General features: G+C 46.5%; 1 protein-coding gene across 1 annotated transcript; it reads left to right on the forward strand.

Moving 5' to 3' along the window:
- The first annotated feature begins 10,539 nt into the window (after positions 1–10,539).
- LOC141157759 (dynein axonemal heavy chain 12-like) lies at positions 10,540–56,013 on the forward strand. Its single transcript, XM_073645290.1, has 9 exons — positions 10,540–10,608; positions 11,096–11,122; positions 29,973–30,162; positions 31,559–31,629; positions 35,792–35,949; positions 36,030–36,120; positions 36,885–36,911; positions 55,685–55,874; positions 56,000–56,013. The coding sequence occupies exons 1-9, from the start codon at positions 10,540–10,542 to the stop codon at positions 56,011–56,013; spliced, it is 837 nt and encodes a 278-aa protein (XP_073501391.1).
- Positions 56,014–72,089: the final 16,076 nt, after the last annotated feature.

Raw genomic sequence — 72,089 nt, forward strand, 5'->3', positions numbered from 1 at the left:
GCAGCAGACGACCCTCAATGGCATCATGTACGTTACTTCTAATGGGATTCAGATATGCAGTCGTCTCTTCTCTTCTTATTTCTTACCGCCATGTCTTCCCTTTACAGCATGAAGGAGGCTTTAAAGGCTTATGAAGAAACTGTGACAGAACAGAAGCGCAGAATCCCCTCACTCCCTGAGCCCCAATTACCATCTACTGTAAGATCATATGTCTGTTTTCACTTGCATTAGATCACTTTTCCAACTAATACTAATAAAGAAAAAGTAGATATGGTACTCACCCTCCCCAGGTCCAGCGTTTAGCTGCAGCGGTAACATCACCGCTGCAGTCAATCACTAAGCTTGGCGGCAGCAGCAGAGCAACTGAGTTTAGTGATTGACCGCAGCAGTGATGTGCATGATGTTAATGCTGCAGCCAAACACAGACACCACCAGAGATGGCAGAGAGCCGCTGCTGGATCAGAGGAGGGTGAGTCCTATATCTTTTTTTTTTATTTTTACTACTATCTGATTGGTTGAGATCTACTTTTCCTAAAGAAAACCCCTTTAATAATTCCGTATTTCGTGGTTACTTCATCTGGAAATATATGAACAAATCGGTATCTGGTTGCTGCCGTTCTCTTCTCACACTTTCTCATATAGAAATACACCGCTTTTGGGACTTATATAGAAGGCAGAAATGAGTATTGGGATTTTTTGTTTTATGATTTTCTTACACCCAGGGCTTTAGGGCCGTGCCTAAAACATTGCAAGTGATAAGCAAGACTTTTTTTTTAACCCAAACCATGTGACTCTTCTTGGTTGCAGTGATTGGTCGTATGCCTATGACCCCCAATGCCCAGATCACCCCCTATACTAGTTCTCAGGAATCTTCTACATTACCCGTCTCTTGTTATTGATAACACTTATTTTATTTGAAATATTTCATGTGAAATTCTCTTATTTTTTGTCACACATGAACAGTGAACAGAGAAAACTAAGGGTGAGTTTTAATTACAGAATACCTACCGTATGTTTTTTATTTACATCTTTTTCCTAACTTACACATCCTGCAGCTAAGAGGGGTCCAGGTCCTGAGATCCTCACTGATGGCTCAAAAAACACTTGGCAGCAGCTGATCAGCACCGAGATCCTGGACGAGCGGCAGACGGGCTCATAGACTTTCTGCGCTCATGCAGGGAGGGAGATGTTTTTTTTCTATGTATTTCTTATCCTGTACTTATAATAAATTACATCCTGTATTATACTCCAGAGCTGCACTCACTATTCTGCTGGTGCACTCACTGTGTACATACATTACATTAATTAATCTGTACTGATCCTGAGTTACATCCTGTATTATACTTCAGAGCTGCACTCGCTATTCTGCTGGTGGAGTCACTGTGTACATACATTGCATTACCAATCCTGACTTACATCCTGTATTATACTCCAGAGCTGCACTTTCTATTCTGCTGGTTCAGTCACTGTGTGCATACATTACATTACTGATCCTGTATTATACTCCAGAGCTGCACTTTCTATTCTGCTGGTTCAGTCACTGTGTGCATACATTACATTACTGATCCTGTATTATACTCCAGGGCTGCACTTTCTATTCTGCTGGTGCAGCCACTGTGTACATACATTACATTACTGATCCTGTATTATACTCCAGAGCTGCACTCACTAATCTGCTGGTGCAGTCACTGTGTACATACATTACATTACTGATCCTGAATTACATCCTGTATTATATTCCAGAGCTGCACTCACTATTCTGCTGGTGCAGTCACTGTGCACAGACATTTCATTACTGATTCTGTATTATACTCCAGAGCTGCACTTTATATTCTGCTGGTGCAGTCACTGTGTGCTTACATTACTGATGCTGTATTATACTCCAGAGCTGCACTCACTATTCTGCTGGTGCAGTCACTGTGTGCATCCATTGCATTACTGATCCCGTATTATACTCCAGAGCTGCACTCACTATCCGGCTGGTGCAGTCACTGTGTACATACATTACATTACTTAGCCTGTATTATACCCCAGAGCTGCACTTTCTATTCTGCTGGTGCTGTCACTGTGTGCATACATTACATTACTGATCATGTATTATACTCCAGAGCCGCACTCTCTATTCTGCTGGTGCAGTCACTGTGTACATACATTACATTACTGATCCTGTATTATACTCCAGAGCTGCACTTTCTATTCTGCTGGTGCAGTCACTGTGTGCATACATTACATTACTGATGCTGTATTATACTCCAGAGCTGCACTCACTATCCTGCTGGTGCAGTCACTGTGTACATACATTACATTACTGATCCTGTATTATACCCCAGAGCTGTACTCACTATTCTGCTGGTGCAGTCACTGTGTACATACATTATATTACTGATCCTGTATTATACTCCAGAGCTGCACTCACTATTCTGCTGGTGCAGTCACTGTGTGCATACATTACATTACTGATACTGTATTATACTCCAGAGCTGCACTCTCTATTCTGCTGGTGCAGTCACTGTGTACATACATTACATTACTGATCCTGTATTATACCCCAGAGCTGTACTTTCTATTCTGCTGGTGCAGTCACTGTGTGCATACATTACATTACTGATCCTGTATTATACTCCAGAGCTGCACTCACTATTCTGCTGGTGCAGTCACTGTATATATACATACATTGCATTACTGATCCTGTATTATACTCCAGAGCTGCACTCACTATCCTGCTGGTGCAGTCACTGTGTACATACATTACATTACTGATTCTGCATTATACTCCAGAGCTGCACTCTCTATTCTGCTGGTGCAGTCACTGTGTGCATACTTTACATTTCTGATCGTGTATTATACTCCAGAGCTGCACTATCTATTCTGCAGGTGCAGTCACTGTGTACATACATTACATTACTGATCCTGTATTATACTGCAGAGCTGCCCTCTCTATTCTGCTGGTGCAGTCACTGTGTGCATACATTACATTACTGATCCTGTATTATACTCCAGAGCTGCACTCACTATTCTGCTGGTGCAGTCACTGTGTGCATACATTACATTACTGATCCTGCATTATACTCCAGAGCAGCACTCTCTATTCAGCTGGTGCAGTCACTGTGTACATACATTACATTACTGATCCTGTATTATACCCCAGAGCTGTACTTTCTATTCTGCTGGTGCAGTCACTGTGTGCATACATTACATTACTGATCCTGTATTATACTCCAGAGCTGCACGCACTATTCTGCTGGTGCAGTCACTGTATACATGCATTACATTACTGATCCTGTATTATACTCCAGAGCTGCACTCACTATCCTGCTGGTGCAGTCACTGTGTACATACATTACATTACTGATCCTGTATTATACTCCAGAGCTGCACTCTCTATTCTGCTGGTGCTGTCACTGTGTGCATACATTACATTACTGATCCTGTATTATACTCCAGAGCTGCACTTTCTATTCTGCTGGTGCAGTCACTGTGTGCTTACATTACATTACTGATCCTGTATTATACTCCAGAGCTGCACTCACTATTCTGCTGGTGCAGCCACTGTGTACATACATTGCATTACTTATACTGTATTATACTCCAGTGCTGCACTCACTATTCTGCTGGTGCAGTCACTGTATACATATATTACATTACTGATCATGTATTATACTCCAGAGCTGCACTCACTATTCTGCTGGTGCAGTCACTGTGTACATACATTACATTACTGATCCTGTTTTATACTCCAGAGCTGCACTCTCTATTCTGCTGGTGCAGTCACTGTGGGCATACATTACATTACTGATCCTGTATTCTACTCCAGAGCTGCACTATCTATTCTGCTGGTGCAGTCACTATGTGCATACATTATATTACTGATCCTGTATTATACTCCAGAGCTGCACTCTCTATTCTGCTGGTGCAGTCACTGTGTACATACATTACATTACTGATCCTGTATTATACTCCAAAGCTGCACTCACTATTCTGCTGGTGCAGCCACTGTGTACATACATTGCATTACTTATCTTGTATTATACTCCAGAGCTGCACTCACTATTCTGCTGGTTGTCATTTGTTATTTTCATTAAGACGGTTGACAGAAGGAACTTTCCTGATCCCCATGCAGCACAATGTTTGGGTGTCGGGGTTTTGATTTCTTTCCTGGTCAATCTCTTAACTTCTCTTGCAGATGAATTATCTGTTCATGAAGGAAAGTGTAGAGAGCAGCCCGGTGGTGCCCATCCAGAAGCACTGGCTAGACTCCATGCTCAGCTTTGTACCACAGTCTCTCCAGAAAGGAAAGGATAGCGAGGCTCTGGTCGCAGATCTGTTGGAGGAAGTTTCCCAAGATTTTGAGAAAAGTATGAAGAGACACTTGGGTGAGTCCAACTTAAATCTAAATGCCCTGCAGCCAAACATGCCCCGTACTTCTACCTATCGCCCCCACTGAGAACGGCTTGTTTCCTTGCAGTGTTTAGGTGCTTAATTACTTTTCTTGCTGCAGTGATTATAGACTAAAGCCCCCATTACTTATCACCCAATAGCAGCACCATTTGCACAAAGCCAATATTGCAGCCCATGGAGCCCCTACAATTCCACATTAGGACAAATGTACACGGAGCGTAAATGCTGCTCAAATCTGCATCGTAAATCTGCTGCAGATCTCACTACCAGCCATGTGCTGGCAATTTTTTTTAAATCCACACTATGTCAATTTCTGTTGTTTTTAACCACAAATTTTAATGTAGAGGAGCATAAGGGGTAACGCCTCTCCTTGTGGAGAGTGACATGCCTGACATGCCAGTGTAAGGAGACTTATAGGCTGTGCTATGCTCCACTAGCATTCTAGTCCTCTAAAGAGGCAATTTACATATTTAATATACAGGAGTGAAATTTGTGTTTAGATTTTTCGTTTGTTCATTCACTTGTATTTTGCTAATTGATTAAATAAATCATTAACATTTCTATTTTTGAAGCGTTCTTACTTTACAGCATTTTTTCTACACCTTTCTAAAAATTATTTTTATGTGATTGTGTCTTTTATTTGCTCATTAATAATCTGATATATCTTTTGGTATTTTGTGTATAGTTGTTTTTTTGCTGTTGGGGTAAATTGTAGGATATTGATTTCAGAGTGGTTTCCTGATCCTTTGATTGTAGGAATGAGTGGTATATATGTGCTAATAAATTAGAACAAAACATAGGAAATTTAGGAAAAAACTGAACATCTGGGCAGCAATAACATGCTGATTGTGATGTCATGAAAATTATTTGATTTCCCAGCAATCAGAGAACAGCATTGCTGGTCATTTATATTAAGTAAATTGGATATTCATTTTTCCCAATTGTGATGTCATGAAGATGACTTGAATTTCCACCAATCAGAGATCAGCATGTTTCAGGTCAACCAGATAGAACAATCCATGAAGCATGAGTCACGGCCACTGTGAGGTCATAATGCTGATTAGAATTTCCACCAATCAGTAAAAAGAATTGCCCAGAAGAACCACCCAGGAGGTATGAGTCATCGCCACTGTGAGGTCATAATGCTGATCAATCACAGAGCAGCAACACCCAGATTTTCCACCAATCAGAGAGCAGCCACACCCAGATTTTCCACCAATCAGAGATCAGCAGTGGGTATAAATATCCCCTGCCCCCTGCCCGGCTTAGCCTTGCACTGGTTGAGTCTCTCTCTTTTTCTCTCTCTTGGTATCTCCCGGTATCTCTCTCTCGGTATTTCTCGGTATATCTCTCTCTCTTGGTATCTCTCAGTATCTCTCGGTATCTCTCTCTCTTTTTCTCTCTCTTGGTATCTCCCGGTATCTCTCTCTCGGTATTTCTCGGTATCTCTCTCTCTCTCTTGGTATCTCTCAGTATCTCTCGGTATCTCTCTCTCTTTTTCTCTCTCTTGGTATTTCTCGGTATCTCTCCCTCCCCTTTTTCTCTCTTCTCTCTCTGTCTCTCTCTCTTTGACCCAACCAAACGGCCCTCTTAAGGGCTACCCCAAATGTGTAAAAGATAAAACCAATATTTGTGTTGTTTGTCCATTTTATGAGCCTGTGATTAACCCCTTCCCACTCTTTGCTATATATATATATTATATACACAGTATGTGCAGGTGGGCCTTAAGGGGATTATCCAGGACAAACATATTGATGGCCTATCCCCTGGTTAGGTCATTAATATATCAGATTTGTGGGGGTCTAGCACATGGCACCTCCACTAATCAGCTGTTTTCAGCTTCGGCCGAGGTCAGATGTAAACAGTGTGGAGGAGCTGAACATCACTGATCTGTTCACTGTGTAGTGGCCGCTCCCTGGTGCTGCAGATCAGCTCCTATTACATGAATATTAGCTGATCTGCAGGACCCGCAGTACAGTGAATGGAGCGGTGATGTTCAATCTTCACACTATTTACACTTGAGCGCTGCAATCAGCTGATGGGTAGAGCCGGTGACGCGTGTCGGAGCCCCACCGATCTCATATTGATAACCCATCCCCAGGATAAATCATCATTATTATACTACTGGAAACTCCATTAATGGATTGTCTGGGATTAATAACACGAGCCCCTTCTTTAAGAAAAAACAGTCCCTAACTGATCACAGGATAAATGTGGGATTTCAGGTCACCCATTTACTGCAGTGTAGCTGGCAATGCCACCCAGCGGATCTAAGCAAGTCCCGGGGCCACAACAGTATACAGCCAGTGCCCGAGTATAGGATGGAAGATTAAAAATAAAATCTTAAAAAATGTATTTTGTATGAGACATACATCAAAAATACATGAAATGCTTTTCCTGACAACACTGAGTTTTATAATGTGGAAAAAAAAGTTTAAAAAAACACTGTGTGAACACACCCCTAGCTGCATTGTGACTATATACACTGCTCAAAATAATAAAGGGAACACTCAAATAACACATCCTAGATCTGAATGAATGAAATATTCCCATTGAATACTTTGTTCTGTATAAAGTTGAATGTGCTGACAACAAAATCACACAAAAATCATCAATGGAAATCAAATTTATTAACCAATGGAGGCCAGGATTTGGAGTTACCCCCAAAATTAAAGTGGAAAAACACACTACAGGCTCATCCAACTTTGATGTAATGTACTTAAAACAAGTCAAAATGAGTCTCAGTATTGTGTGTGGCCTCCACGTGCCTGTATCACCTCCCTACAACGCCTGGGCATGCTCCTGATGAGGTTGTGGATGGTCTCCTGTGGGATCTCCTCCCAGACCTGAACTAAAGCATCCGCCAACTGCTGGACGGTCTGTGGTGCAACGTGACGTTGGTGGATGGAGCGAGACATGATGTCCCAGATGTGCTCAATTGGATTCAGGTCTGGGGATCGGGCGGGCCAGTCCATAGCTTCAATGCCTTCATCTTGCAGGAACTGCTGACACACTCCAGCCACATGAGGTCTGGCATTGTCCTGCATTAGGAGGAACCCAGGGCCAAACGCACCAGCATATGGTCTCACAAGGGGTCTGAGGATCTCATCTCGGTACCTAATGGCAGTCAGGCTACCTCTGGTGAGCACATGGGGGGCTGTGCGGCCTTCCAAAGAAATGCCACAGAACACCAGGATTGGCAAAGTCGCCACTGGCGCCCTGTGCTCTTCACAGATGAAAGCAGGTTCACACTGAGCACATGTGACAGACGTGACAGAGTCTGGAGACGCCGTGGAGAGCAATCTGCTGCCTGCAACATCCTTCAGCATGACCGGTTTGGTAGTGGGTCAGTAATGGTGTGGGGTGGCATTTCTTTGGAGGGCCGCACAGTTCCCTTTATTTTTTGAGCAGTGCGTATACATATATAAACTGTCCCTCCCCCACCATGTTACATACTACATACCTCATAGGGACAAAAGTTTGGACACACCTTCTCATTTAAAGATTTTTCTGTATTTTCATGACTATGAAAATTGTACATTCACACTGAAGGCATCAAAACTATGAATTAACACATGTGGAATTATATACTTAACAAAAAACTGTGAAGCAACTGAAAATATGTCTTATATTCTAGGTTCTTCAAAGTAGCCACCTTTTGCTTTGATGACTGCTTTGCACACTCTTGGCATTCTCTTGATGAGCTTCAAGAGGTAGTCACCGGAAATGGTTTTCACTTTGGAATGTGTATACTGTATATGTGTGTATATGTATAGTATATATCTGTGTATATATATGTATACTGTATATGTGTGTATATATATGTATACTGCATATCTGTTTATGTATACTGTATATGTGTGTATATATATGTATACTGTATATCTGTATATGTATACTGTATATGGGTGTATATACAGTGGGTACGGAAAGTTTTCAGACCCCTTTAAATTTTTCACTCTTTGTTTCATTGCAGCCATTTGGTAAAATCTAAAAAGTTCATTTTTCTCATTAAAGTACACTCTGCACCCCATCTTGACTGAAAAAAAACAAGAAATGTAGAAATTTTTGCAAATTTATTAAAAAAGAAAAGTAAGTATACAGACCCTTTGCTCAGTATTGAGTAGAAGCCCCCTTTTGAGCTAGTACAGCCATGAGTCTTCTTGGGAATGATGCAACAAGTTTTTCACACCTGGATTTGGAGATCCTCTGCCATTCTTCCTTGCAGATCCCCTCCTGTTCTATCAGGTTGGATGGTGAGCGTTGGTGGACAGCCATTTTCAGGTCTCTGCAGAGATGCTCAATTGGGTTTAGGTCAGGGCTCTGGCTGGGCCAGTCAAGAATGGTCACAGAGTTGTTCTGAAGCCACTCCTTTGTTATTTTAGCTGTCTGCTTAGGGTCATTGTCTTGTTGGAAGGTGAACCTTCGGCCAAGTCTGAGATCCATTGCACTCTGGAAGAGGTTTTCATCCATGATATCTCTGTACTTGACCGTATTCATGTTTCCTTCAATTGCAACCAGTCGTCCTGTCGCTGCAGCTGAAAAACACCCCCATAGCATGATGGTGCCACCACCATGTTTCACTGTTGGGATTGTATTGGGCAGGTGATGAGCAGTGCCTGGATTTCTTTACACATACGGCTTAGAATTATCAACAAAAAGTTCTATCTTCGTCTCATCAGACCAGAGAATCTTATTTCTTATAGTCTGGGAGTCCTTCATGTGTTTTTGAGCAAACTCTATGCGGGCTTTCATATGTCTTGCACTGAGGAGAGGCTTCCATCGGGCCACTCTGCCATAAAGGCCCGACTGGTGGAGGGCTGCAGTGATAGTTGACTTTGTGGAACTTTCTCCCATCTCCCTACTGCATTTTTGGAGCTCAGTAGTTGGTTCAAACCTCAAACGGCAGTTGATGGGTCACTTGCTCTAGGCAGCCATTTTATAGCCCAAGTTGCTGTGAGACAGAGACCGCTTGTGCTGGGCTTATGAAGTTATCAATTTCTGAGCAACCGACGTCCGCAGCTTCAGAGAAAGTTAGAGTATCGTACCAAAAAATATTATTTCTGTATCTGGGTTTAAATAAACCCATTTTAGTGATTTTTTCACACCTTTTCATCTTGGTTTTTGACCTATCTCTTCACCATTTTTTTTAAATTTTCTCCTCATTATATCTCCTTTCAACAAACTTCTTTGTATTTTGATCCTTATGATAATGAGTATCCCTATCCTCGCTACAAATTTTATAGACCCTGTTAAATTGTCTTCTACTTTGGAAGACTTGAGGGGCATGATAGCTGTCTCTTTTTAATAAGCAATTACGGTCAGGTTTAAAGTATAATGTAGTTCGCAACTGTCCATCAATTTTATATTTCAACACGAAGGAAGTGTGTATTATTCTTGCCTGTAATGTGTAATCATTGGGAGCATGGTGTTTTTTTTTACTGAAGAACCAACAAGGAGACACATATGGCCGTGCCACCCAGGCATGTGCCGCAGCTCAGTTGCGTGCCTTTTTATGCATTTCGTTTTATAAAGCAGTCATTACTGTTTGACTGCATCATAAAACAACAATTAATTGTTCTTTAATGTTTGTTTCTTTAATAGATGGCTTCCAACAGAACCTCCCGTCTGCCTCCTGCAGACCGCCTTAGTGTTCACTTACCTCCCCTCACCCTCCCGACCACCTCCCTGAGCACTACAGGCAAGAAGCTGATGAGACACAAGAGAAGCCGAGAGCAGCAGACGACCCTCAATGGCATCATGTACGTTACTTCTGATGGGATTCAGATATGCAGTCGTGTCTTCTCTTCTTATTTCTTACCTCCATGTCTTCCCTTTACAGCATGAAGGAGGCTTTAAAGGCTTATGAAGAAACTGTGACAGAACAGAAGCGCAGAATCCCCTCACCCCCTGAGCCCCAATTACCATCTACTGTAAGATCATATGTCATATGTCATTTTCACTTGCATTAGATCACTTTTCCAACTAATACTAGTAAAGAAAAAGTAAATATGGTACTCACCCTCCCCAGGTCCAGCGTTTAGCTGCAGCGGTAACATCACCGCTGCTGTCAATCACTAAGCTTGGCGGCAGCAGCAGAGCAACTGAGTTTAGCGATTGACCGCAGCAGTGATGTGCATGATGTTAACGCTGCAGCCAAACACAGACACCACCAGAGATGGCAGAGAGCCGCTGCTGGATCAGAGGAGGGTGAGTACTATATCTTTTTTTTTTTTTTTTACTACTATCTGATTGGTTGAGATCTACTTTTCCTAAAGAAAACCCCTTTAATAATTCCGTATTTCGTGGTTACTTCATCTGGAAATATATGAACAAATCGGTATCTGGTTGCTGCCGTTCTCTTCTCACACTTTCTCATATAGAAATACACCGCTTTTGGGACTTATATAGAAGGCAGAAATGAGTATTGGGATTTTTTGTTTTATGATTTTCTTACACCCGGGGCATTAGGGCCGCGCCTAAAACATTGCAAGTGATAAGCAAGACTTTTTTTTTTAACCCAAACCATGTGACTCTTCTTGGTTGCAGTGATTGGTCGTATGCCTATGACCCCCAATGCCCAGATCACCCCCTATACTAGTTCTCAGGAATCTTCTACATTACCCGTCTCTTGTTATTGATAACACTTATTTTATTTGAAATATTTCATGTGAAATTCTCTTATTTTTTGTCACAGATGAACAGTGAACAGAGAAAACTAAGGGTGAGTTTTAATTACAGAATACCTACCGTATGTTTTTTATTTACATCTTTTTCCTAACACATCCTGCAGCTAAGAGGGGTCCAGGTCCTGAGATCCTCACTGATGGCCCAAAAAACACTTGGCAGCAGCTGATCAGCACTGAGATCCTGGACGAGCGGCAGACGGGCTCATAGACTTTCTGTGCTCATGCAGGGAGGGAGATGTTTTTTTTCTATGTATTTCTTATCCTGTACTTACAATGAATTACATCCTGTATTATACTCCAGAGCTGCACTCACTATTTTGCTGGTGCACTCACTGTGTACATACATTACATTACTTATCCTGTACTGATCCTGAGTTACATCCTGTATTATACTTCAGAGCTGCACTCGCTATTCTGCTGGTGGAGTCACTGTGTACATACATTACATTACTGATCCTGTATTATGCTCCAGAGCTGCACTCTCTATTCTGCTGGTGCAGTCACTGTGTACATACATTACATTACTGATCCTGTATTATACTCCAGGGCTGCACTTTCTATTCTGCTGGTGCAGTCACTGTGTACATACATTACATTACTGATCCTGAATTACATCCTGTATTATATTCCAGAGCTGCACTCACTATTCTGCTGGTGGAGTCACTGTGTACATACATTACATTACTGATCCTGTACTGATCCTGAATTACATCCTGTATTATACCGCAGAGCTGTACTCACTATTCTGCTGGTGCAGTCACTGTGTACATAAATTACACTACTGATCCTGTGTTATACTCCAGAGCTGCACTCACTATTCTGCTGGTGCAGTCACTTTGTGCATACATTACATTATTGATCCTGTATTATACTCCAGAGCTGCACTTTCTATTCTGCTGGTGCAGTCACTGTGTGCATACATTGCATTACTGATCCTGTATTATACTCCAGAGCTGCACTCTCTATTCTGCTGGTGCAGTCACTGTGTGCATACATTACATTACTGATCCTATACTGATCCTGAATTACATCCTGTATTATACCCCAGAGCTGTACTCACTATTCTGCTGGTGCAGTCACTTTGTGCATACATTACATTATTGATCCTGTATTATACTCCAGAGCTGCACTTTCTATTCTGCTGGTGCAGTCACTGTGTACATACATTACACTACTGATCCTGTATTATACTCCAGAGCTGCACTCACTAATCTGCTGGTGCAGTCACTGTGTGCATACATTACATTACTGATCCGGTATTATACTCCAGGGATGCACTCACTATCCTGCGGGTGCAGTCACTGTGTGCATACATTACATTACTGATCCTGTATTATACTCCAGAGCTGCACTCTCTATTCTGCTGGTGCAGTCACTGTGTACATACATTACATTACTTATCCTGTATTATACCCCAGAGCTGCACTTTCTATTCTGCTGGTGCTGTCACTGTGTGCATACATTACATTACTGATCCTGTATTATACCCCAGGGCTGAACTCACTATTCTGCTGGTGCAGTCACTGTGTACATACATTACATTACTGATCCTGTATTATACTCCAAAGCTGCACTCACTATTCTGCTGGTGCAGTCACTGTGTGCATACATTACATTACTGATCCTGTATTATACTCCAGAGCTGCACTCTCTATTCTGCTGGTGAAGTCACTGTGTGCATACATTACATTACTCATCCTGTATTATACCCCAGAGCTGTACTTTCTATTCTGCTGGTACAGTCACTGTGTGCATACATTACATTACTGATCCTGTTTTATACTCCAGAGCTGCACTCACTATTCTGCTGGTGCAGTCACTGTATACATACATTACATTACTGATCCTGTATTACACTCCAGAGCTGCACTCACTATCCTGCTGATGCAGTCACTGTATACATACATTACATTACTGATCCTGTATTATACTCCAGAGCTTCACTCACTATTCTGCTGGTGCAGTCACTGTGTACATACATTACATTACTGATCCTGTATTATACCCCAGAGCTGTACTCACTATTCTGATGGTGCAGTAACTGTGTACATACATTACATTACTGATCCTGTATTATACTCCAGAGCTGCACTCACTATTCTGCTGGTGGAGTCACTGTGTACATACATTACATTACTGATCCTGTACTGATCCTGTATTACATCCTGTATTATATTCCAGAGCTGCTCTCACTATGGTGCTCGTGCAGTCACTGTGTACATACATTACATTACTGATCCTGTATTATACTCCATAGCTGCACTCACTATTCTGCTGGTGCAGTCACTGTGTACATACATTACATTACTGATCCGGTATTATACTCCAGAGCTGCACTCACTATTCTGCTGGTGCAGTCACTGTGTACATACATTACATTACTGATCCTGTATTATACTCCAGAGCTGCACTCACTATTCTGCTGGTGCAGTCACTGTGTGCATACATTACATTACTGATCCTGTATTATACTCCAGAGCTGCACTCACTATTCTGCTGGTGCAGTCACTGTGTACATACATTACATTACTGATCCTGTATTATGCTCCAGAGCTGTACTTTCTATTCTGCTGGTGCATTCACTGTGTGCATACATTACATTACTGATCCTGTTTTATACTCCAGAGCTACACTCACTATTCTGCTGGTGCAGTCACTGTGTACATACATTACATTACTGATCCTGTATTATACTCCAGAGCTGCACTCTCTATTCTGCTGGTGCAGTCCCTGTTTGCATACATTACATTCCTGATCCTGTATTATACTCCAGAGCTGCATTATCTATTCTGCTGGTGCAGTCACTGTGTACATATATTATATTACTGGTCCTGTATTATACTCCAGAGCTGCACTCTCTATACTGCTGGTACAGTCACTGTGTACATACATTACATTTCTGATCCTGTACTATACTCCAGAGCTGCACTTTCTATTCTGCTGGTGCAGTCACTGTGTGCTTACATTACATTACTGATCCTGTATTATACCCCAGAGCTGTACTCACTATTCTGCTGGTGCAGTCACTGTATACATACATTACATTACTGATCCTGTATTATATTCCAGAGAGGCACTCACTATTCTGCTGGTGCAGCCACTGTGTACATACATTGCATTACTTATCCTGTATTATACTCTAGAGCTGCACTCTCTATTCTGCTGGTGCAGTCACTGTGTACATACATTACATTAATGATCCTGTATTATACTCCAGAGCTGCAATCTCTATTCTGCTGGTGCAGTCACTGTGTACATACATTACATTACTGATCATGTATTATACTCCAGAGCTGCACTTTCTATTCTGCTGGTGCAGTCACTGTGTGCATACATTACATTACTGATCATGTATTATACTCCAGAGCTGTACTCACTATTCTGCTGGTGCAGTCACTGTGTACATACATTACATTACTGATCCTGTATTATACCCCAGAGCTCTACTCACTATTCTGTTGGTGCAGTCACTGTGTACATACATTACATTACTGATCCTGTAGATCTTTTATTTTAAAAATGAAAAACATAACATTAATAATAACAGATACATAACAAAATTAATAACCAGAAAATAAACAATGTAATGAACTGGTCCAGCCGCTCTCTCTCTCCTCACACACATATTATACATATATACACAATAATAATTACCTACACTGTGACATCTGGTCCGGTTACCAAACAAATAATAACAATATAATAAACAATAACCGACAAATTATATACATACTAATATATACATTCTTTTTTTTTTTTTTTAAATAAATAAAATAAAATAAATACTAACTATACAAATATATACAAGACAAAACAAAACACCCCACACTCAAGCCCACCGGTCCCTCCCCGGCACTGACCTGAGAGCTGGTCCTGCGCCTCATGCCTCAGTCCAACGTCCATAGGTCAGATCAGGCAGTGCCAGTTTTTCACCCAAATAACCAGTGTCCCACAAGATGAACCCACCTCCCCCCTTTTCCCTCCACCCAACCTAACACCTACACCCAAACCCATATATACAATATATACAGAAACAAACAATACAATAACCACAACTGACAAAGCCCAAGTTCGGCGCCTGCAGCCCTACATCACTGTCTACTGATCAATAAAACAAAAATCTATGGTGTCAGCAGCAGCCCACCACCAGGAGAGGAGATGACCAGACTAGGGCACACTAAAAGAAAAGCCCCTCCAGAGGAGAGCGGCCCTCCGTGTACCCAGTCTCTCATACTCCAGAGAACGCACCTTCACCAGGTCACCAAGTATGGTCCTAAACACATCGTCCACTGGGAGGATTTTCCGCTGCGTCGATACTAAGCACCGTGCGTTCCACGTGTGATACCTAACCACTGCGCTAACTAGAAATAAGGTGCAGCGGTCCCGACCACCCAGGTCCCCGAATGCTCCATAGGCCCATTCCCCATAAGAGAGACCGGCCAGCCGGGGCCAGCCAATGGAGGCGCCCACCCTGTTGTACACCTCTGTGTTAAAGGGACAACGAAGCAGGAAGTCGTCCATGCTTTCAAGCATGGTACCACAATGCTCCTGAGGACAGTTCCTGTCCTCAGAGCTCCTACACTTCAGATTGTCCCTCACACACAGTTTCCCATGGAAGCAGCACCAAGCCAAGTCCCAAACCTTCGAGGGGATCCTGATAGAATTCAAAAGATGCAGACCCACCCCAAGATCCCGACTTGGGCAATCCCTGAGCGCCAGAGGCCTCTGAAAATGGGTCAACAGAACCCTTTTGTCAAGGAGCTTCCTTGGCAGAGTCCTGACCTCCCACATTCCCAGACCCCACCGGCGAATTACCTTCAGAACCACGGTAGCGTAAGCCGGGAGATGTCCATGCGGTGTGCGGAGATCCTTCACTTGCCCTCCTGTCTCCCATTCCTGGAAGAAAGGCTGAAACCATCCCTTACAGGAGAATACCCACGGAGGAGCCCTCTCTTTCCAGAGGTTTGCAATATTGATCTTAATGAAGGTATTCACAAGGAATACCACAGGGTTGACCATACCCAACCCTCCTAGTCTCCTCGTACGGTAAGTAACCTCCCTCTTGACCAGGTTCAGTCTATTCCCCCATAACAGTTGAAAGAACAAACTGTAGACCCGAGTCCAGAGAGGCTCTGGCAAGATGCACACACTGCCCAGATAGATCAGCAAAGGGAGCAGGTAAGTTTTGATCAGGTTTACCCTTTCCCTTAGGATCAAAGACCAACCCTTCCATTGGTTCACCTTCTGAGTGGCGATCTCTAGCCTGCTGTCCCAATTTTGTTTGGGGTAATCCCCCTGGCCAAATTCGATGCCAAGAACTTTTGCAGAGACTTTGGGTTCTGGAAGGGTGTCCGGGAGATCAAAACCAGGATCTCCTCCCAGCCAGAGACTCTCACACTTATCCCGGTTGATCTTAGACCCGGATGCCTCCGAGTAGCGATTTACCTCTGACATCAGCCATTCTGCCTCCCCATCAGAGGAAACAAAAACGGTGACGTCATCGGCATACGCCACCACTCTCAGAGTGGCTTCCGGTGCTGCCCGGTCCATCCCGATCCCAGCCAACGGTCCACGCTCCACCCTCCTAAGAAGTGGGTCAATCGCAAACACGTACAGTAGCGGGCTCAAGGGACAACCCTGGCGAACACCACACCCAACCTCAAAAGAGCTGCCAATCCAACCGTTCACAAGCGGGAAACTCTCTGCCCCAGAGTACAAGGTCTTAAGCCAATCAACAAACCCCCCCGGCAGGCCATACCTCAGAAGGACAGACCAGAGGTACTCATGATTAACCCGATCAAACGCTTTTGCCTGGTCCAATGACAGCATGTACCCCTTCCAGTGGCCAGCCCTACCCTGCTCCACCGCCTCTCGGACACAGAGTACAGCACTAATTGTACTGCGGCCCGGAACAGAGCAATGCTGGGCCCCCGAAAGGAGCTGGGGTGCAAATTTCACCAGCCGATTAAACAGCACCTTTGCCAAAACCTTCCTGTCTGCATTGAGAAGCGCTATGGGACGCCAATTCTCAATGCAAGATGGGTCCTTACCCTTTGACAAGATGATCAGGGCAGACCTCCTCATTGACTTTGGCAGAGTGCCCGAGGAAAGACACTCATTGAATACCTCAGTCAAGAGGGGAACCAAGGCGTCCTTAAAGGTCTTATAGAATTCAGATGTTAAGCCATCCGGACCGGGAGAATTCTTCAGGGCAAGCCCTTCAATCGCCAACTTAACTTCCTCTTCCCTGATCATCTCTGTCAAAACGCCAAGAGAGGGGTCTACCCCTGGTTCGGGGACGGCTTCAGCCAGAAAAGCCGACATCTCATCCCAATCCAGATCCCTCTTCCCCAAGAGGTGCGAGTAGAAGGATCTGACGACCTCCAGGATCCCTGATCTGGATCTTTTCAGGGACCCCGCAGTGTCAACCAGTCCTGTAACAACTTTACTATTCACTGACATCTTGCAGTTTCTGTAAGGGTCGGGCGAGCGGTACTTCCCGTAATCCCTCTCAAAAACCAAAGATGCGTGTCTATCATACTGACACCTCATTAGCAAAGATTTTACTCTGGAGATCTACTCGCGGCTACCTCCAGTTGAGACAAGATGCTCGAGTTTCCTCCTCAGGCCCTGATACAGGCGGTACCTGTCCAGGCTCCTGAGGCTCGAGAGCTGGCGGAAGAATCTCGCCACCCTTTTCTTAAACATCTCCCACCACTCTGACTTACTACTACAAAGATCCAGTAAGGGTACCTGGCTCTGAAGAAAATCCTCAAAGGACTGTCTTATCTCCGCTTCTTCCAAGAGAGATGAATTGAGCCTCCAAAAGCCTCTTCTCATCCGGGGGGTCTCTGTAACATTCAGGGAAAACAAAATCAAACAGTGATCGGAGAACTCCACCTCAACAACAGATACTGCTGAAGAGACGGCTTCCTCCTTTAAATAAAACCTGTCTATCCTGGACCTACAGTTACCTCTATGATAGGTGAACCCCTCGTGGCCTGCGGTGTGCCGGATGTGGACATCCACCAGGCGAGCCTCACTAGCTATACTATTAAGGGCGACGCTATCATAAGTCAGCTTGTCTCTGGAACCTCCTCTATCCCGGGGCCTCGTGACAGTGTTGAAGTCCCCTCCAAAGACGACCTGCCGACTCGTAAAAAGGTAGGGCTTGATCCTCATAAAGAGACACTTCCGGTCCCATTTAGATTGGGGACCATAGATGTTAATGAGCCGAAGCTCTTGTCCCTTCATGAGGACATCTAATATCAGGCACCTCCCCATTTCTAACTCAATAACCCGTCGGCATTCTACCGGTGTGGTAAAAAGGACCGCCACTCCGCTATACGGCTTGGCCGCAAGAGACCAATAGGAGGGCCCGAGTCTCCACTCCCTCTTAGCTATAAACACCTCTGCCATATTTGGCAGCCTGGTCTCTTGCAAAAAGAAAATGTCAGCTTCAACCCGGCTGAGAAAATCAAAGGCCGCAAATCTAGCCATGTTTGACCTAATGCTGGCGACATTAATGGACGCCAGCGTCAACGGAGTGGGTACCGCCATCATTGGTGATTGAGTTAGATGGCTTTCTTCTTCCCACTCCCCTTATCCTCTGCCTCAGAGGAGAAATCCTTCCCCCTCTTTAATGACACAGAGGTGTCCATTCCCACATTTTTCCTTCTTTTTCGTCCTCGTCTCCGGACTCTGGGCCAGTCCCTCCCCCCAAGGACCTTGCATCCCCAGGAGAAGGAGACTCGGCGCCCCCTGTAAGCTCCGCTGAAGCCGGAACCTCACCCTCAGCCTCCTCCTCAGAGGAAGAGATGTTATCAAGGGCTTGGAACCGGTTAGAAAGACCAACTAGAGGGGAGTCGGTTTTACCTTCCTTAGGTACCTTGGTCAGAGCGGGAGAAGATGTTTTATCTCCCTTCTTTCACTTCTTTTTGGTGCCGAGCTTACGCTTGTGCTCTAGCCACCGCTTATTATCCTCATCCATACTTTCATAATGGGAGGATTCTGAAGCAGAGGCAGTTTCCTCCCTGTGGATCCTCCTGACCTCCTCATCCAACTCATCATCCCTCGGGGCCTCAGCAGCAACACTGGCATCCAGGACAGGGACTGCCCCGGTAGTCTGGGGCTCGCCCCGCTCCCTCTCCTGTCTGCGCTTGTCTAGACGCCTCAGCTGGGCAGGCGTCTTTTTATTGCTTTTCTTCCCTGGCCCCTCAGCTCCCCCACCCCTGCTAGTCCCCTCTCCAGCAGAATCGGCCTCACGGCTTACTCCCACCGGGGTCTCGACTGCATTAGCAAAGGAGCGAGGACAACGGCTGAATGGGTGGCCTAACTCACCACACAGGTGGCACCTAATCTCCACACAAGAGGCGGCAAGATGGCCGACACCCCCACACAACGCGCATTTCTGCACGGTTCAGTTTGCACTGAAGTGTGTGGGGTCGCCGCACCTGTGACAGAGCTTCGATTGCCCCTGGTAGAAAACCAGGATATGATCCCTACCCAGGAAGGCAGACGATGGAATGTGGGCAACCGTACCACCTGAACGCCTAAGTTTTTCCATAAACGTCCAGGCCCCTGACCAGATACCAAACTCGTCGCGGTTTTTCTTTGGCATCTCCACCACCTCTCCATACCGACCAAGCCACGTCATGATGTCATAGCAAGAAAGCGACTCGTTACGAGTCATCACGGTCACTTTCTTGATCTGGCTTTGGCGAGACACTGCCTGAACGGCAAAGTCTCGCCAGCCGGGCTCATTTTTTGCCAACTCATAATTCGCCCAGAAGAGCTCAAGCCCCTCCGGCCGAACAAAGCTGACATCAAACTCAGGCGTGGAATAGGGGTGTATCAAGGCGTAGATGTCAATCGCCTTGAAGCCCATCCTCAGCAGGAGCTCCACAACTTTAGACCTTGGCGGACATGCATCACTGCCCCTCCACCGAAGACGGACCACATTCCTACGCACACTGCCTGGCCCGGCTGTTGGGAGGGACCACACTGTATCTCCCCCTTTTTGCTCTCGGAAGGCCCCGAGGCCATGCCTCTCTATCCAGAAGGATAGATCAACCTCTCGACCCTCTACCATTAGTGATCTCTCCCCCTTCTTTAGAGCCTCCAGAAGGCGCCGTTGCAACATGCCGTCCCCAAAGCCCGGAGACGAGGAGGATGCCCTATTTGCCCCGGAGGTGACACTGGCATAACTCTGGACAGGTGTTGCCACCCCCGGGGGGGCAACCGGACCACTGACCACATCAGCCCCAACAGTATCACCATTACCCACCTCCATCTCACCCTCCACCAAACCAGCAACCACACCACTAGACAATGAATTATTCTCATTCACCTCCACCACCACATTCATTCCTGCTGGACCAGTAACAATGGTGGATGACCTTTTGACCTCCGCATCAGGCACAAGGGGCTCAGTCACCTCCATAGAACTGGAGGCGACCTCACCCCCGGTCTTATGTGTGCCCTCCACATCATCGGTCGGTAATTTCCGCTGTTTGGCATTTGGTATAATGTGCCGCTGATCTCTAGCTGCAGTTAGGCGCCGCTGATCTTTAGCATCAGGATCTTCCGGACCAGCGACACCAACACAAAATAGCACTTTCGTGGGAGGACCGGAACGCTCAGCCCCAACTGCCCCCTCACACTGCCGCCGCTTCTCAACTAAGTGATCAGCGGCAACAGCATTCAGAGGCACTGAGGCTACCGGAGCTGCCCCGACACCGGGCTGCTCCCCCCTCCCACTGAGGAGCGCACCACAGCATCGTGGCCTGATGGAACGCCCGCCGCCGGGCCGCCCTCACTATCCAGCCTCTCGGCTGATGCACCTCCTGCTACGTCCACACTACTACAAGCAGAGACGGAGCTCTGCGCCTCACTACCGCGCTCTGTAATCTCCCCGCGCCTTTGCACCGGATCCACAGCAAAACCCGGGCTGGGCTGGGCAACGGGGCTTATACAGCGAGCTGAGCCTGCCGCCGACTCAGGGGGTACAGGGAGGGGGGCATATACGTATCTTACCGCTTCCTGCAGCTTTGGCTTGGTCTTCTTTGCCTTTTTGTGGCCCCCAGGTGCCTCTTCTGGTAGATCGTCACCAAGATGGAAGTTTTGGAGGCACACTGGGGACTCCAGGAGCTTAATCTCTGCCATTAGCGCCCCTCCCTGGCCGCTGCTGTCACTGTCCTCCCCAGAGCCGGCAGAACTGCGACCGGATGTCACTGTCGCCTGTCCTGCAGGGAGCTTGCTGCACGTGGCCTGCGGGTGACTTTGCAGGCTGCCAGGTGGGGCTTGCTGCTGGTCATCACCACTCTCATCATCCACCTGGCTCTCAGGCTGCAGCCCTATCTGCCTTTGCTCTCTGGTATCAGCCATTTCTCTAAAGCGGTCTTCATTTATAAGTTTTTCTTTGAAAGGACTACTCTGCTCCCTGATGGTGGCTTTCCTAAGTTCCAGGCGTTGAATTTCACTGCTCAGTCTTTTTACCTCGGCTTGGAGTTTTGCCTTCCTTGGTTTGGAGGCCCCCGCAGCTTTGGCGCTTGTGCAGCGCAGCTCCTCCCGGAGCCTCCTGATGAGCTTACTGGCATCTTCATACTCACGGAGGCGGATCATGACCCGGGAGGCATAGGTGGACACAGACTCCCGGGGTCCCTGCAGCGCCCATTCCCCCTCAGGGAGGTCGGCCTCACCTCCGTGAGCACTCAGCTTTCCTCCGGAAGGAGCGCCATCTTGCACGCCGCTGTCAGGCTTTTCCTCCATGCTGGAAGCCTTGAGGCTTCTGGGGGTCTCCACAATCCCGGGGGGAGTAGGAGCCACATTGCTGCGACTCCTGGTGCAGCGTCTCACCCCCGAGTCCTCTGATGTGCAGGCCGGTTGCTGGTTTCTTCTGCCCCCCGCCGGCCTGGTTCGGGAAGCAGAAGCCTGGGACTTGGCTCCATCACTCATCCCAGAAACCCGCTCCCTCCCTGGGAAAGAGAGAAAGCAGGTCCCCAGGTGGAGAGGTGTTGGTTTCTCAGAGATCAGGAGCTCACAGCAGGATCTGCAGCCACCACACCCATAATCAGCACACTGACTAGCAGCTGATCAGAGCTGCACCCAGTATGCTGCTGGTGCAGTCACTGTGTACATACATTACATTACTGATCCTGTATTATACTCCAGAGCTGCACTCACTATTCTGCTGGTGCAGTCACTGTGTGCTTACATTACATTACTGATCCTGTATTATACTCCAGAGCTGCACTCACTATCCTGCTGGTGCAGTCACTGTGTACATACATTACATTACTGATCATGTATTATACTCCAGAGCTGCACTATCTATTCTGCTGGTGCAATCACTGTGTGCATACATTACATTACTGATCCTGTATTATACTCCAGAGCTGAACTCTCTATTCTGCTGGTGCAGTCACTGTGTACATACATTACATTACTGATCCTGTATTATACTCCAGAGCTGCACTTTCTATTCTGCTGGTGCAGTCACTGTGTGCTTACATTACATTACTGATCCTGTATTATACTCCAGAGCTGCACTCACTATTCTGCTGGTGCAGTCACTATATACATACATTACATTACTGATCCTGTATTATACTCCAGAGCTGCACTCACTATCCTGCTGGTGCAGCCACTGTGTACATACATTGCATTACTTATCCTGTATTATACTCCAGAGCTGCACTCAATATTCTGCTGGTGCAGTCACTGTATACATACCTTACATTACTGATCCTGTATTATACTCCAGAGCTGTACTCACTATCCTGCTGGTGCAGTCACTGTGTACATACATTACATTACTGATCATGTATTATACTCCAGAGCTGCACTATCTATTCTGCTGGTGCAATCACTGTGTGCATACATTACATTACTGATCCTGTATTATACTCAAGAGCTGCACTCTCTATTCTGCTGGTGCAGTCACTGTGTACATTCATTACATTACTGATCATGTATTGTACTCCAGAGCTGCACTTTCTATTCTGCTGGTGCAGTCACTGTGTGCTTACATTACATTACTGATCCTGTATTATACTCCAGAGCTGCACTCCCTATTCTGCTGGTGCAGTCACTGTATACATACATTACATTACTGATCCTGTATTATACTCTAGAGCTGCCCTCACTATTCTGCTGGTGCAGCCACTGTGTACATACATTGCATTACTTATCCTGTATTATACTCCAGAGCTGCACTCACTATCCTGCTGGTGCAGTCACTGTGTTCATACATTACATTACTGATCCTGTATTATACTCCAGAGCTGCACTCACTATCCTGCTGGTGCAGTCACTGCATACATACATTGCATTACTTATCCTGTATTATACTCCAGAGCTGCACTCACTATTCTGCTGGTGCAGTCACTGTCTACATACATTGCATTACTGATCCTGTATTATACTCCAGAGCTGCACTCACTATTCTGCTGGTGCAGTCACTGTGTACATACATTACATTACTGATCCTGTATTATACTCCAGAGCTGCACTCTCTATTATGCTGGTGCAGTCACTGTGTGCATACATTACATTACTGATCCTGTATTATTCTCCAGAGCTGCACTATCTATTCTGCTGGTGCAGTCACTGTGTGCATACATTACATTACTGATCCTGTATTATACTCAAGAGCTGCACTCACTATTCTGCTGGTGCAGCCACTGTGTACATACATTGCATTACTTATCCTGTATTATACTCCAGAGCTGCACTCACTATTCTGCTGGTGCAGTCACTGTATACATACCTTACATTACTGATCCTGTATTATACTCCAGAGCTGCACTCACTATCCTGCTGGTGCAGTCACTGTGTACATACATTACATTACTGATCATGTATTATACTCCAGAGCTGCACTATCTATTCTGCTGGTGCAATCACTGTGTGCATACATTACATTACTGATCCTGTATTATACTCCAGAGCTGCACTCTCTATTTGTGCATTGAGGAGGTGCATTGAGCTCCAGACAGGCAGAGGAAGAGGAGGAGCCTGTTGGTGCTGGGAGTCTGTGCTGCTGTAGGAGCTGGGAAGGAGGGAAAACCATCTCCAGGACTTTTTCATCTGACCCCTTCCCAGCTACAGAGAGAGCACGTGACCGGAAGTGAGAGCGCGCGCGGGGTGTGAGCACGTGGGCTGTGGTTTGGCTGTGGTGAGCGGCTTGCGGCGAGGTCCGACTCGGCTCGCGGCCCTCCAGCGAGGGAGCCAGGCGGAGGTGACCGAGTGGACCGGGTGGACCAGTAGGAGGCGACCGGAGGGACGAGCGCTGTGATAGCGTGCAGCGCCGGCCGGCGGAGGGCGCCAGGTGGTGGTGACCAGGAGGTGACCAGGAGGACCGGTAAGAGGCGACCGGAGGGGCGAGCGTGCTGTGATAGCGTGCAGCGTCCCTAGAGGAGGTGAGTGAGGGGCAGGAGGCCGCGATAAGCGGCCCTACTGAACCCTAGTGTGTACTGTACTGTACTGTATTGTATTTGTATTTGTATTGTAATTGTATTATATTTAAGTGCTCCCCCCCCCGGCCTTATTTAAATTAATCCCCTGTCCATACTTGATCGATCTCCCCCCTATCCATATTTAATACAACTCCCCCGGCCATCTTTAGTGATCCCCCAGTCCATATTTAATTGATCACCCCCCGTCCATATTTAAATTGATCCCCTGATCACCCCCCGTCCATATTTAACTGATCCCCCTGACCACATTTAAATTGACCCACCCGTCCTCATTTACTTGATCCCCCAACCACCCCCGTCCATATTAAAATGATCCCCCCGACCACATTTAACTGATCGATCCCCCCCAGCCCATAATCAATTGATCCCCCTTGTCCATATTTAATAGATTCCCCCTGTCTACTTTTACTGATCCCCAGTCCCTATTTATTTGCCTTATCCCCATCCCTATTTAATTAACCCACTGTCCATAATTAATTGATTGATTCCCCAGTCCACAATTAATTATTTCCCCAGTCCATATTTATTGATCCCCAGTCCATAGTTAATTGACACACCGTCCATACTTAATTAATCCACTTGACCTGCTTAGCTGATTCCCCCGTCCATACTTAATACTTAATTGATCCCCCGTCCATACTTAACTGATCCCCCTCCGATATCTAATTGATACACTTGCACATCCCTAATTGATCCCCGTCCATACACCTATATATAAATAATTGTGTTTTGTACTTGTATATATATATACTGACTGTATCCCCATATTTAGAATGATGTCCATGTTGGCCGGAGCCGTGCAGTGTACATCTTGCGCAATGTATGCATTCCGTGAGCTACCGCTTGAGGATCCATACTGCTGCGAGAGATGTGAGCATATCGTGCACTTGGAAGCCCAAATTCTGGATCTAAGTGCTCAGATAGCGATACTGAGGAGCATCGACAACATGGAACGGAGTTTGCTGCTCACCGAGCAGACACTCAATGGGTCAATACTGGGGGTGGAGCATAGAGGGGAAGTGCAGGCTGAACAGGCAGGGAGCTGGATAACAGTTAGGAGGGATAGAGGGAAGAAGTATAGGAAGGCTGGTTCAGAATCGGCATTATTGGAGCACGACAGATCCTCTGACCGCCGGGGGAGTGTATGCTCCAGTAATGAGGGGGAGGGGGGAAGTGTAGGGCAGGCAAGACAGGTTCTGGTAGTGGGTGACTCTATTATTAGGGGGACAGACAGGGCAATCTGTCACAAACACCGGGATCGCCGAACGGTGTGCTGCCTCCCTGGCGCTCGAGTCCGGCACATCGCAGATCGGGTTGACAGGTTACTGGGTGGGGCTGGCGAAGACCCAGCGGTCATGGTCCACATCGGCACCAATTACAAAGTGAGTGGTAGATGGAGGGTCCTTAAAAATGATTTCAGGGACCTAGGTAGGAAGCTTAGGGCAAGGACCTCCAAGGTAGTTTTCTCAGAAATACTACCAATCCCGCGAGCCACACAGGAGCGCCAACGGGAAGTTAGGGAGGTGAATAAGTGGCTAAAGAGTTGGTGCAAGGCAGAAAGGTTTGGGTTCATGGAGAACTGGGCCGACTTCGCGGTCGGCTACAGGCTCTACCGTAGGGACGGGCTGCACCTCAATGGGGAGGGTGCAGTGGTGCTGGGGAAGAAGATGGCTAATAGGTTGGAGGAGTTTTTAAACTAGAGACGGGGGGGGACCAAGGAAATAGGTGGGATGTGAGGCAAGCAAGGGGGAAGGTGAGAAGTGAATATAATGAGGGTGGAGAGGGGGGTGGGGATAGTACAGTTAGATCGTTAGAGAAGAATAGGATGCTAAATAACCCCAAAGTTTTATCTTGCATGCTGACCAACGCAAGAAGCCTGACCAATAAGGCGGATGAGCTGCGGGCGCTTATATCGGAGGAGAGGTATGACATCGTAGGTATAACAGAGACTTGGCTAGATGATAGCTACGACTGGGCGGTAAATTTATTAGATTATAGTTTATTTAGAAGGGACCGGAAACAGGGGAAAGGCGGAGGAGTCTGCTTATATGTAAAGTCATGTCTAAAACCCAGACTAAGGGAAGATATAGGAGAGGGAGAAGAGGGGGTCGAGTCCATGTGGGTAGAGATAGAGGGGGCAAAAAATAATAATAAAATATTACTGGGGGTCTGCTATAAGCCACCAAATATAACAGAGGAGAATGAGAATCTGCTATTAGGACAAATAGACAAAGTAGCAAAACATAATGAAGTGATTGAAATGGGGGATTTCAACTACCCGGATATTGACTGGGAAACAGAAACCTGTAGATCTCAGAAAGGAAAAAGGTTCTTGACAAATATTAAGGATAATTATTTCTCCCAACTAGTGCAGGAACCAACGAGAGGGAAGGCCGTGTTGGACTTAATATTGACTAATAGGCCTGATAGAATAACTGAGGTACAGATAGGGGGGCACCTAGGTAATAGCGATCATAATATTATCGACTTCAAAAGGGGTTATCAATAAGGGAACAACAAAAACATTAAACTTTAGGAGGGCGAAGTGTGATCAGCTGATAGAAAACCTTCAACTTATTGACTGGGACAAAGTACTTAATCAATGGAATACGAATAGTAAATGGGAAACCTTCAAAAGATTTCTGAATACTCAGTGCGAGAGGTATATACCGTATGGGAATAAAAGGGCCAGAAATAAGAGGAAACCAATATGGTTGAACAAGAACGTAAAAGGGGCGTTAAATAGCAAAAAAGAGGCATTCAGGAGATTAAAACAGGAAAACAGTAAGGAGGCACTAATGTGTTACAAGGAAAAAACGAGAACCTGTAAAAAACAAATAAAAATAGCGAAGGAGGAAACAGAGAAACGTATTGCTAGGGAAAGTAGATCAAATCCCAAACTGTTCTTTACGTATATAAATAGTAAAAGGATTAAATCGGATAATATTGGACCGATAAAAAGTGAGGAAGGCAAAATCATAGAGAAAGATGAGGATAAAGCTAATCTATTAAATAAATTTTTTTCGACAACTTTCACAAAGGAAATAGAACTAACAGGAGAAATGAGAAGGGACAAGCTTGATCCTCCACTAAGTATGACAAATCTAACCCAAGTTGAGGTACAGAAACACCTCAGTAACATTAAAATAAACAAATCACCAGGACCTGATGGCATACACCCACGGGTACTAAGGGAACTAAGTAATGTGATAGACAGACCGTTATATCTTATATTTAAGGACTCTGTTGAGACTGGGTCTGTACCACTTGATTGGCGACAGGCGAATGTAGTGCCAATATTCAAAAAGGGAGCGAAAAGTGACGCCGGAAACTATCGGCCAGTGAGTCTGACGTCCGTTGTGGGCAAAATTTTTGAAAGCTTCATTAAAGAGGCAATTACGGAGCATCTTGATGCTATTAATCTTTTAATCCCGAACCAACATGGATTCATGAGCAATCGCTCCTGCCAAACAAACCTGATTGACTTCTACGAGGAGGTTAGCTCTCGAGTAGATCAGTGGGAACCAGTGGATGTCGTGTATCTCGACTTCTCAAAAGCGTTCAATAGCGTGCCACATAATAGGTTGTTATACAAAATGAGAATGATGGGGCTGGGGGAAAATGTCTGCAAGTGGGTAGCAAACTGGCTAAAGGATAGAAGGCAGAGGGTGGTTATAAATGGAATATACTCAGATTGGGTAAGCGTCACTAGTGGGGTACCACAGGGGTCTGTACTAGGCCCAATGTTATTTAATATCTTTATTAACGACATAGTCAACGGGATAAATAGTAAAATATCAATATTTGCGGATGACACAAAGTTATGTAAAACAATTAATACAAAAGAGGACAGTGCAGACCTACAGAGGGATTTGGATAAGCTGGGTAGGTGGAGCATTAAATGGCAAATGAGGTTTAACGAGGAGAAATGTAAAGTCATACATATGGGAAGGAAAAATGGAAGTCACCAGTACTCACTGAATGGGAAATCATTGGGGAATTCAGAGATGGAGAAGGACTTGGGCATCTTGATTGATAGCAAACTAAATTGGAGTGCCCAAAGTCAGGCCGCTGCTGTAAGGGCAAACAGGGTAATGGGATGTATCAGAAGAGGTATAGCTGCAAAGGATGAGAACATTGTTCTTCCACTGTACAAAGCTCTGGTCAGACCACACTTGGAATACTGTGCTCAGTTATGGGCCCCAATATATAGAAAGGATATAAATGAGCTTGAAAAGGTACAAAGGAGGGCGACAAAATTAATAAAGGGAATGGAGGGACTGCAATACCCAGAGAAGTGGGCAAAACTAGGACTATTCGGCCTGGAAAAGAGAAGGTTGAGGGGGGACATAATAAATGTGTACAAATATGTTAGGGGACAGTATAGAGATCTTGCCCGGGATTTGTTCAAAAGGAGGGATATTACGGTAACAAGAGGGCATTCACTAAGACTGGAAGAGAAAAGGTTTCAGCACCAGCATAGGAAGGGGTTCTTTACGGTAAGAGCAGTGAGAATATGGAATTCACTGAGTGAGGAGACGGTAATGTCGGATTCACTAAACCAGTTCAAGCGGGGACTGGATGCATTTCTAGATACCAGGCAGATTTCAGCATATACTTAAAAATAAAATAAAATAGTAGGTTGATACAGGGATTTATTCTGACTGCTGGTTTCAGAGTCGGGAGGGAATTTTTCCTCAGGTGAAGATTGACTAAATCATTTGGGGTTTTTGCCCTCCTCTGGATCAACTTTAGCAATTACAGAACTAACAGGTCGAACTTGATGGACTCAAGTCTTTATTCGGCTTTACAAACTATGTTACTATGTTATTCTGCTGGTGCAGTCACTGTGTACATACATTACATTATTGATCATGTATTATACTCCAGAGCTGCACTCACTATTCTGCTGGTGCAGTCACTGTGTACATACATTACATTACTGATCCTGTTTTATACTCCAGAGCTGCACTCTCTATTCTGCTGGTGCAGTCACTGTGGGCATACATTACATTACTGATCCTGTATTCTACTCCAGAGCTGCACTATCTATTCTGCTGGTGCAGTCACTATGTGCATACATTATATTACTGATCCTGTATTATACTCCAGAGCTGCACTCTCTATTCTGCTGGTGCAGTCACTGTGTACATACATTACATTACTGATCCTGTATTATACTCCAAAGCTGCACTCACTATTCTGCTGGTGCAGCCACTGTGTACATACATTGCATTACTTATCTTGTATTATACTCCAGAGCTGCACTCACTATTCTGCTGGTTGTCATTTGTTATTTTCATTAAGACGGTTGACAGAAGGAACTTTCCTGATCCCCATGCAGCACAATGTTTGGGTGTCGGGGTTTTGATTTCTTTCCTGGTCAATCTCTTAACTTCTCTTGCAGATGAATTATCTGTTCATGAAGGAAAGTGTAGAGAGCAGCCCGGTGGTGCCCATCCAGAAGCACTGGCTAGACTCCATGCTCAGCTTTGTACCACAGTCTCTCCAGAAAGGAAAGGATAGCGAGGCTCTGGTCGCAGATCTGTTGGAGGAAGTTTCCCAAGATTTTGAGAAAAGTATGAAGAGACACTTGGGTGAGTCCAACTTAAATCTAAATGCCCTGCAGCCAAACATGCCCCGTACTTCTACCTATCGCCCCCACTGAGAACGGCTTGTTTCCTTGCAGTGTTTAGGTGCTTAATTACTTTTCTTGCTGCAGTGATTATAGACTAAAGCCCCCATTACTTATCACCCAATAGCAGCACCATTTGCACAAAGCCAATATTGCAGCCCATGGAGCCCCTACAATTCCACATTAGGACAAATGTACACGGAGCGTAAATGCTGCTCAAATCTGCATCGTAAATCTGCTGCAGATCTCACTACCAGCCATGTGCTGGCAATTTTTTTTAAATCCACACTATGTCAATTTCTGTTGTTTTTAACCACAAATTTTAATGTAGAGGAGCATAAGGGGTAACGCCTCTCCTTGTGGAGAGTGACATGCCTGACATGCCAGTGTAAGGAGACTTATAGGCTGTGCTATGCTCCACTAGCATTCTAGTCCTCTAAAGAGGCAATTTACATATTTAATATACAGGAGTGAAATTTGTGTTTAGATTTTTCGTTTGTTCATTCACTTGTATTTTGCTAATTGATTAAATAAATCATTAACATTTCTATTTTTGAAGCGTTCTTACTTTACAGCATTTTTTCTACACCTTTCTAAAAATTATTTTTATGTGATTGTGTCTTTTATTTGCTCATTAATAATCTGATATATCTTTTGGTATTTTGTGTATAGTTGTTTTTTTGCTGTTGGGGTAAATTGTAGGATATTGATTTCAGAGTGGTTTCCTGATCCTTTGATTGTAGGAATGAGTGGTATATATGTGCTAATAAATTAGGACAAAACATAGGAAATTTAGGAAAAAACTGAACATCTGGGCAGCAATAACATGCTGATTGTGATGTCATGAAAATTATTTGATTTCCCAGCAATCAGAGAACAGCATTGCTGGTCATTTATATTAAGTAAATTGGATATTCATTTTTCCCAATTGTGATGTCATGAAGATGACTTGAATTTCCACCAATCAGAGATCAGCATGTTTCAGGTCAACCAGATAGAACAATCCATGAAGCATGAGTCACGGCCACTGTGAGGTCATAATGCTGATTAGAATTTCCACCAATCAGTAAAAAGAATTGCCCAGAAGAACCACCCAGGAGGTATGAGTCATCGCCACTGTGAGGTCATAATGCTGATCAATCACAGAGCAGCAACACCCAGATTTTCCACCAATCAGAGAGCAGCCACACCCAGATTTTCCACCAATCAGAGATCAGCAGTGGGTATAAATATCCCCTGCCCCCTGCCCGGCTTAGCCTTGCACTGGTTGAGTCTCTCTCTTTTTCTCTCTCTTGGTATCTCCCGGTATCTCTCTCTCGGTATTTCTCGGTATATCTCTCTCTCTTGGTATCTCTCAGTATCTCTCGGTATCTCTCTCTCTTTTTCTCTCTCTTGGTATCTCCCGGTATCTCTCTCTCGGTATTTCTCGGTATCTCTCTCTCTCTCTTGGTATCTCTCAGTATCTCTCGGTATCTCTCTCTCTTTTTCTCTCTCTTGGTATTTCTCGGTATCTCTCCCTCCCCTTTTTCTCTCTTCTCTCTCTGTCTCTCTCTCTTTGACCCAACCAAACGGCCCTCTTAAGGGCTACCCCAAATGTGTAAAAGATAAAACCAATATTTGTGTTGTTTGTCCATTTTATGAGCCTGTGATTAACCCCTTCCCACTCTTTGCTATATATATATATTATATACACAGTATGTGCAGGTGGGCCTTAAGGGGATTATCCAGGACAAACATATTGATGGCCTATCCCCTGGTTAGGTCATTAATATATCAGATTTGTGGGGGTCTAGCACATGGCACCTCCACTAATCAGCTGTTTTCAGCTTCGGCCGAGGTCAGATGTAAACAGTGTGGAGGAGCTGAACATCACTGATCTGTTCACTGTGTAGTGGCCGCTCCCTGGTGCTGCAGATCAGCTCCTATTACATGAATATTAGCTGATCTGCAGGACCCGCAGTACAGTGAATGGAGCGGTGATGTTCAATCTTCACACTATTTACACTTGAGCGCTGCAATCAGCTGATGGGTAGAGCCGGTGACGCGTGTCGGAGCCCCACCGATCTCATATTGATAACCCATCCCCAGGATAAATCATCATTATTATACTACTGGAAACTCCATTAATGGATTGTCTGGGATTAATAACACGAGCCCCTTCTTTAAGAAAAAACAGTCCCTAACTGATCACAGGATAAATGTGGGATTTCAGGTCACCCATTTACTGCAGTGTAGCTGGCAATGCCACCCAGCGGATCTAAGCAAGTCCCGGGGCCACAACAGTATACAGCCAGTGCCCGAGTATAGGATGGAAGATTAAAAATAAAATCTTAAAAAATGTATTTTGTATGAGACATACATCAAAAATACATGAAATGCTTTTCCTGACAACACTGAGTTTTATAATGTGGAAAAAAAAGTTTAAAAAAACACTGTGTGAACACACCCCTAGCTGCATTGTGACTATATACACTGCTCAAAATAATAAAGGGAACACTCAAATAACACATCCTAGATCTGAATGAATGAAATATTCTCATTGAATACTTTGTTCTGTATAAAGTTGAATGTGCTGACAACAAAATCACACAAAAATCATCAATGGAAATCAAATTTATTAACCAATGGAGGCCAGGATTTGGAGTTACCCCCAAAATTAAAGTGGAAAAACACACTACAGGCTCATCCAACTTTGATGTAATGTACTTAAAACAAGTCAAAATGAGTCTCAGTATTGTGTGTGGCCTCCACGTGCCTGTATCACCTCCCTACAACGCCTGGGCATGCTCCTGATGAGGTTGTGGATGGTCTCCTGTGGGATCTCCTCCCAGACCTGAACTAAAGCATCCGCCAACTGCTGGACGGTCTGTGGTGCAACGTGACGTTGGTGGATGGAGCGAGACATGATGTCCCAGATGTGCTCAATTGGATTCAGGTCTGGGGATCGGGCGGGCCAGTCCATAGCTTCAATGCCTTCATCTTGCAGGAACTGCTGACACACTCCAGCCACATGAGGTCTGGCATTGTCCTGCATTAGGAGGAACCCAGGGCCAAACGCACCAGCATATGGTCTCACAAGGGGTCTGAGGATCTCATCTCGGTACCTAATGGCAGTCAGGCTACCTCTGGTGAGCACATGGGGGGCTGTGCGGCCTTCCAAAGAAATGCCACAGAACACCAGGATTGGCAAAGTCGCCACTGGCGCCCTGTGCTCTTCACAGATGAAAGCAGGTTCACACTGAGCACATGTGACAGACGTGACAGAGTCTGGAGACGCCGTGGAGAGCAATCTGCTGCCTGCAACATCCTTCAGCATGACCGGTTTGGTAGTGGGTCAGTAATGGTGTGGGGTGGCATTTCTTTGGAGGGCCGCACAGTTCCCTTTATTTTTTGAGCAGTGCGTATACATATATAAACTGTCCCTCCCCCACCATGTTACATACTACATACCTCATAGGGACAAAAGTTTGGACACACCTTCTCATTTAAAGATTTTTCTGTATTTTCATGACTAGGAAAATTGTACATTCACACTGAAGGCATCAAAACTATGAATTAACACATGTGGAATTATATACTTAACAAAAAACTGTGAAGCAACTGAAAATATGTCTTATATTCTAGGTTCTTCAAAGTAGCCACCTTTTGCTTTGATGACTGCTTTGCACACTCTTGGCATTCTCTTGATGAGCTTCAAGAGGTAGTCACCGGAAATGGTTTTCACTTTGGAATGTGTATACTGTATATGTGTGTATATGTATAGTATATATGTGTGTATATATATGTATACTGTATATGTGTGTATATATATGTATACTGCATATCTGTTTATGTATACTGTATATGTGTGTATATATATGTATACTGTATATCTGTATATGTATACTGTATATGGGTGTATATACAGTGGGTACGGAAAGTTTTCAGACCCCTTTAAATTTTTCACTCTTTGTTTCATTGCAGCCATTTGGTAAAATCTAAAAAGTTCATTTTTCTCATTAAAGTACACTCTGCACCCCATCTTGACTGAAAAAAAACAAGAAATGTAGAAATTTTTGCAAATTTATTAAAAAAGAAAAGTAAGTATACAGACCCTTTGCTCAGTATTGAGTAGAAGCCCCCTTTTGAGCTAGTACAGCCATGAGTCTTCTTGGGAATGATGCAACAAGTTTTTCACACCTGGATTTGGAGATCCTCTGCCATTCTTCCTTGCAGATCCCCTCCTGTTCTATCAGGTTGGATGGTGAGCGTTGGTGGACAGCCATTTTCAGGTCTCTGCAGAGATGCTCAATTGGGTTTAGGTCAGGGCTCTGGCTGGGCCAGTCAAGAATGGTCACAGAGTTGTTCTGAAGCCACTCCTTTGTTATTTTAGCTGTCTGCTTAGGGTCATTGTCTTGTTGGAAGGTGAACCTTCGGCCAAGTCTGAGATCCATTGCACTCTGGAAGAGGTTTTCATCCATGATATCTCTGTACTTGACCGTATTCATGTTTCCTTCAATTGCAACCAGTCGTCCTGTCGCTGCAGCTGAAAAACACACCCATAGCATGATGGTGCCACCACCATGTTTCACTGTTGGGATTGTATTGGGCAGGTGATGAGCAGTGCCTGGATTTCTTTACACATACGGCTTAGAATTATCAACAAAAAGTTCTATCTTCGTCTCATCAGACCAGAGAATCTTATTTCTTATAGTCTGGGAGTCCTTCATGTGTTTTTGAGCAAACTCTATGCGGGCTTTCATATGTCTTGCACTGAGGAGAGGCTTCCATCGGGCCACTCTGCCATAAAGGCCCGACTGGTGGAGGGCTGCAGTGATAGTTGACTTTGTGGAACTTTCTCCCATCTCCCTACTGCATTTTTGGAGCTCAGTAGTTGGTTCAAACCTCAAACGGCAGTTGATGGGTCACTTGCTCTAGGCAGCCATTTTATAGCCCAAGTTGCTGTGAGACAGAGACCGCTTGTGCTGGGCTTATGAAGTTATCAATTTCTGAGCAACCGACGTCCGCAGCTTCAGAGAAAGTTAGAGTATCGTACCAAAAAATATTATTTCTGTATCTGGGTTTAAATAAACCCATTTTAGTGATTTTTTCACACCTTTTCATCTTGGTTTTTGACCTATCTCTTCACCATTTTTTTTAAATTTTCTCCTCATTATATCTCCTTTCAACAAACTTCTTTGTATTTTGATCCTTATGATAATGAGTAGCCCTATCCTCGCTACAAATTTTATAGACCCTGTTAAATTGTCTTCTACTTTGGAAGACTTGAGGGGCATGATAGCTGTCTCTTTTTAATAAGCAATTACGGTCAGGTTTAAAGTATAATGTAGTTCGCAACTGTCCATCAATTTTATATTTCAACACGAAGGAAGTGTGTATTATTCTTGCCTGTAATGTGTAATCATTGGGAGCATGGTGTTTTTTTTTACTGAAGAACCAACAAGGAGACACATATGGCCGTGCCACCCAGGCATGTGCCGCAGCTCAGTTGCGTGCCTTTTTATGCATTTCGTTTTATAAAGCAGTCATTACTGTTTGACTGCATCATAAAACAACAATTAATTGTTCTTTAATGTTTGTTTCTTTAATAGATGGCTTCCAACAGAACCTCCCGTCTGCCTCCTGCAGACCGCCTTAGTGTTCACTTACCTCCCCTCACCCTCCCGACCACCTCCCTGAGCACTACAGGCAAGAAGCTGATGAGACACAAGAGAAGCCGAGAGCAGCAGACGACCCTCAATGGCATCATGTACGTTACTTCTGATGGGATTCAGATATGCAGTCGTGTCTTCTCTTCTTATTTCTTACCTCCATGTCTTCCCTTTACAGCATGAAGGAGGCTTTAAAGGCTTATGAAGAAACTGTGACAGAACAGAAGCGCAGAATCCCCTCACCCCCTGAGCCCCAATTACCGTCTACTGTAAGATCATATGTCATATGTCATTTTCACTTGCATTAGATCACTTTTCCAACTAATACTAGTAAAGAAAAAGTAAATATGGTACTCACCCTCCCCAGGTCCAGCGTTTAGCTGCAGCGGTAACATCACCGCTGCTGTCAATCACTAAGCTTGGCGGCAGCAGCAGAGCAACTGAGTTTAGCGATTGACCGCAGCAGTGATGTGCATGATGTTAACGCTGCAGCCAAACACAGACACCACCAGAGATGGCAGAGAGCCGCTGCTGGATCAGAGGAGGGTGAGTACTATATCTTTTTTTTTTTTTTTTACTACTATCTGATTGGTTGAGATCTACTTTTCCTAAAGAAAACCCCTTTAATAATTCCGTATTTCGTGGTTACTTCATCTGGAAATATATGAACAAATCGGTATCTGGTTGCTGCCGTTCTCTTCTCACACTTTCTCATATAGAAATACACCGCTTTTGGGACTTATATAGAAGGCAGAAATGAGTATTGGGATTTTTTGTTTTATGATTTTCTTACACCCGGGGCATTAGGGCCGCGCCTAAAACATTGCAAGTGATAAGCAAGACTTTTTTTTTTAACCCAAACCATGTGACTCTTCTTGGTTGCAGTGATTGGTCGTATGCCTATGACCCCCAATGCCCAGATCACCCCCTATACTAGTTCTCAGGAATCTTCTACATTACCCGTCTCTTGTTATTGATAACACTTATTTTATTTGAAATATTTCATGTGAAATTCTCTTATTTTTTGTCACAGATGAACAGTGAACAGAGAAAACTAAGGGTGAGTTTTAATTACAGAATACCTACCGTATGTTTTTTATTTACATCTTTTTCCTAACACATCCTGCAGCTAAGAGGTGTCCAGGTCCTGAGATCCTCACTGATGGCTCAAAAAACACTTGGCAGCAGCTGATCAGCACTGAGATCCTGGACGAGCGGCAGACGGGCTCATAGACTTTCTGTGCTCATGCAGGGAGGGAGATGTTTTTTTTCTATGTATTTCTTATCCTGTACTTACAATGAATTACATCCTGTATTATACTCCAGAGCTGCACTCACTATTTTGCTGGTGCACTCACTGTGTACATACATTACATTACTTATCCTGTACTGATCCTGAGTTACATCCTGTATTATACTTCAGAGCTGCACTCGCTATTCTGCTGGTGGAGTCACTGTGTACATACATTACATTACTGATCCTGTATTATGCTCCAGAGCTGCACTCTCTATTCTGCTGGTGCAGTCACTGTGTACATACATTACATTACTGATCCTGTATTATACTCCAGGGCTGCACTTTCTATTCTGCTGGTGCAGTCACTGTGTACATACATTACATTACTGATCCTGAATTACATCCTGTATTATATTCCAGAGCTGCACTCACTATTCTGCTGGTGGAGTCACTGTGTACATACATTACATTACTGATCCTGTACTGATCCTGAATTACATCCTGTATTATACCGCAGAGCTGTACTCACTATTCTGCTGGTGCAGTCACTGTGTACATAAATTACACTACTGATCCTGTGTTATACTCCAGAGCTGCACTCACTATTCTGCTGGTGCAGTCACTTTGTGCATACATTACATTATTGATCCTGTATTATACTCCAGAGCTGCACTTTCTATTCTGCTGGTGCAGTCACTGTGTGCATACATTGCATTACTGATCCTGTATTATACTCCAGAGCTGCACTCTCTATTCTGCTGGTGCAGTCACTGTGTGCATACATTACATTACTGATCCTATACTGATCCTGAATTACATCCTGTATTATACCCCAGAGCTGTACTCACTATTCTGCTGGTGCAGTCACTTTGTGCATACATTACATTATTGATCCTGTATTATACTCCAGAGCTGCACTTTCTATTCTGCTGGTGCAGTCACTGTGTACATACATTACACTACTGATCCTGTATTATACTCCAGAGCTGCACTCACTAATCTGCTGGTGCAGTCACTGTGTGCATACATTACATTACTGATCCGGTATTATACTCCAGGGATGCACTCACTATCCTGCGGGTGCAGTCACTGTGTGCATACATTACATTACTGATCCTGTATTATACTCCAGAGCTGCACTCTCTATTCTGCTGGTGCAGTCACTGTGTACATACATTACATTACTTATCCTGTATTATACCCCAGAGCTGCACTTTCTATTCTGCTGGTGCTGTCACTGTGTGCATACATTACATTACTGATCCTGTATTATACCCCAGGGCTGAACTCACTATTCTGCTGGTGCAGTCACTGTGTACATACATTACATTACTGATCCTGTATTATACTCCAGAGCTGCACTCACTATTCTGCTGGTGCAGTCACTGTGTGCATACATTACATTACTGATCCTGTATTATACTCCAGAGCTGCACTCTCTATTCTGCTGGTGAAGTCACTGTGTGCATACATTACATTACTCATCCTGTATTATACCCCAGAGCTGTACTTTCTATTCTGCTGGTACAGTCACTGTGTGCATACATTACATTACTGATCCTGTTTTATACTCCAGAGCTGCACTCACTATTCTGCTGGTGCAGTCACTGTATACATACATTACATTACTGATCCTGTATTACACTCCAGAGCTGCACTCACTATCCTGCTGATGCAGTCACTGTATACATACATTACATTACTAATCCTGTATTATACTCCAGAGCTTCACTCACTATTCTGCTGGTGCAGTCACTGTGTACATACATTACATTACTGATCCTGTATTATACCCCAGAGCTGTACTCACTATTCTGATGGTGCAGTAACTGTGTACATACATTACATTACTGATCCTGTATTATACTCCAGAGCTGCACTCACTATTCTGCTGGTGGAGTCACTGTGTACATACATTACATTACTGATCCTGTACTGATCCTGTATTACATCCTGTATTATATTCCAGAGCTGCTCTCACTATGGTGCTCGTGCAGTCACTGTGTACATACATTACATTACTGATCCTGTATTATACTCCATAGCTGCACTCACTATTCTGCTGGTGCAGTCACTGTGTACATACATTACATTACTGATCCGGTATTATACTCCAGAGCTGCACTCACTATTCTGCTGGTGCAGTCACTGTGTACATACATTACATTACTGATCCTGTATTATACTCCAGAGCTGCACTCACTATTCTGCTGGTGCAGTCACTGTGTGCATACATTACATTACTGATCCTGTATTATACTCCAGAACTGCACTCACTATTCTGCTGGTGCAGTCACTGTGTACATACATTACATTACTGATCCTGTATTATGCTCCAGAACTGTACTTTCTATTCTGCTGGTGCATTCACTGTGTGCATACATTACATTACTGATCCTGTTTTATACTCCAGAGCTACACTCACTATTCTGCTGGTGCAGTCACTGTGTACATACATTACATTACTGATCCTGTATTATACTCCAGAGCTGCACTCTCTATTCTGCTGGTGCAGTCCCTGTTTGCATACATTACATTCCTGATCCTGTATTATACTCCAGAGCTGCACTATCTATTCTGCTGGTGCAGTCACTGTGTACATATATTATATTACTGGTCCTGTATTATACTCCAGAGCTGCACTCTCTATACTGCTGGTACAGTCACTGTGTACATACATTACATTTCTGATCCTGTACTATACTCCAGAGCTGCACTTTCTATTCTGCTGGTGCAGTCACTGTGTGCTTACATTACATTACTGATCCTGTATTATACCCCAGAGCTGTACTCACTATTCTGCTGGTGCAGTCACTGTATACATACATTACATTACTGATCCTGTATTATATTCCAGAGAGGCACTCACTATTCTGCTGGTGCAGCCACTGTGTACATACATTGCATTACTTATCCTGTATTATACTCTAGAGCTGCACTCTCTATTCTGCTGGTGCAGTCACTGTGTACATACATTACATTAATGATCCTGTATTATACTCCAGAGCTGCAATCTCTATTCTGCTGGTGCAGTCACTGTGTACATACATTACATTACTGATCATGTATTATACTCCAGAGCTGCACTTTCTATTCTGCTGGTGCAGTCACTGTGTGCATACATTACATTACTGATCATGCATTATACTCCAGAGCTGTACTCACTATTCTGCTGGTGCAGTCACTGTGTACATACATTACATTACTGATCCTGTATTATACCCCAGAGCTCTACTCACTATTCTGTTGGTGCAGTCACTGTGTACATACATTACATTACTGATCCTGTAGATCTTTTATTTTAAAAATGAAAAACATAACATTAATAATAACAGATACATAACAAAATTAATAACCAGAAAATAAACAATGTAATGAACTGGTCCAGCCGCTCTCTCTCTCCTCACACACATATTATACATATATACACAATAATAATTACCTACACTGTGACATCTGGTCCGGTTACCAAACAAATAATAACAATATAATAAACAATAACCGACAAATTATATACATACTAATATATACATTCTTTTTTTTTTTTTTTAAATAAATAAAATAAAATAAATACTAACTATACAAATATATACAAGACAAAACAAAACACCCCACACTCAAGCCCACCGGTCCCTCCCCGGCACTGACCTGAGAGCTGGTCCTGCGCCTCATGCCTCAGTCCAACGTCCATAGGTCAGATCAGGCAGTGCCAGTTTTTCACCCAAATAACCAGTGTCCCACAAGATGAACCCACCTCCCCCCTTTTCCCTCCACCCAACCTAACACCTACACCCAAACCCATATATACAATATATACAGAAACAAACAATACAATAACCACAACTGACAAAGCCCAAGTTCGGCGCCTGCAGCCCTACATCACTGTCTACTGATCAATAAAACAAAAATCTATGGTGTCAGCAGCAGCCCACCACCAGGAGAGGAGATGACCAGACTAGGGCACACTAAAAGAAAAGCCCCTCCAGAGGAGAGCGGCCCTCCGTGTACCCAGTCTCTCATACTCCAGAGAACGCACCTTCACCAGGTCACCAAGTATGGTCCTAAACACATCGTCCACTGGGAGGATTTTCCGCTGCGTCGATACTAAGCACCGTGCGTTCCACGTGTGATACCTAACCACTGCGCTAACTAGAAATAAGGTGCAGCGGTCCCGACCACCCAGGTCCCCGAATGCTCCATAGGCCCATTCCCCATAAGAGAGACCGGCCAGCCGGGGCCAGCCAATGGAGGCGCCCACCCTGTTGTACACCTCTGTGTTAAAGGGACAACGAAGCAGGAAGTCGTCCATGCTTTCAAGCATGGTACCACAATGCTCCTGAGGACAGTTCCTGTCCTCAGAGCTCCTACACTTCAGATTGTCCCTCACACACAGTTTCCCATGGAAGCAGCACCAAGCCAAGTCCCAAACCTTCGAGGGGATCCTGATAGAATTCAAAAGATGCAGACCCACCCCAAGATCCCGACTTGGGCAATCCCTGAGCGCCAGAGGCCTCTGAAAATGGGTCAACAGAACCCTTTTGTCAAGGAGCTTCCTTGGCAGAGTCCTGACCTCCCACATTCCCAGACCCCACCGGCGAATTACCTTCAGAACCACGGTAGCGTAAGCCGGGAGATGTCCATGCGGTGTGCGGAGATCCTTCACTTGCCCTCCTGTCTCCCATTCCTGGAAGAAAGGCTGAAACCATCCCTTACAGGAGAATACCCACGGAGGAGCCCTCTCTTTCCAGAGGTTTGCAATATTGATCTTAATGAAGGTATTCACAAGGAATACCACAGGGTTGACCATACCCAACCCTCCTAGTCTCCTCGTACGGTAAGTAACCTCCCTCTTGACCAGGTTCAGTCTATTCCCCCATAACAGTTGAAAGAACAAACTGTAGACCCGAGTCCAGAGAGGCTCTGGCAAGATGCACACACTGCCCAGATAGATCAGCAAAGGGAGCAGGTAAGTTTTGATCAGGTTTACCCTTTCCCTTAGGGTCAAAGACCAACCCTTCCATTGGTTCACCTTCTGAGTGGCGATCTCTAGCCTGCTGTCCCAATTTTGTTTGGGGTAATCCCCCTGGCCAAATTCGATGCCAAGAACTTTTGCAGAGACTTTGGGTTCTGGAAGGGTGTCCGGGAGATCAAAACCAGGATCTCCTCCCAGCCAGAGACTCTCACACTTATCCCGGTTGATCTTAGACCCGGATGCCTCCGAGTAGCGATTTACCTCTGACATCAGCCATTCTGCCTCCCCATCAGAGGAAACAAAAACGGTGACGTCATCGGCATACGCCACCACTCTCAGAGTGGCTTCCGGTGCTGCCCGGTCCATCCCGATCCCAGCCAACGGTCCACGCTCCACCCTCCTAAGAAGTGGGTCAATCGCAAACACGTACAGTAGCGGGCTCAAGGGACAACCCTGGCGAACACCACACCCAACCTCAAAAGAGCTGCCAATCCAACCGTTCACAAGCGGGAAACTCTCTGCCCCAGAGTACAAGGTCTTAAGCCAATCAACAAACCCCCCCGGCAGGCCATACCTCAGAAGGACAGACCAGAGGTACTCATGATTAACCCGATCAAACGCTTTTGCCTGGTCCAATGACAGCATGTACCCCTTCCAGTGGCCAGCCCTACCCTGCTCCACCGCCTCTCGGACACAGAGTACAGCACTAATTGTACTGCGGCCCGGAACAGAGCAATGCTGGGCCCCCGAAAGGAGCTGGGGTGCAAATTTCACCAGCCGATTAAACAGCACCTTTGCCAAAACCTTCCTGTCTGCATTGAGAAGCGCTATGGGACGCCAATTCTCAATGCAAGATGGGTCCTTACCCTTTGACAAGATGATCAGGGCAGACCTCCTCATTGACTTTGGCAGAGTGCCCGAGGAAAGACACTCATTGAATACCTCAGTCAAGAGGGGAACCAAGGCGTCCTTAAAGGTCTTATAGAATTCAGATGTTAAGCCATCCGGACCGGGAGAATTCTTCAGGGCAAGCCCTTCAATCGCCAACTTAACTTCCTCTTCCCTGATCATCTCTGTCAAAACGCCAAGAGAGGGGTCTACCCCTGGTTCGGGGACGGCTTCAGCCAGAAAAGCCGACATCTCATCCCAATCCAGATCCCTCTTCCCCAAGAGGTGCGAGTAGAAGGATCTGACGACCTCCAGGATCCCTGATCTGGATCTTTTCAGGGACCCCGCAGTGTCAACCAGTCCTGTAACAACTTTACTATTCACTGACATCTTGCAGTTTCTGTAAGGGTCGGGCGAGCGGTACTTCCCGTAATCCCTCTCAAAAACCAAAGATGTGTGTCTATCATACTGACACCTCATTAGCAAAGATTTTACTCTGGAGATCTACTCGCGGCTACCTCCAGTTGAGACAAGATGCTCGAGTTTCCTCCTCAGGCCCTGATACAGGCGGTACCTGTCCAGGCTCCTGAGGCTCGAGAGCTGGCGGAAGAATCTCGCCACCCTTTTCTTAAACATCTCCCACCACTCTGACTTACTACTACAAAGATCCAGTAAGGGTACCTGGCTCTGAAGAAAATCCTCAAAGGACTGTCTTATCTCCGCTTCTTCCAAGAGAGATGAATTGAGCCTCCAAAAGCCTCTTCTCATCCGGGGGGTCTCTGTAACATTCAGGGAAAACAAAATCAAACAGTGATCGGAGAACTCCACCTCAACAACAGATACTGCTGAAGAGACGGCTTCCTCCTTTAAATAAAACCTGTCTATCCTGGACCTACAGTTACCTCTATGATAGGTGAACCCCTCGTGGCCTGCGGTGTGCCGGATGTGGACATCCACCAGGCGAGCCTCACTAGCTATACTATTAAGGGCGACGCTATCATAAGTCAGCTTGTCTCTGGAACCTCCTCTATCCCGGGGCCTCGTGACAGTGTTGAAGTCCCCTCCAAAGACGACCTGCCGACTCGTAAAAAGGTAGGGCTTGATCCTCATAAAGAGACACTTCCGGTCCCATTTAGATTGGGGACCATAGATGTTAATGAGCCGAAGCTCTTGTCCCTTCATGAGGACATCTAATATCAGGCACCTCCCCATTTCTAACTCAATAACCCGTCGGCATTCTACCGGTGCGGTAAAAAGGACCGCCACTCCGCTATACGGCTCGGCCGCAAGAGACCAATAGGAGGGCCCGAGTCTCCACTCCCTCTTAGCTATAAACACCTCTGCCATATTTGGCAGCCTGGTCTCTTGCAAAAAGAAAATGTCAGCTTCAACCCGGCTGAGAAAATCAAAGGCCGCAAATCTAGCCATGTTTGACCTAATGCTGGCGACATTAATGGACGCCAGCGTCAACGGAGTGGGTACCGCCATCATTGGTGATTGAGTTAGATGGCTTTCTTCTTCCCACTCCCCTTATCCTCTGCCTCAGAGGAGAAATCCTTCCCCCTCTTTAATGACACAGAGGTGTCCATTCCCACATTTTTCCTTCTTTTTCGTCCTCGTCTCCGGACTCTGGGCCAGTCCCTCCCCCCAAGGACCTTGCATCCCCAGGAGAAGGAGACTCGGCGCCCCCTGTAAGCTCCGCTGAAGCCGGAACCTCACCCTCAGCCTCCTCCTCAGAGGAAGAGATGTTATCAAGGGCTTGGAACCGGTTAGAAAGACCAACTAGAGGGGAGTCGGTTTTACCTTCCTTAGGTACCTTGGTCAGAGCGGGAGAAGATGTTTTATCTCCCTTCTTTCACTTCTTTTTGGTGCCGAGCTTACGCTTGTGCTCTAGCCACCGCTTATTATCCTCATCCATACTTTCATAATGGGAGGATTCTGAAGCAGAGGCAGTTTCCTCCCTGTGGATCCTCCTGACCTCCTCATCCAACTCATCATCCCTCGGGGCCTCAGCAGCAACACTGGCATCCAGGACAGGGGCTGCCCCGGTAGTCTGGGGCTCGCCCCGCTCCCTCTCCTGTCTGCGCTTGTCTAGACGCCTCAGCTGGGCAGGCGTCTTTTTATTGCTTTTCTTCCCTGGCCCCTCAGCTCCCCCACCCCTGCTAGTCCCCTCTCCAGCAGAATCGGCCTCACGGCTTACTCCCACCGGGGTCTCGACTGCATTAGCAAAGGAGCGAGGACAACGGCTGAATGGGTGGCCTAACTCACCACACAGGTGGCACCTAATCTCCACACAAGAGGCGGCAAGATGGCCGACACCCCCACACAACGCGCATTTCTGCACGGTTCAGTTTGCACTGAAGTGTGTGGGGTCGCCGCACCTGTGACAGAGCTTCGATTGCCCCTGGTAGAAAACCAGGATATGATCCCTACCCAGGAAGGCAGACGATGGAATGTGGGCAACCGTACCACCTGAACGCCTAAGTTTTTCCATAAACGTCCAGGCCCCTGACCAGATACCAAACTCGTCGCGGTTTTTCTTTGGCATCTCCACCACCTCTCCATACCGACCAAGCCACGTCATGATGTCATAGCAAGAAAGCGACTCGTTACGAGTCATCACGGTCACTTTCTTGATCTGGCTTTGGCGAGACACTGCCTGAACGGCAAAGTCTCGCCAGCCGGGCTCATTTTTTGCCAACTCATAATTCGCCCAGAAGAGCTCAAGCCCCTCCGGCCGAACAAAGCTGACATCAAACTCAGGCGTGGAATAGGGGTGTATCAAGGCGTAGATGTCAATCGCCTTGAAGCCCATCCTCAGCAGGAGCTCCACAACTTTAGACCTTGGCGGACATGCATCACTGCCCCTCCACCGAAGACGGACCACATTCCTACGCACACTGCCTGGCCCGGCTGTTGGGAGGGACCACACTGTATCTCCCCCTTTTTGCTCTCGGAAGGCCCCGAGGCCATGCCTCTCTATCCAGAAGGATAGATCAACCTCTCGACCCTCTACCATTAGTGATCTCTCCCCCTTCTTTAGAGCCTCCAGAAGGCGCCGTTGCAACATGCCGTCCCCAAAGCCCGGAGACGAGGAGGATGCCCTATTTGCCCCGGAGGTGACACTGGCATAACTCTGGACAGGTGTTGCCACCCCCGGGGGGGCAACCGGACCACTGACCACATCAGCCCCAACAGTATCACCATTACCCACCTCCATCTCACCCTCCACCAAACCAGCAACCACACCACTAGACAATGAATTATTCTCATTCACCTCCACCACCACATTCATTCCTGCTGGACCAGTAACAATGGTGGATGACCTTTTGACCTCCGCATCAGGCACAAGGGGCTCAGTCACCTCCATAGAACTGGAGGCGACCTCACCCCCGGTCTTATGTGTGCCCTCCACATCATCGGTCGGTAATTTCCGCTGTTTGGCATTTGGTATAATGTGCCGCTGATCTCTAGCTGCAGTTAGGCGCCGCTGATCTTTAGCATCAGGATCTTCCGGACCAGCGACACCAACACAAAATAGCACTTTCGTGGGAGGACCGGAACGCTCAGCCCCAACTGCCCCCTCACACTGCCGCCGCTTCTCAACTAAGTGATCAGCGGCAACAGCATTCAGAGGCACTGAGGCTACCGGAGCTGCCCCGACACCGGGCTGCTCCCCCCTCCCACTGAGGAGCGCACCACAGCATCGTGGCCTGATGGAACGCCCGCCGCCGGGCCGCCCTCACTATCCAGCCTCTCGGCTGATGCACCTCCTGCTACGTCCACACTACTACAAGCAGAGACGGAGCTCTGCGCCTCACTACCGCGCTCTGTAATCTCCCCGCGCCTTTGCACCGGATCCACAGCAAAACCCGGGCTGGGCTGGGCAACGGGGCTTATACAGCGAGCTGAGCCTGCCGCCGACTCAGGGGGTACAGGGAGGGGGGCATATACGTATCTTACCGCTTCCTGCAGCTTTGGCTTGGTCTTCTTTGCCTTTTTGTGGCCCCCAGGTGCCTCTTCTGGTAGATCGTCACCAAGATGGAAGTTTTGGAGGCACACTGGGGACTCCAGGAGCTTAATCTCTGCCATTAGCGCCCCTCCCTGGCCGCTGCTGTCACTGTCCTCCCCAGAGCCGGCAGAACTGCGACCGGATGTCACTGTCGCCTGTCCTGCAGGGAGCTTGCTGCACGTGGCCTGCGGGTGACTTTGCAGGCTGCCAGGTGGGGCTTGCTGCTGGTCATCACCACTCTCATTATCCACCTGGCTCTCAGGCTGCAGCCCTATCTGCCTTTGCTCTCTGGTATCAGCCATTTCTCTAAAGCGGTCTTCATTTATAAGTTTTTCTTTGAAAGGACTACTCTGCTCCCTGATGGTGGCTTTCCTAAGTTCCAGGCGTTGAATTTCACTGCTCAGTCTTTTTACCTCGGCTTGGAGTTTTGCCTTCCTTGGTTTGGAGGCCCCCGCAGCTTTGGCGCTTGTGCAGCGCAGCTCCTCCCGGAGCCTCCTGATGAGCTTACTGGCATCTTCATACTCACGGAGGCGGATCATGACCCGGGAGGCATAGGTGGACACAGACTCCCGGGGTCCCTGCAGCGCCCATTCCCCCTCAGGGAGGTCGGCCTCACCTCCGTGAGCACTCAGCTTTCCTCCGGAAGGAGCGCCATCTTGCACGCCGCTGTCAGGCTTTTCCTCCATGCTGGAAGCCTTGAGGCTTCTGGGGGTCTCCACAATCCCGGGGGGAGTAGGAGCCACATTGCTGCGACTCCTGGTGCAGCGTCTCACCCCCGAGTCCTCTGATGTGCAGGCCGGTTGCTGGTTTCTTCTGCCCCCCGCCGGCCTGGTTCGGGAAGCAGAAGCCTGGGACTTGGCTCCATCACTCATCCCAGAAACCCGCTCCCTCCCTGGGAAAGAGAGAAAGCAGGTCCCCAGGTGGAGAGGTGTTGGTTTCTCAGAGATCAGGAGCTCACAGCAGGATCTGCAGCCACCACACCCATAATCAGCACACTGACTAGCAGCTGATCAGAGCTGCACCCAGTATGCTGCTGGTGCAGTCACTGTGTACATACATTACATTACTGATCCTGTATTATACTCCAGAGCTGCACTCACTATTCTGCTGGTGCAGTCACTGTGTGCTTACATTACATTACTGATCCTGTATTATACTCCAGAGCTGCACTCACTATCCTGCTGGTGCAGTCACTGTGTACATACATTACATTACTGATCCTGTATTATACTCCAGAGCTGCACTTTCTATTCTGCTGGTGCAGTCACTGTGTGCTTACATTACATTACTGATCCTGTATTATACTCCAGAGCTGCACTCACTATTCTGCTGGTGCAGTCACTATATACATACATTACATTACTGATCCTGTATTATACTCCAGAGCTGCACTCACTATCCTGCTGGTGCAGCCACTGTGTACATACATTGCATTACTTATCCTGTATTATACTCCAGAGCTGCACTCAATATTCTGCTGGTGCAGTCACTGTATACATACCTTACATTACTGATCCTGTATTATACTCCAGAGCTGTACTCACTATCCTGCTGGTGCAGTCACTGTGTACATACATTACATTACTGATCATGTATTATACTCCAGAACTGCACTATCTATTCTGCTGGTGCAATCACTGTGTGCATACATTACATTACTGATCCTGTATTATACTCAAGAGCTGCACTCTCTATTCTGCTGGTGCAGTCACTGTGTACATTCATTACATTACTGATCATGTATTGTACTCCAGAGCTGCACTTTCTATTCTGCTGGTGCAGTCACTGTGTGCTTACATTACATTACTGATCCTGTATTATACTCCAGAGCTGCACTCCCTATTCTGCTGGTGCAGTCACTGTATACATACATTACATTACTGATCCTGTATTATACTCTAGAGCTGCCCTCACTATTCTGCTGGTGCAGCCACTGTGTACATACATTGCATTACTTATCCTGTATTATACTCCAGAGCTGCACTCACTATCCTGCTGGTGCAGTCACTGTGTTCATACATTACATTACTGATCCTGTATTATACTCCAGAGCTGCACTCACTATCCTGCTGGTGCAGTCACTGCATACATACATTGCATTACTTATCCTGTATTATACTCCAGAGCTGCACTCACTATTCTGCTGGTGCAGTCACTGTCTACATACATTGCATTACTGATCCTGTATTATACTCCAGAGCTGCACTCACTATTCTGCTGGTGCAGTCACTGTGTACATACATTACATTACTGATCCTGTATTATACTCCAGAGCTGCACTCTCTATTCTGCTGGTGCAGTCACTGTGTGCATACATTACATTACTGATCCTGTATTATACTCAAGAGCTGCACTCACTATTCTGCTGGTGCAGCCACTGTGTACATACATTGCATTACTTATCCTGTATTATACTCCAGAGCTGCACTCACTATTCTGCTGGTGCAGTCACTGTATACATACCTTACATTACTGATCCTGTATTATACTCCAGAGCTGCACTCACTATCCTGCTGGTGCAGTCACTGTGTACATACATTACATTACTGATCATGTATTATACTCCAGAGCTGCACTATCTATTCTGCTGGTGCAATCACTGTGTGCATACATTACATTACTGATCCTGTATTATACTCCAGAGCTGCACTCTCTATTTGTGCATTGAGGAGGTGCATTGAGCTCCAGACAGGCAGAGGAAGAGGAGGAGCCTGTTGGTGCTGGGAGTCTGTGCTGCTGTAGGAGCTGGGAAGGAGGGAAAACCATCTCCAGGACTTTTTCATCTGACCCCTTCCCAGCTACAGAGAGAGCACGTGACCGGAAGTGAGAGCGCGCGCGGGGTGTGAGCACGTGGGCTGTGGTTTGGCTGTGGTGAGCGGCTTGCGGCGAGGTCCGACTCGGCTCGCGGCCCTCCAGCGAGGGAGCCAGGCGGAGGTGACCGAGTGGACCGGGTGGACCAGTAGGAGGCGACCGGAGGGACGAGCGCTGTGATAGCGTGCAGCGCCGGCCGGCGGAGGGCGCCAGGTGGTGGTGACCAGGAGGTGACCAGGAGGACCGGTAAGAGGCGACCGGAGGGGCGAGCGTGCTGTGATAGCGTGCAGCGTCCCTAGAGGAGGTGAGTGAGGGGCAGGAGGCCGCGATAAGCGGCCCTACTGAACCCTAGTGTGTACTGTACTGTACTGTATTGTATTTGTATTTGTATTGTAATTGTATTATATTTAAGTGCTCCCCCCCCCGGCCTTATTTAAATTAATCCCCTGTCCATACTTGATCGATCTCCCCCCTATCCATATTTAATACAACTCCCCCGGCCATCTTTAGTGATCCCCCAGTCCATATTTAATTGATCACCCCCCGTCCATATTTAAATTGATCCCCTGATCACCCCCCGTCCATATTTAACTGATCCCCCTGACCACATTTAAATTGACCCACCCGTCCTCATTTACTTGATCCCCCAACCACCCCCGTCCATATTAAAATGATCCCCCCGACCACATTTAACTGATCGATCCCCCCCAGCCCATAATCAATTGATCCCCCTTGTCCATATTTAATAGATTCCCCCTGTCTACTTTTACTGATCCCCAGTCCCTATTTATTTGCCTTATCCCCATCCCTATTTAATTAACCCACTGTCCATAATTAATTGATTGATTCCCCAGTCCACAATTAATTATTTCCCCAGTCCATATTTATTGATCCCCAGTCCATAGTTAATTGACACACCGTCCATACTTAATTAATCCACTTGACCTGCTTAGCTGATTCCCCCGTCCATACTTAATACTTAATTGATCCCCCGTCCATACTTAACTGATCCCCCTCCGATATCTAATTGATACACTTGCACATCCCTAATTGATCCCCGTCCATACACCTATATATAAATAATTGTGTTTTGTACTTGTATATATATACTGACTGTATCCCCATATTTAGAATGATGTCCATGTTGGCCGGAGCCGTGCAGTGTACATCTTGCGCAATGTATGCATTCCGTGAGCTACCGCTTGAGGATCCATACTGCTGCGAGAGATGTGAGCATATCGTGCACTTGGAAGCCCAAATTCTGGATCTAAGTGCTCAGATAGCGATACTGAGGAGCATCGACAACATGGAACGGAGTTTGCTGCTCACCGAGCAGACACTCAATGGGTCAATACTGGGGGTGGAGCATAGAGGGGAAGTGCAGGCTGAACAGGCAGGGAGCTGGATAACAGTTAGGAGGGATAGAGGGAAGAAGTATAGGAAGGCTGGTTCAGAATCGGCATTATTGGAGCACGACAGATCCTCTGACCGCCGGGGGAGTGTATGCTCCAGTAATGAGGGGGAGGGGGGAAGTGTAGGGCAGGCAAGACAGGTTCTGGTAGTGGGTGACTCTATTATTAGGGGGACAGACAGGGCAATCTGTCACAAACACCGGGATCGCCGAACGGTGTGCTGCCTCCCTGGCGCTCGAGTCCGGCACATCGCAGATCGGGTTGACAGGTTACTGGGTGGGGCTGGCGAAGACCCAGCGGTCATGGTCCACATCGGCACCAATTACAAAGTGAGTGGTAGATGGAGGGTCCTTAAAAATGATTTCAGGGACCTAGGTAGGAAGCTTAGGGCAAGGACCTCCAAGGTAGTTTTCTCAGAAATACTACCAATCCCGCGAGCCACACAGGAGCGCCAACGGGAAGTTAGGGAGGTGAATAAGTGGCTAAAGAGTTGGTGCAAGGCAAAAGGGTTTGGGTTCATGGAGAACTGGGCCGACTTCGCGGTCGGCTACAGGCTCTACCGTAGGGACGGGCTGCACCTCAATGGGGAGGGTGCAGTGGTGCTGGGGAAGAAGATGGCTAATAGGTTGGAGGAGTTTTTAAACTACAGACGGGGGGGGACCAAGGAAATAGGTGGGATGTGAGGCAAGCAAGGGGGAAGGTGAGAAGTGAATATAATGAGGGTGGAGAGGGGGGTGGGGATAGTACAGTTAGATCGTTAGAGAAGAATAGGATGCTAAATAACCCCAAAGTTTTATCTTGCATGCTGACCAACGCAAGAAGCCTGACCAATAAGGCGGATGAGCTGCGGGCGCTTATATCGGAGGAGAGGTATGACATCGTAGGTATAACAGAGACTTGGCTAGATGATAGCTACGACTGGGCGGTAAATTTATTAGATTATAGTTTATTTAGAAGGGACCGGAAACAGGGGAAAGGCGGAGGAGTCTGCTTATATGTAAAGTCATGTCTAAAACCCAGACTAAGGGAAGATATAGGAGAGGGAGAAGAGGGGGTCGAGTCCATGTGGGTAGAGATAGAGGGGGCAAAAAATAATAATAAAATATTACTGGGGGTCTGCTATAAGCCACCAAATATAACAGAGGAGAATGAGAATCTGCTATTAGGACAAATAGACAAAGTAGCAAAACATAATGAAGTGATTGAAATGGGGGATTTCAACTACCCGGATATTGACTGGGAAACAGAAACCTGTAGATCTCAGAAAGGAAAAAGGTTCTTGACAAATATTAAGGATAATTATTTCTCCCAACTAGTGCAGGAACCAACGAGAGGGAAGGCCGTGTTGGACTTAATATTGACTAATAGGCCTGATAGAATAACTGAGGTACAGATAGGGGGGCACCTAGGTAATAGCGATCATAATATTATCGACTTCAAAAGGGGTTATCAATAAGGGAACAACAAAAACATTAAACTTTAGGAGGGCGAAGTGTGATCAGCTGATAGAAAACCTTCAACTTATTGACTGGGACAAAGTACTTAATCAATGGAATACGAATAGTAAATGGGAAACCTTCAAAAGATTTCTGAATACTCAGTGCGAGAGGTATATACCGTATGGGAATAAAAGGGCCAGAAATAAGAGGAAACCAATATGGTTGAACAAGAACGTAAAAGGGGCGTTAAATAGCAAAAAAGAGGCATTCAGGAGATTAAAACAGGAAAACAGTAAGGAGGCACTAATGTGTTACAAGGAAAAAACGAGAACCTGTAAAAAACAAATAAAAATAGCGAAGGAGGAAACAGAGAAACGTATTGCTAGGGAAAGTAGATCAAATCCCAAACTGTTCTTTACGTATATAAATAGTAAAAGGATTAAATCGGATAATATTGGACCGATAAAAAGTGAGGAAGGCAAAATCATAGAGAAAGATGAGGATAAAGCTAATCTATTAAATAAATTTTTTTCGACAACTTTCACAAAGGAAATAGAACTAACAGGCGAAATGAGAAGTGACAAGCTTAATCCTCCACTAAGTATGACTAATCTAACCCAAGTTGAGGTACAGAAACACCTCAGTAACATTAAAATAAACAAATCACCAGGACCTGATGGCATACACCCACGGGTACTAAGGGAACTAAGTAATGTGATAGACAGACCGTTATATCTTATATTTAAGGACTCTGTTGAGACTGGGTCTGTACCACTTGATTGGCGACAGGCGAATGTAGTGCCAATATTCAAAAAGGGAGCGAAAAGTGACGCCGGAAACTATCGGCCAGTGAGTCTGACGTCCGTTGTGGGCAAAATTTTTGAAAGCTTCATTAAAGAGGCAATTACGGAGCATCTTGATGCTATTAATCTTTTAATCCCGAACCAACATGGATTCATGAGCAATCGCTCCTGCCAAACAAACCTGATTGACTTCTACGAGGAGGTTAGCTCTCGAGTAGATCAGTGGGAACCAGTGGATGTCGTGTATCTCGACTTCTCAAAAGCGTTCAATAGCGTGCCACATAATAGGTTGTTATACAAAATGAGAATGATGGGGCTGGGGGAAAATGTCTGCAAGTGGGTAGCAAACTGGCTAAAGGATAGAAGGCAGAGGGTGGTTATAAATGGAATATACTCAGATTGGGTAAGCGTCACTAGTGGGGTACCACAGGGGTCTGTACTAGGCCCAATGTTATTTAATATCTTTATTAACGACATAGTCAACGGGATAAATAGTAAAATATCAATATTTGCGGATGACACAAAGTTATGTAAATAATTAATACAAAAGAGGACAGTGCAGACCTACAGAGGGATTTGGATAAGCTGGGTAGGTGGAGCATTAAATGGCAAATGAGGTTTAACGAGGAGAAATGTAAAGTCATACATATGGGAAGGAAAAATGGAAGTCACCAGTACTCACTGAATGGGAAATCATTGGGGAATTCAGAGATGGAGAAGGACTTGGGCATCTTGATTGAAAGCCAACTAAATTGGAGTGCCCAAAGTCAGGCCGCTGCTGTAAGGGCAAACAGGGTAATGGGATGTATCAGAAGAGGTATAGCTGCAAAGGATGAGAACATTGTTCTTCCACTGTACAAAGCTCTGGTCAGACCACACTTGGAATACTGTGCTCAGTTATGGGCCCCAATATATAGAAAGGATATAAATGAGCTTGAAAAGGTACAAAGGAGGGCGACAAAATTAATAAAGGGAATGGAGGGACTGCAATACCCAGAGAAGTGGGCAAAACTAGGACTATTCGGCCTGGAAAAGAGAAGGTTGAGGGGGGACATAATAAATGTGTACAAATATGTTAGGGGACAGTATAGAGATCTTGCCCGGGATTTGTTCAAAAGGAGGGATATTACGGTAACAAGAGGGCATTCACTAAGACTGGAAGAGAAAAGGTTTCAGCACCAGCATAGGAAGGGGTTCTTTACGGTAAGAGCAGTGAGAATATGGAATTCACTGAGTGAGGAGACGGTAATGTCGGATTCACTAAACCAGTTCAAGCGGGGACTGGATGCATTTCTAGATACCAGGCAGATTTCAGCATATACTTAAAAATAAAATAAAATAGTAGGTTGATACAGGGATTTATTCTGACTGCTGGTTTCAGAGTCGGGAGGGAATTTTTCCTCAGGTGAAGATTGACTAAATCATTTGGGGTTTTTGCCCTCCTCTGGATCAACTTTAGCAATTACAGAACTAACAGGTCGAACTTGATGGACTCAAGTCTTTATTCGGCTTTACAAACTATGTTACTATGTTATTCTGCTGGTGCAGTCACTGTGTACATACATTACATTATTGATCATGTATTATACTCCAGAGCTGCACTCACTATTCTGCTGGTGCAGTCACTGTATACATACATTGCATTACTGATCCTGTATTATACTCCAGAGCTGCACTTTCTATTCTGCTGGTGCAGTCACTGTGTGCTTACATTACATTACTGATCATGTATTATACTCCAGAGCTGCACTTTCTATTCTGCTGGTGCAGTCACTGTGTGCTTACATTACATTACTGATCTTGTATTATACTCCAGAGCTGCACTCACTATTCTGCTGGTGCAGTCACTGTATACATACATTACATTACTGATCCTGTATTATACTCCAGAGCTGCACTCACTATCCTGCTGGTGCAGTCACTGCATACATACATTTCATTACTTATCCTGTATTATACTCCAGAGCTGCACTCACTATTCTGCTGGTGCAGTCACTGTATACATACATTGCATTACTGATCCTGTATTATACTCCAGAGCTGCACTCACTATTCTGCTGGTGCAGTAACTGTATACATACATTACATTACTGATCCTGTATTATACTCCAGAGCTGCACTCACTATTCTGCTGGTTGTCATTTGTTATTTTCATTAAGACGGTTGACAGAAGGAACTTTCCTGATCCCCATGCAGCACAATGTTTGGGTGTCGGGGTTTTGATTTCTTTCCTGGTCAATCTCTTAACTTCTCTTGCAGATGAATTATCTGTTCATGAAGGAAAGTGTAGAGAGCAGCCCGGTGGTGCCCATCCAGAAGCACTGGCTAGACTCCATGCTCAGCTTTGTACCACAGTCTCTCCAGAAAGGAAAGGATAGCGAGGCTCTGGTCGCAGATCTGTTGGAGGAAGTTTCCCAAGATTTTGAGAAAAGTATGAAGAGACACTTGGGTGAGTTCAACCTAAATCTAAATGCCCTGCAGCCAAACATGCCCCGTACTTCTACCTATCGCCCCCACTGAGAACGGCTTGTTTCCTTGCAGTGTTTAGGTGCTTAATTACTTTTCTTGCTGCAGTGATTATAGACTAAAGCCCCCATTACTTATCACCCAATAGCATCACCATTTGCACAAAGCCAATATTGCAGCCCATGGAGCCCCTACAATTCCACATTAGGACAAATGTACACGGAGCGTAAATGCTGCTCAAATCTGCATCGTAAATCTGCTGCAGATCTCACTACCAGCCATGTGCTGGCAATTTTTTTTAAATCCACAGTATGCCAATTTCTGTTGTTTTTAACCACAAATTTTAATGTAGAGGGGCATAAGGGGTAACGCCTCTCCTTGTGGAGAGTGACATGCCTGACATGCCAGTGTAAGGAGACTTATAGGCCGTGCTATGCTCCACTAGCATTCTAGTCCTCTAAAGAGGCAATTTACATATTTAATATACAGGAGTGAAATTTGTGTTTAGATTTTTCGTTTGTTCATTCACTTGTATTTTGTTAATTGATTAAATAAATCATTAACATTTCTATTTTTGAAGCGTTCTTACTTTACAGCATTTTTTCTACACCTTTCTAAAAATTATTTTTATGTGATTGTGTGTTTTATTTGCTCATTAATAATCTGATATATCTTTTGGTATTTTGTGTATAGTTGTTTTTTTGCTGTTGGGGTAAATTGTAGGATATTGATTTCAGAGTGGTTTCCTGATCCTTTGATTGTAGGAATGAGTGGTATATATGTGCTAATAAATTAGGACAAAACGTAGGAAATTTAGGAAAAAACTGAACATCTTGGCAGCAATAACATGCTGATTGTGATGTCATGAAAATTATTTGATTTTCCAGCAATCAGAGAACAGCATTGCTGGTCATTTATATTAAGTAAATTGGATATTCATTTTTCCCAATTGTGATGTCATGAAGATGACTTAAATTTCCACCAATCAGAGATCAGCATGTTTCAGGTCAACCAGATAGAACAATCCATGAAGCATGAGTCACGGCCACTGTGAGGTCATAATGCTGATTAGAATTTCCACCAATCAGTAAACAGAATCGCCCAGAAGAACCACCCAGGAGGTATGAGTCATCGCTACTGTGAGGTCATAATGCTGATCAATCACAGAGCAGCAACACCCAGATTTTCCACCAATCAGAGAGCAGCCACACCCAGATTTTCCACCAATCAGAGATCAGCAGTGGGTATAAATAGCCGCTGCCGCCTGCCCGGCTTAGCCTTGCACTGGTTGGGTCTCTCTCTTTTTCTCTCTCTTGCTATCTCCCGTTATCTCTCCCTCCCCTCTCTCTTCTCTCTCTCTCTCTCTTTGACCCAACGGCCCTCTTATGAGCTACCCCAAATGTGTAAAAGATAGAACCAATATTTGTGTTGTTTGTCCATTTTATGAGCCTGTGATTAACCCCTTCCCACTCTTTGCTATATATATATATATATATATATATATATATTATATATGACTCGCCCCCTGGGCCGTGGGGCACTCGAGACCGGTCTTCAGGGCAATGCTGGGAGTAGTGGTGCCGACCCGGTCCCGTGGCTCATGGTGGTCAGACCAGTGGTAGTCTATGATGTGTTTTAGGTAATGTCCGACTACGCCACCCGTGGATTGCGGTCAGGGAGGACCGCTGCTGCAAGGGAGACCGCTGATGCTGGTGTTGGGGATGCAGCAGGGATAGTGTTACTCCCCACAGGAAGAGTGCAGCCCCAGGGCAGTGTAGAGGATGGTGGGGGTGATGGTGCAGAGAGTCCCAGTGCCGTTAGTGCTGGAGGAGCAAGGAGTACACAGAGAAAGTACTGCAGTACAATGGCTTTTACTCACAGTTCATATGCTCCGGGTCACTTCAGCGCCAGCAGTGACCACCCAAGCTGTGCGGTGTCCACCAGGTGAGGGACTCGGTCAACCCCCAGGCACTTCAGGAGTATGGTTCAGAGCTCCTACCTATCCTTCCTTCAGCTCATGCCCCGCCAGTGACCAAGCTTTTGTCCAGCTCCCGCGGGTCTATGCGGGCAAACGTGGGCCCCGTTTCCCGCTACCCTATGTGGTATGCCTTCCTAGCAAGGTTTAGCAAGGGGTCGCACCAAGTGATGGTCACGACCTCCAGTTCTTGGCTGAAGATTATTAGCTTCCACCAAATTGGGATCCGGTACCCTCTTCTTGCCTGACCCGTCACCCGATTCACGTTGGTCCTTAGGGTCCTTTCCACCTTCTTGTTCCTGAGCCCTTCTGTTTCTTGGCCACTTCTTTCCCTTTCCTGTTACTTCTCTTCTCCTCTGTTCCTTCTCCTCTCAGGCCCCGGCCTTTTCTCTAGGCCTTCCTCTGTGCAGAGCTCCTACAGAGCCTCTGCTCCCTGTCTTCTTCTCTGACTGAACTCCACAGAACCTTGATCTAAGATGGTGCCCACCTTATATACCTCCCTCTAGAACATGAGCCCAGGTGACCAGCAACCAATGGGCTCCTACCTACGCTCAGGAACCGTCCCCTCCTGCTCCTACATCACCGGGTTTTCCTCCCCACTCCCCACTCCAGCCAGGGACAGATTCTGTCGTGCCTGCATTACTGTCTAATGGGAGCACCGTTGAGCTGTCCCTCGGAAATGGGGTGTGTGTGCTGCATGCAGCTACCTGAGCCCCGGTCCATACTCCTTCCTTACCTGGGAGTGGAATATCACACCTCTGGCAGAGGTGCAATACCTCTGTAGCGACCGAGCCCTCGGGGCGCTACATTCCCCCCCGGTAAAGCACAGCACGTCCTCGGGCTGGAACAGAGCAAAAACAATTAAGTACAGGACATGCAAAACTTTTTCAAACTTTTCACATTAGAAAACGGACGACAGTTCAATTCCCTTCATGGGAAACACTTTCCTCACTTGTTACACTATTATAAAACACTTTGCTTATGACTCCGGAACTCTTTTGTCATATAAACATTATAGAAAACTTTCACATTATTATTTAGCAGCATATAAAACTTTTTCTACATAAAACATTTGCAAGAAAAACATTTTCAAAACACATTCTTGAACTCTGGCCGCTGGGCAACTTGTGACCAGGTGTTCAATCTTCTTTTAAGTGCAAAACTTCAGTAAACTTTTAAACGTGAGGGACTCTCTGTCCCGAGGTAGACGTTACAGTCTTGTTATAAAACCAGTAGGAGGCGCTTTAGGAAGCGCAACTATTTACAGGGGATTGGCCGTTCCCAGTCCTCGGCCGGTTGGAAAGGGGAAATGGCTGCTCTCAGTCCTCAGCCAGGTAGGGGAAGGGGATGGCTGTTCTCAGTCCCCAGCCAAATAAGGGATAAGGGGCAACTTTCACACAGGTAACAGTTTCATAACAGTTCCTTTACCCTGACGGGTAACTATTTACACTTGCGCGCTGCCACTTTTCAGTAGCGGTGTCCTCCTTGCGCACCTTCCTCAGGATAGTCTTCGGACCCGTCTGGGTCCTCTTGGCTCTCCTCGTAGCCGTAGTGCCGCAGTTCCTCCTCGGTAAGCCAGTGGACATGGAAGGCGTGCGGTCCTTTGGCGCCCTTGTGCCGGGTATAGGTGACCACATCACCAGGGTATAGGTCACGTCCACGGTGTCCCTCTGGCAGATGGCTTTCGACATCCCTGCGGGTCACAAACACGTCACCGGCGGTTTCCGAGTCCCTTATAAAGCCCCAGCCGTTCTCCATCTGGAACTTTATCACGGTCCTGGTGGCTCAGGGACCGTGGGCGGCTCGGGGGTCTTGACGGGCCTTGCGTTTCTGCTCGGCACTCCGGACCTGGAGCCGCTCCTCCCTAACGCGCCTCTCTCATCGCTCCCGCTCAAAGATCACCAGCTGCTGTTGGCAGGTTTCCAGACGACGGGCTGCGTCCGCCCGGGTCTCCTGAGTGAACCCCATTAAGTTTTCGCCATTTGGGTCCCACTCAAATTGGGCATCCTCTAGTGGGGGCAGGGTGACTTCTATGGGCTCCGGAGCAGGTATGTGTATACTGTATATGTGTGTATATGTATAGTATATATGTATGTATATATATGTATACTGTATATGTGTGTATATATATGTATACTGTATATCTGTTTATGTATACTGTATATGAATGTATATATATATGTATACTGTATATCTGTATATGTATACTGTATGTGTGTGTATATACAGTACAGACCAAAAGTTTAGACACACCTTCTCATTTAAAGATTTTTCTTTATTTTCATGACTATGAAAATTGTACATTCACACTGAAGGCATCAAAACTATAAATTAACACATGTGGAATTATATACTTAACAAAAAAAGCAAAAAAAGTGTGAAACAACTGAAAATATGTCTTATATTCTAGGTTCTTCAAAGTAGCCACCTTTTGCTTTGATAACTGCTTTGCACACTCTTGGCATTCTCTTGATGAGCTTCAAGAGGTAGTCACCAGAAATGGTCTTCCAACTATCTTGAAGGACTTCTCAGAGATGCTTAGCACTTGTTGGCCCTTTTGCCTTCACTCTGTGGTCCAGCTCACCCCAAACCATCTCGATTGGGTTCAGGTCGAGTGACTGTGGAGGCCAGGTCATCTGTCGTAGCACCCCATCACTCTACTTCTTGGTCAAATAGCCCTTACACAGCCTGGAGGAGTGCTTGGGGTCATTGTCCTGTTGAAAAATAAATGATGGTCCAACTAAACGCAAACCGGATGGAATAGCATGCCGCTGCAAGATGCTGTGGTAGCCATGCTGGTTCAGTATGCCTTCAATTTTGAATAAATCCCCAACAGTGTCACCAGCAAAGCACCCCCACACCATCAGACCTCCTCCTCCATGCTTCACGGTGGGAACCAGGCATGTAGAGTCCATCCGTTCACCTTTTCTGCGTCGCACAAAGACACAGTGGTTGGAACCAAAGATCTCAAATTTGGACTCATCAGACCAAAGCACAGATTTCCACTGGTCTAATGTCCATTCCTTGTGTTCTTTAGCCCAAACAAGTCTCTTCTGCTTGTTGCCTGTCCTTAGCAGTGGTTTCCTAGCAGCTATTTTACCATGAAGGCCTTCTGCACAAAGTCTCCTCTTAACAGTTGTTGTAGAGATGTGTCTGCTGCTAGAACTCTGTGTGGCATTGACCTGGTCTCTAATCTGAGCTGCTGTTAACCTGCGATTTCTGAGGCTGGTGACTCGGATAAACTTATCCTCAGAAGCAGAGGTGACTCTTGGTCTTCCTTTCCTGGGGCGATCATCATGTGAGCCAGTTTCTTTGTAGCACTTGATGGTTTTTGCAACTGCACTTGGGGACACTTTCAAAGTTTTCCAAATTTTTCGCACTGACTGACCTTCATTTCTTAAAGTAATGATGGCCACTCATTTTTCTTTACTTAGCTGTTTTTTTCTTCCCATAATACAAATTCTAACAGTCTATTCCGTAGGACTATCAGTTGTGTATCCACCAGACTTCTGCGCAACACAACTGATGGTCCCAACCCCATTTATAAGGCAAGAAATCTCACTTATTAAACCTGACAGGGCACACCTGTGAAGTGAAAACCATTTCCGGTGACTACCTCTTGAAGCTCATCAAGAGAATGCCAAGAGTGTGCAAAGCAGTCATTAAAGCAAAAGGTGGCTACTTTGAAGAACCTACAATATAAACATATTTTCAGTTGTTTCACACTTTTTTGTTAAGTACATAATTCCACATGTGTTAATTCATAGTTTTGATGCCTTCAGTGTGAATGTACAATTTTCATAGTCATGAAAATACAGAAAAATCTTTAAATGAGAAGGTGTGTCCAAACTTTTGGTCTGTACTGTATATGTATACTGTATATCTGTATATGTATGCTGTATATGTGTGTATATACAGTGGGTACGGAAAGTTTTCAGACCCCTTTAAATTTTTCACTCTTTGTTTCATTGCAGCAATTTGGTAAAATCTAAAAAGTTCATTTTTCTCATTAAAGTACACTCTGCACCCCATCTTGACTGAAAAAAAACAAGAAATGTAGAAATTTTTGCAAATTTATTAAAAAAGAAAAACCGAACTCTCACATGGTCATAAGTATTCAGACCCTTTGCTCAGTATTGAGTAGAAGCACCCTTTTGAGCTAGTACAGCCATGAGTCTTCTTGGGAATGATGCAACAAGTTTTTCACACCTGGATTTGGGGATCCTCTGCCATTCTTCCTTGCAGATCCCCTCCTTTTCCGTCAGGTTGGATGGTGAACGTTGGTGGACAGCCATTTTCAGGTCTCTCCAGAGATACTCAATTGGGTTTAGGTCAGGGCTCTGGCTGGGCCAGTCAAGAATGGTCACAGAGTTGTTCTGAAGCCACTCCTTTGTTATTTTAGCTGTCTGCTTAGGGTCATTGTCTTGTTGGAAGGTGAACCTTCGGCCAAGTCTGAGATCCATTGCACTCTGGAAGAGGTTTTCATCCATGATATCTCTGTACTTGGCCACATTCATGTTTCCTTCAATTGCAACCAGTCGTCCTGTCGCTGCAGCTGAAAAACACCCCCATAGCATGACGGTGCCACCACCATGTTTCACTGTTGGGATTGTATTGGGCAGGTGATGAGCAGTGCCTGGTTTTCTTCACACATACAGCTTAGAATTATCAACAAAAAGTTCTATCTTCGTCTCATCAGACCAGAGAATCTTATTTCTTATATTCTAGGAGTCCTTCATGTGTTTTTGAGCAAACTCTATGTGGGCTTTCATATGTCTTGCACTGAGGAGAGGCTTCCATCGGGCCACTCTGCCATAAAGGCCCGACTGGTGGAGGGCTGCAGTGATAGTTTTCTTTGTGGTACTTTCTCCCATCTCCCTACTGCATTTTTGGAGCTCAGTAGTTGGTTCAAACTTCAAACGGCAGTTGATGGGTCACTTGCTCTAGGCAGCCATTTTATAGCCCAAGTTGCTGTGAGACAGGGACCGCTTGTGCTGGGCTTATGAAGTTATCAATTTCTGAGCAACCGACGTCCGCAGCTTCAGAGAAAGTTACAGTATCGTACCAAAAATATTATTTCTGTATCTGGGTTTAAATAAACCCATTTTAGTGATTTTTTCACACCTTTTCATCTTGGTTTTTGACCTATCTCTTCACCATTTTTTTTAAATTTTCTCCTCATTATATCTCCTTTCAACAAACTTCTTTGTATTTTGTTCCTTATGATAATGAGTATCCCTATCCTCGCTACAAATTTTATAGACCGTGTTAAATTGTCTTCTACTTTGGAAGACTTGAGGGGCATGATAGCTGTCTCTTTTTAATAAGCAATTACGGTCAGGTTTAAAGTATAATGTAGTTCGCAAATGTCCATCAATTTTATATTTCAACACGAAGGAAGTGTGTATTATTCTTGCCTGTAATGTGTAATCATTGGGAGCATGGTGTTTTTTTTTACTGCAGAACCAACAAGAAGACACATATGGCCGTGCCACCCAGGCATGTGCCGCAGCTCAGTTGCGTGCCTTTTTATGCATTTCGTTTTATAAAGCAGTCAGTACTGTTTGACTGCATCATAAAACAACAATTAATTTTTCTTTAATGTTTGTTTCTTTAATAGATGGCTTCCAACAGAACCTCCCGTCTGCCTCCTGCAGACCGCCTTAGTGTTCACCTACCTCCCCTCACCCTCCCGACCACCTCCCTGAGCACTACAGGCAAGAAGCTGATGAGACACAAGAGAAGCCGAGAGCAGCAGACGACCCTCAATGGCATCATGTATGTTACTTCTGATGGGACTCAGATATGCAGTCGTCTCTTCTCTTCCTATTTCTTACCGCCATGTCTTCCCTTTACAGCATGAAGGAGGCTTTAAAGGCTTATGAAGAAACTGTGACAGAACAGAAGCGCAGAATCCCCTCACCCCCTGAGCCCCAATTACCGTCTACTGTAAGATCATATGTCTGTTTTCACTTGCATTAGATCACTTTTCCAACTAATACTAGTAAAGAAAAAGTAGATATGGTACTCACCCTCCCCAGGTCCAGCGTTTAGCTGCAGCGGTAACATCACCGCTGCTGTCAATCACTAAGCTTGGCGGCAGCAGCGGAGCAACTGAGTTTAGTGATTGACCGCAGCAGTGATGTGCATGATGTTAACGCTGCAGCCAAACACAGACACCACCAGAGATGGCAGAGAGCCGCTGCTGGATCAGAGGAGGGTGAGTACTATATCTTTTTTTTTTTTTTGACTACTATCTGATTGGTTGAGATCTACTTTTCCTAAAGAAAACCCCTTTAATAATTCCGTATTTCGTGGTTACTTCATCTGGAAATATATGAACAAATCGGTATCTGGTTGCTGCCGTTCTCTTCTCACACTTTCTCATATAGAAATACACCGCTTTTGGGACTTATATAGAAGGCAGAAATGAGTATTGGGATTTTTTGTTTTATGATTTTCTTACACCCGGGGCATTAGGGCCGCGCCTAAAACATTGCAAGTGATAAGCAAGACTTTTTTTTTTAACCCAAACCATGTGACTCTTCTTGGTTGCAGTGATTGGTAGTATGCCTATGACCCCCAATGCCCAGATCACCCCCTATACTAGTGACTCGCCCCCTGGGCCGTGGGGCACTCGGATCCGGGCAATAGGGGGAACGATGGGAGTAGTAGTGGCAACCCGGTTCCGTGGCTCAGGGTGGTCAGGCCAGTGGTAGTCCGTTATGTGTTATTGATTATGTCCGACTACGCCACCCGTGGATTGCGGTTATTAGGAACCGCCGCTGCATGCAGACCGCTGGGGCTGATGAGGTGTGCAGCTAGGGTAGTGTGACTCCCCACGGGAAGAGTGCGGCCCCAGGGCAGTATAATGGATGGTGGGAGTGATGGTAGTGAGAGTCCCGGTGCTGATAGTGCTGGAGGAGCAAGGAGCACACAGACAACAAGTTGCAGTCCAGGGCCTTTACTGAAACAGGTAAACTGACCCATAAACAGTCCCAGCTAGGAGGGGACCTGGATGTCTGAGAGCAACGGGGAAATTGGCCCTGGTCAGGGTGAGGGTGTAGGCCTACCGTGCTTTCTGCGCTCCTTCTGGCTATCCCATCCTTATAGAGTAACAGCCCACGTTTCCAAGCTTTTCGTGTATTCTCGCCTGTATGGCCTGCGACGTGGGTTCCTTTCTGCTCCCAGCCTTGTACGGCTTTACTGGTCCCTTCGGTTGTGGCAGGGCCTCCAGGCTTCTTAGGCCAAGGAAAGTACAGTCCCTTGCGAACTGGTTCTCTGCTGGGGGATGTGGAATCCTTCCAGCCTCAGACACCAAAGTCTGGTAAATGAAGTCCTCTTTCTGCCAAGACAGGCTCTCTTTGCCTCTTGTCTCTGGCTTGTGGCTCTCCTCCTGCCACACTTCCTCTTAGGTTACAATGCAACTTTCTGTCCCTGCTCCACTCTGGGACACGTCTCAGAGCTGAGACAGGCAATCCAGTTCTCTCTAACCCTGTCCCCAGTACCAGCTTTTATAGGGGCAGCCTGCTCCCCCTACTGGCCTGAGACAGGAGGCATTGCATGCTAATGTTCCCCTAACCAGAGAACCTCCCCCTTGCTCTCAGACACAGCTTTATTACACTAGTGGCATCCAGGTAGGGTGACACATTCCCCCCTAGTGAAATTTAGTACTCCGGGACTAAACAATAAACAAAGACAATATGCATAACAATAAAACATTAATAGACAGACGGCGCACAAATTGAGTTCTTTAGGTCACAGTGTGGCCTGTGACCGGGTGTCCATATCACCAAAACAACAGGGAGCCTTAACCAGATGGGGGTCTGCCCTACCCCAAGTCCTTCACAGTCTTAGTTCATTCCTGGGTTAGGCTCAGAATGCAGTCCACACAAGGTCCCGGTTATAAAAAGTCCATAACCTGTGAGTCCTTACGGTAGCTGCAAGAAACTGAAACACACTATCAATAAACATGCATGTAACTTTGGCAAACATTTTAACATTTGGCAACAGGGTTATTTACAATCTTATTGCACACTATATTCTCCAGCGAGCGGGTATCTGTCCCTTTGTGCTCCTGGTTGACCTACGTAGCCCACTGTCTGGTGGTGGACCAACCTGGTTTTCCCCACTAGCGTTAGGGGTACAGCTACCAGCTGGGTGTACAGGTAGGACAGGCAGCTGTCTGCGGGTCCTTTGGCTTACCGCAGGCATGGCAGGCTAACTGTCAGCAGAGGGTTGACTCTCCTGGGCTGCTGGAACAGGCTCTTCTGCCTCTGGAACCGCTTGCTCCTCTTCACCTTCCGGCTCTGGTGTTGGTTGTTGCTGTGCCGGTTGCAGGAAATGCAGGACAGGTACCACTATGGCATCATTTATGCGAGTCCAGGACTGAGGGAACTCTCCGAGAACGGTGCTGATCATTTCTTCCTTGTCCTCTGCGAGTTCAAGGTCACTCTGATCCTCTTCTGCACTACGGAGTTGCTCGGGGCACCTTTTGAGGTGGTCTCTGGAGATGACACTGGTGGTTTCTCCTCCGTCTTTGGTGATTACGCACACCTTTGGGTTGTCGTGGTCAGACTGCAGTACGGTGTAGGGTTCCCTTTCCCACTGGTCGTCCAACTTATGTAGCCTTCTTTTTCGCTTTAGGACTTGCTCACCAGGTTCTAGGGGACCAGCAGGGGCGTGTTGATTGAAGAGTCTTTCTTGCTTCTCTCTCACCTGGGCCAGGCTCTTCTCCACACTCTCCTGTACCTTCTTGTACTGCAGTTGCCTTTCCGTATCCCAGTCCGCATCCAGGGAGGTGTCCTCAGGTATTAGGACTCCCATTTCCAGGTCTACGGGCAGCTTACCCGGTCTGGCTCGCATCAGGTAAGCCGGGGTGCAGTTTGTAGCGTTCACCGGGATATTGTTGTACATGTCTACCAGGTCCGGCAGTTTTTCTGGCCACAGGCTGCGTTCCTCCAGGGGCAACGTCTTCAGGAGATCAGTGACTATATTGTTCATCTTCTCACACATCCCGTTGGTTTGGGGGTGGTAAGGCGTTGTCCGAATCTTCTTACAGCCATAGAGGTTGCAGAACTCCTGGAAGATTTCAGCTTCAAACGCTGGACCCTGGTCTGTCAGGACCTGTTCCGGATACCCGTGTGGACGGCAGAAGTATTGCTGGAAGGCTCGGGCCACTGTTTGGGCTGTCAAGTCCTTTACCGGGACCACCACTAGAAAACGGGAATAGTGGTCCACGATTGTCAGGGCGTAGATGTATCCGGACCGGCTTGGAGCCAATTTGACGTGGTCCAGAGCTACCAGCTCAAGAGGCTGCGTGGTGACGATGGGCCTCAAGGGTGTCTTCTGGCTGGTGCGGTCCTTCCTCCTCAGGTGACAAGGGCCACAGTCTCTGCACCACTTTTCTACTGCTCCTCTCATGCCGACCCAAAAGAACCTTCCTCTTAGTAGGAACTCCAGTTTCTTCCAACCGAAGTGTCCCGCTCTGTCATGGTAAGCTCCCAGGACCATAGCTGCATCTCGCCTTGGGACCACGACTTGCCAGGTCAGCTCGTGCGTCCGGTGGTTGACAATCCTTCTGCACAACTTGCCTTCGTAGAGGAACAGCTTGCTCTTCTCCTTCCATAACTGCTTGGCTTCCTCTGGGGCATCTGGATCTAGGCGGGCGTCTTCCCGGGTCAGCAGATCTTTCACCAGGCGGACAGCAGGGTCACTATCTTGGGTTTCGGCCCAGCTGTGGTGAGGTAGGGGATTCATCATCACAGTTGTTAGATCCTCCTCCTTCACGCGGTGAGAGTGTTGAGCGGCTCCATACCGGTGAAACGCGGGGAGTTCTACCTCTTCCAGCTCTTCTGGGTCTTCGTCACCTTCAGGTAAGTGAGGCATTCTTGATAGGGCGTCCGCGTTGGCGTTGGTTTTGCCTGCCCGGTACTTGATCACGAAGTCATAGTCGGAGAGACGGGCCATCCACCGCTGTTCCAGGGCACCCAGTCTTGCATTGTCCAGGTGTGTCAACGGGTTGTTGTCCGTGTACACGGTGAACTTTGCGGAGGCCAAGTAATGCTTGAAGCGTTCCGTCACGGCCCACACCACCGCCAAGAATTCTAGCTTGAAGGAGCTGTAATTCTCCGGGTTCCTTTCGGTGGGCCTCAGCTTCCGGCTGGCGTATGCGATCACCCGTTCTCTGCCCTGTTGGTTTTGGGACAGTACGGCTCCCAGTCCGACATTACTGGCATCTGTGTGGAGAATGAAAGGCTGGCCATAATCAGGGTAGGCCAGGATCTCATCCCCAGTGAGGGCCAACTTTAGCTGGCGGAAGGACTCCTCTTCCGGTTTATCCCACTTGAAGGGTGGCTTTTGACTTCTGGACTTGGACTGTCCGATCAGGAGGTCCTGCATAGGAGCTGCCATCTTAGTGAACCCGGGGATGAACCTTCAGTAGTAGCCTACAACCCGAGAAACTGTCTCACCTCTTTGATGTTCGAGGGGCTTGGCCAGCTCTTGATTGCCATGACCTTGTCAGGGTCGGGGGCCACTCCTTCCGCGCTTACCACATGCCCTAGGTACTGGACCTTTGGTTTCAGCAGGTGACACTTCGATGGTTTTACCTTCAGGCCATAGCCTGCCAGGGCTTCGAACACCTCAGCCAGGTGCTTTAGGTGGTCCTCGTAGGTTTTCGAATAGACGATCACGTCGTCCAGGTAAAGGAGGACCGTCTCGAAGTTTCGGTGCCCTAGACAGCATTCCATCAGCCGCTGGAAGGTCCCTGGTGTGTTGCAGAGCCCGAAAGGCATACAGTTGAATTCGCTCAGTCCCATCGGGGTGGTGAAGGCGGTCTTCTCCTTGTCAGCCTCTGCCACAGGAACCTGCCAGTACCCGCTAGTAAGGTCCAAAGTAGAAAAGAAGTTAGCAGATTTTAGTGCAGCTAAAGACTCTTCTATTCTAGGCAGCGGATATGCGTCTTTGTGGGTGATACGGCTGATTTGTCTATAGTCCACGCACATTCTCATGGTGCCGTCTTTCTTTTTCACCAGAACCAAGGGGGCTGCCCAGGGGCTACAGCTGTCTCTAATAACCCCAGCTTCTTTCATCTCTCTTAGCATGCCCTTTGCGTTCTGATAATGTGCTGGGGGTACAGGCCTGTGTCTCTCTTTTATTGGTGGGTGGCTCCCTGTGGGGATGTGGTGTTCTATCCCCTTTACTCTGCCGAAGTCTAGCGGGTGCTTACTAAAGACTCTCTCGTACTCCTGTACCACCCGGTAGACTCCTTGTTTTTGGTGCAGGGGAGTGGAGTCAGCACCCACATGGAGTTTCTGGCACCAGTCCTCCTTTTGCTTCTGGGAGCCATTACCCTCCGCCTGAGGAGATGGAGGCAAGGGTTCCACGGCCCTGATAGCTTGGTGTTCGACGACAAACAGTTTGGCGAGTGTAGCGTACCTGGGTAAGTGTACTTCCCTCTCCCCAATGTTGAGGATGCGGACGGGCACCCTCCCATGACGGACATCAACCACCCCCCGGGCTGTCAAAATGGTGGGCCTGCTGTCTGAGTACACGGGTTCTACCATGGCTTGGTAGTCTCTACCTCTCAACCCGATTGCAGTCCGACACCAGATCATCATTTCACTTTTGGGAGGCATGGAAATGGGGAATGAATCACTGAGTCTTACGCTACCGATCTCACCACCAGACAGTTCTACCTGCTGCCGTCTTATCAGGGCTTTTATCTCCTTGTTGAGGACTCTCTGTTGGCTGGAACTAGCATTCACCGCCACCTGTTGTAGAATTACAATTACTTCTGAAAGACAATTTTCAATTATGTTAGTACCCACAGTTATTTTAGGGTGACTTTCATGACGGTCAATGTCCACAATAATCACTCCCTGTGCCGGCAGTTCAACTTTACCAATTTTAATGGTCATCTCCTTGAACCCCATCTGCGGCACGGGTAAGCCATTACTGGCGATGATGCTCAAGTTACTGTCTGGATACCGTGTGATATCAGCATCAGTCCAATACTGCTTAAAAAGTACATAAGGGATTGTGGTTACTTGCGACCCAGTATCCAGCAAGGCGCTCATGGGGATACCGTCCAGCACCACGGGTAAAACCGGGCGCCCCCCAACGTACTTATCACGCCAATTATAAGGGCCTGGTGATCTTATGCCTGGGGGTCGGCCCTCTGCCCCAGGTTGGACCCGTTTAAATTACAGTACCTGGAAATGTGTCCGGGCTGGTTGCATCGACGGCAAATGGGCTGTCCATTCTCTGCGTAGCGGTCTGTGGGCCTCCCTCGGAACGACGGGATCCTCCTCTGTCGACGCCACGGGACATCCTCCGGACTTGAAGCCAGCTTGATGGGTCTTGACGGGTCCACTTGCAACGCCTGGACGGTCCTGGTCAACGCCGCGACGCTCCTGGTCAGCTCCTGGACTTGGTGGTGCAGGCCTTTCGACGGGGCTTGGTTCAGGGCCTGTGCATCAGCCTCCACGGAGTCCATAGAGGAGTGCGCCGCCTCCTGGTGGTAGGTGATAGCAGGGCGCCGGGGGTTTATAGCGCCACTGGTTGCAGATTCACGGAGCACCCTTATGGCCCTGTCCTTAAATTGGGCAAAGGTCAGGTCGGGGTTCTGGAAGTACATGAGGCGCAGCTGGGCCCTGTGGGCGCTGGACAGCAGACCCTCTATGAATTGTTCTGTTAGCAGCTTATCGGTTTCCTGCACACTGCCAGGGTCAGTTTGTTGAATAGCCCTCAAGGCTTCCTGTAAATTTAGGGCATAGTCTCTGATGCTGTCCTGTGCCCGCTGCTTACATCCATAGAACCTCATTTTAATTTCAGCGGAGGTACGTGTATCAAAGGTACCCCGCAGCCAGGCCAGAATACCCTTCACAGTCCCTTTCTCCTCAATGGGCCATGATTTTACCTCCCTTTGGGCTGCGCCAGTTAACTGCCCTGTTAATATGCTGACCTTCTGTTCCTCTGTCAGGGGGTAGACTTGGAACAAACTGTATAGCCTTTCCTTGAAGTCAGTTAGGGCATGGGGCTCCCCTGAGTATTTGGGCAGCCAGGCCGCTCCAGGGATGTAGGGCAGGGAAAAGGGCATTACCGCTGCTGCAGCTGCGTTGGTGGTAGTGGGCGCCTCTGTATCCGACATCTTCCTCCCCCCCTAGTTAAGCGTGGCCTACCTTCCGACGATCCTCTTCTGTAGGCCGCGGCTCCGCTGCTGCTGCTATGGACGAGGACCTGGCGTCGCGTCCTGATGACGTCAGTGTCGCTCTCTCTCCCTTCCAGGACCTTGCGCAGCGTCGGTGCATGGGGCGGAGCTTCGGATCTCGCGCGGTTTTGACGTCCACGCCCCTCTTCTTCCCGCGCGGCGTCCTGAAGATGGCGTCCGATGGCGGGAAACAGCTGCGGATGGCGGGAAGACGGCAGAAGACGGCGGGAAAAGGTCCAAGATGGCGTCTGATGGCGGGAATCGGCTCCGGATGGCGGGAAACGACTCCGGACGGCGGGAAACTTTGCCACAGGTAAGCTACAAAAGTCTTTTTCAGGCACGCAGTACCCGGTGGTTGCGGGCACGAAATCCTGCCGACTACGCCAAAGCTGACTCGCCCCCTGGGCCGTGGGGCACTCGGATCCGGGCAATAGGGGGAACGATGGGAGTAGTAGTGGCAACCCGGTTCCGTGGCTCAGGGTGGTCAGGCCAGTGGTAGTCCGTTATGTGTTATTGATTATGTCCGACTACGCCACCCGTGGATTGCGGTTATTAGGAACCGCCGCTGCATGCAGACCGCTGGGGCTGATGAGGTGTGCAGCTAGGGTAGTGTGACTCCCCACGGGAAGAGTGCGGCCCCAGGGCAGTATAATGGATGGTGGGAGTGATGGTAGTGAGAGTCCCGGTGCTGATAGTGCTGGAGGAGCAAGGAGCACACAGACAACAAGTTGCAGTCCAGGGTCTTTACTGAAACAGGTAAACTGACCCATAAACAGTCCCAGCTAGGAGGGGACCTGGATGTCTGAGAGCAACGGGGAAATTGGCCCTGGTCAGGGTGAGGGTGTAGGCCTACCGTGCTTTCTGCGCTCCTTCTGGCTATCCCCTCCTTATAGAGTAACAGCCCACGTTTCCAAGCTTTTCGTGTATTCTCGCCTGTATGGCCTGCGACGTGGGTTCCTTTCTGCTCCCAGCCTTGTACGGCTTTACTGGTCCCTTCGGTTGTGGCAGGG

Source organism: Phyllobates terribilis, unplaced genomic scaffold (genome assembly GCF_046119375.1).
Source record: "Phyllobates terribilis strain yellow unplaced genomic scaffold, ASM4611937v1 Scaffold_8__6_contigs__length_399053987, whole genome shotgun sequence".
NCBI lineage: Eukaryota > Metazoa > Chordata > Amphibia > Anura > Dendrobatidae > Phyllobates > Phyllobates terribilis.

Coding starts and splice junctions, on each gene's coding strand:
- LOC141157759 (XM_073645290.1), top strand. CDS start 10,540: ATGTTAACGCTGCAGCCAAACACAGACACCACCAGAGATGGCAGAGAG. Junction 10,609..11,095: donor CGCTGCTGGATCAGAGGAGG/GTGAGTACTATA, acceptor TTTTTGTCACAG/ATGAACAGTGAACAGAGAAA. Junction 36,121..36,884: donor AGCCCCAATTACCGTCTACT/GTAAGATCATAT, acceptor TTTTTGTCACAG/ATGAACAGTGAACAGAGAAA.